This window comes from Adiantum capillus-veneris, chromosome 23 (assembly GCF_014529385.1).
Source record: "Adiantum capillus-veneris isolate H3 chromosome 23, ASM1452938v2, whole genome shotgun sequence".
NCBI lineage: Eukaryota > Viridiplantae > Streptophyta > Polypodiopsida > Polypodiales > Pteridaceae > Adiantum > Adiantum capillus-veneris.
The window spans coordinates 127,802,567-127,874,655 of NC_140953.1; the positions used below are offsets into that span (position 1 = coordinate 127,802,567).

General features: G+C 39.9%; 1 protein-coding gene across 1 annotated transcript; it reads left to right on the forward strand.

Annotated features, from left to right (window-relative positions):
• The first annotated feature begins 16,323 nt into the window (after positions 1–16,323).
• Positions 16,324–19,507, forward strand: LOC147428517 (G-type lectin S-receptor-like serine/threonine-protein kinase SD2-5). The gene is made up of 2 exons (XM_086496548.1): positions 16,324–16,800; positions 17,038–19,507. Exons 1-2 carry the CDS (start codon positions 16,733–16,735, stop codon positions 18,611–18,613), a joined length of 1,644 nt encoding a protein of 547 aa, XP_086352674.1. The 5' UTR covers positions 16,324–16,732; the 3' UTR covers positions 18,614–19,507.
• The last annotated feature ends 52,582 nt before the right edge of the window (positions 19,508–72,089 follow it).

Sequence of the window (72,089 nt, forward strand, 5' to 3'; positions counted from 1 at the left end):
TCTTTGAACTGAAGAGCTCTTCTATGCTTGCCAATAGTAGCCTTGTGCTTTTGCTGTACGATAGAAATAGCTTCTTTGATCATAGTGAAAGCATCGCGTAAGGACAACCATACTCATCAGTAGAGTGAAGATCTTCCCATGCATTTTCAAAATGGAGGGAACTTTGACCTTCCTTTGATTACCTCAAAATGTGATTTACCTATAGAAGAATGTACATTAGGGAAATACTGCTCCCCTTGGTTGCATTGGTCCACTTTTTTTACATAGGCTTTGAGTAGATCAAGCACAATGGAGTTCACAATTTCACTTTGGCCATTTGTTTGGGGATGATATATTGTAGACAAATTGAGCTTTGTTTCAAAATTCTCAAAGAGTATTTTCTAGAAATTAGTGGTCATTTTGGGATCTGTATTGGAACAATACTCATTGGTAAACCATGATACTTAAATATTTGAGAGGTGAATAGTACTACCATATGTGGAGCCTCAATAGTCTTTTTGATAGGTATAAAATGAGCTTACTTGCTAAACCTATCTACTATTGTCAATATTCCTGTATTCCCATGGTTAGAATTTGGTAAGACAAAGATAAAATCCATAGTGATACTTTCCCATGGAGAATCAGGAATCAAGATTGGCTAGGGAAAACTCGTTTGTTTTCCACGATCATGTTTGATATTTTGGAAAGTAATACATTGAGTCACATATTCTTGTATGTCCTTTTTCATTATAGGCCAAAAGAAATATGTCTCAATTGCCTTCATTGTTGCTCGAATCCCTCTATGCCCAACATATGGTGGAGCATGCGACTTATATATGACCTTATCTATGAAAATTTTAGTAACAGATAGCAGAGATCCATAGATAAGATGGACATCTTGAACCACATATGGTTCTTGCATCTTCCCTAATTCTATGGCAGACATAATATCTCAAAAAAAATGTAGTACTCATCTACCATAGAGTGTAGATAATTGTGAAAGGCTATCGGCAAAACATTGCATCGAGGTCTACATGAGAGTGAATTGGCTATTTGATTGTGCTTGCCAATAATGTGAGAAATATATAAATGAATTGCGAAAGGAAATTTGTCCACCTCATTTGTTTGACGAAAAGCTTGGTTTGTGTCATGAAGTATTTGAGACTCTGATGATCTATTCGAATGATGAAGGGTGTCCCAACTAAGTAATGCTTCCATGTATCCAAGGCATGCAAGACAACTAGAATCTCTTTCTCATAGATGCCAAGAATCATCTCATCAAAGTGCAATTGACAACTCTGATATGCTATGGCATGCCCTTTTGAAGTAGTACCTCTCCAAGGCAATCACCACTACCATCACAATGGACCTCTAATGGCTTTAACAGGTCTGCTAGAACTATGAGACATGAGTCTCTCTTTAAGTTTAGTAAAGGCTTTTCTCTCCTATTCAGCCCATACACGACGTTCTTCTTTGTCAAATCATGTAATGGTCCTGTTGTGGAAGAAAAATTTTCAATGAATCTCGTATAATATGAACACGCTCCAAAAAAAAATTGTAGCTCATGTATATTCCTTGGTTCAACCATTTTTTTATCACCTCAAGATTTTGTGGATATGGATACCATCCTTTGAGATGATATGACCTATTCTCTTGCAATTCTTGAAACACTATTTTGAGATGCTCTTTGTGTTCTTCTAGGGACTTAGAGTAGACAATAATATTATCAAAGAATACTCTAGTGTAAGCCATCTATATACAATTTTTTCCCCATCATTTGATTGAATGTGCCTGGAGCATTTGTAAGCCCAAAAGGCATGACAAGATATTGGTACAAGCTAGCGTAGTCCTAAAGTCTATCTTGTGAATATCTTCCACTACAAATTGTATTTCATGATATCCACTTTTAAGGTCTATTCTACTAGAGTAGGTGGATCCTTGTAGCTTATCAAACAAATCCTCAATCCTTGGGACCGAAAATCTATTCTTTCCTATCATCTTGTTTAATGCATGATAGTCTACACACATTCTGTATGTACTATCCTTTTTGTACACTGATAAGATAGGATAACAAACTCTTTTTTTTTTTTGGAAAAGAGCTAGGTCTTACCATTTCTTTTTGCACAAGTTCATTGACTTGTGACACAATCTCCTTTTGTTGAACTGGTGAAACTCAATAAGGAGCCTTATTAGAAGGAGAGCTTCTTGGTAAGAGCTCAATCCTATGATCATCATCCCTCCTTCTAGGAGGTAACCCTCCTGGGATTTTATCGATAAAAAGATCAGCATGTTTTGCTACTTTTGATGAACCATTAGAAGAGAATATTATTTTTAGGAACATCCTTGACAAATGTCATGTAAGAAAAAATAGAACTCTTTATTGATTTGTCAAAGGAGTCATGAGATACAATGGGGATGGTTTTCCCCTTCTCATTGACTCAAAGAGTGATGTCTCTAACCTTGTGCTGAAATGATACCAACCTCTCTAGAAATTCCATGGAAGCAGGCATACAATTGAACCATGGTGCTCCAAGCAACATATCCTCATTCTTGAATGGAGAGAATTTGATAAAATCTTCTTTCTCCACATATCCTTGAGCACGAAGCCTTAACTTTCCAATCAAAGGTGTGATTGGAGTCTCTTTGCCTTCAATGGGTCCTTCAATAGCATATGTTTGTTGTTGGGGTAAAGGCGTTGTGCCTTTGCCAGGGCCAGGCATCCAATGTCCGACCGCCCACTGACCACACTAACATTATTCTTTATATACAAAAGAATAAGGAGCTCCTCACATCTTGGAGGCTTGCTCCACCTAGCATGGTCTCTCCTCTTCCCTCTCCTGAACCACACCATGCACATATACATTTTGTGCACCACGCACTCTTTCAATTGGTATTAGAGCTGAGCTAAGCTTGTATGTGCATTACAGGTTTGGGAGCAGTTTTGCTTGTGTACATGGAAGCTTCTACATCGACATTGTGCGCCCACAGATTGTAGTGCAAGAGAAGCCCAAATTGCAAATCTGAGCTTAGGCGTGTGTATTCAACTTGTATAGAGATTATGTAGCAATACATTGCTGAATTTTTCAATGAAGAAGCAAGAGCAAGAAGTATTGCCTTTCATTTTTGCTATTTTCAGCTCCCGTTTTTGCATATCTCCATCACATGAAGTCAGATAGATATGATCCAAGAGTCTATCTTGGGGTTTTGACATGTTTCCGACGTGTGGATTATATCAAAATTCTGAAATTTTGAGTGTTGTATTTTTTACAACAACCGATATATATGTCACATTGTGGTTCTATTTGAGTGTGTGCAATTAGTAAGGCTTCGGGATGTGACTTTTGAAATGTGATTTTGTACGCATTTGACTGTGTGGGGCATTCCAAAGAGTAGTTTCAACAGAGTTTTGTGTAGTTTATGTTATTTATGAATATGGGGACACAACTTGAGCTAGGTATAGCTCAGAGGTTCACATGTTTATAGTGTTTTTTGGGAAGATGTCATTGTCCAGTGAGCCACTCATTTAGGAGTGAGATTCATTGCCAGGATTTTGGTAGTTTTATGTATACCATTTGTGAATTTTTCTACCAAGACACTCTGTGTCTATTTTTCATGCGGTTTTGGTGAGATTTTTTGAGTTTTTACTCAATTTTTAGGGGAAACTATGCCGAACTTTTTCTAGATGCTCACCATGTTTTATGCGTGTAGTTTTACTCTCTGATGGCTTAGTGGTCAAGTTTGACTCCCACTTTTGATTGGTTTTATCAACTTGGATACAGTTTAGTGTTCTTGTACCCACTCTCACAGGAGTGAGGATTGCATATGCTTTTGTGTCTACAAATTATAGGAATTTTTCTTGTGGGATGCGTTTTGAGCTTATTTACTCTCTACTTGCATATATGGTTATGTGCTTTATGCTTGTTTAACATGTTTATCCTAGATATGCCTGTGGATAGCAGCTTGTAGAGTTTTTTTAATGCATATGAGAGGATCAATTTTGATGCCATTGATCACGGTTTTGATGGATGTGTAATGGTTGAGTGATCTCTCACTTTGTTGCCAGTTTGGGCAGGGTCTATGGTTGAGATTTTTCTTGAGGTTTTGCTCAGGTTACAAGGAATACTTTACCAAATTTCTCCCAAGTTTTCTCACCATGGTTTCTTGGCATCCATATAGCAGACATGTGTGACAATGCACACTTTACAATGATGACTTGTGAGAGACGGCGGTCTCGTAGTTGTCGATATATGCGATGTTGGCATTGTGGTCACACAGGTCACATTAGGCACCATTGTTTTAGATGTACATTAGGTGTGATTCCATTGTTTTAGATATACGTTCAGAATGGAGATCTATGCGTGATGTAGATGAGTTTTTGACCTATGTTTCTTTGTACGTTATATAGGGTACATATAATACGCTTTAATTGGGCATATTATACAACCCTCCCAATGAAACTGACGTATTATACGCTGTCACATCAACCAAATTAGCATTTTGTATAATTTCTTAGTGATTTGATCAAAATATATTTCAATAAAAATATTGTTTGATCGAAAAACCCCGCGGGGTTCACTATGTGTAAAACTACCGTATCACGTGCGTTCAAGACATGTTTATAAAACCCCTTATCTATGAATTTCATTAAGAATATAATGTACCCTTTTCTTTTAAAATCTGTAAGTTTTTTTTTTAATTTGAAAAAATAATGCCCTTCTGTATATATATTTCTGTAAGTTTCAAGAACTTTAAATACCCTTTTGTTGAACTCACATGATAGGTTACATTTTTATTAGGTGACCTCCCCGGGCGAAAAACATATTCTATATACAGTCATCCTCTACGAGCCTTTTACCATTGTGGGCATCTTTAGTGAAAAGTTTGCCTTGAGTTCACCTCCAAGGTGAACTCTAAACCCCAGAAAATAAACTTTTTGTTCATTGAGTTATTAATTAAATATAAAGACTATTTTAGCAAAAAATAAAAAAATTAAACTTAAATTAGTAGTTACTTCTTATGTAGAGCCATGCTCACACTTAAAAGTAACTTAGGTAGACTTTTAGGTAATTTAGTTAAGTTGAATAGTAATCACTTGCTTTGTGTAGATTTTGACTCACATTTGGAAGTGATTTAGCTTTGGTAAATAGAAATTACTTATCATGTGTAGACCTTGACTCCCATGGAGGTGATCTAGGTAGAATAGTCATTGCTTGCCTTGTGTAGAGTTTGACTTACATTTGGAAGTGATTTAGGTAGGATAAATAGAAATGATGTAAATAAAAAATATACTTTATATAGATAAACACATATAATACATGAATATGCGTTTAATTTTCCTCACTTTGTATGAAAAGTGTGGACAAAATTTTGCAAATGCAGTTGTAGATTCAAGGGCTATTTCAGATGCAAAACTTTGGCATGCACGTTTTGGTCATCTGAATTTTGCCAGTTTGCTGCGTTTGCAGAAATCTGATATGGTTCCTTCTTTGCTGCCTCTTGGGGCACCTACCAAACATGTTTGTGAAGGCTATACTTTGGGTGAAATGCAACGTTCTAAGTTTTCAAAGGATGGTTCAGTTAGGGCCACATGCAAGTTGCAGCTTGTGCATAGTGATGTTTGTGGGCCCATGCAAACTCCGTCCTTGGGCAATTACGTGTACTTCATGACTTTCATTGATGATTACTCCAAGCATGCATGGGTATTTCCGCTTAAAGCGAAGTCCGAAGTTTTTATGTGCTTCAAACAATTTCTAGCTATGGCTGAAAATGTATCAAAATGTACTATGGGTACCCTTTGTTCCGATCGAGGGGGGGAGCATATGTCTCATGAATTTAATGCATTTCTGGCTAATGGTGGAATAAAACACCAATGTATAGTGCCGTATACACCTCAGAAAAATGGTGTTGGTGAGAGGAAAAATAGGTCTTACGAAATTGGCAAGATGTATGGTCAAGACTCAAGCTTTACCACATTCGTTTTGGCTCGAGGCTGTCATGTGTGCCACTTATAAACTCAACAGGTTTCCTAGAAAGAATTTGCAGTCTATGACTCCATATGAAGCATGGCATGATAGAAAGCCATCTATTGAGCACATGCATGTTTTTGGTTGTTTGGCTTATGGTTGAGTGCCACAAGTGCAGCACCAAAAGTTGGATGATAAGGATGTCCAATGTATTTATGTTGGTTATAGTGCTGAAAGCAAAGGTTACAGGTTGTATCATCCGCAAAAAAAGCGTACTTTGGTTTCACGGGATGTAGTGTTTGTGGAAGATTTTGTTCAGCCCTTGTTGTCATGTACTAGAGATAGTAATGTAAGCTCACAGGACATTTATGACACTTTGTTTCCTCTTTTCAGTGGTGGAAGTTCGCACGTGAATTCCAATGAGGCAAATGTATAGCCTATGGGGGTTTTCAAGAATGTTACAGATCAGCCTATTACTGATGCAGATGTACATGATGTACTTGATGAGGAAAGGGATGAAAATGAGCAGGCTAGAGGTATGCCAAAATGGCTGGTGCATACATTGCGTGATAGTAAATTGGATGCACCTTTGTCTAGTCTTACTGGTTCAGGCTCTTGCCATGCATCTTATGCATCCGATTGTTATGCTTTGGCTGTGTCTAGCTTACATGATGTTGAGGAACTTATCTCTTTTGATGAAGCACAGAATTCAGAAAATTGTATGGCTGCCATGCAATTAGAATATGATGCACTTATAGAAAATGACACATGGACTTTATGTGATTTGCCTCCTGGAAAAAAGGCCATTGGTACAAAGTGGGTTTACAAGTTGAGATGCAAGCCGGATGGTGAGGTTGATCGCCATAAATCTCGACTTGTTGCAAAGGGTTATGCACAACAAAAAAGCATAGATTATGAAGAAACTTTTTCTCCCACTTGTCGTATGACTACTATGTGCATTGGCAACTCATTTTGGTTGGGATGTCCACCAATCAGACATTGTTACTGCTTTCTTGAATGGTAACATATTTGAGGAAGTTTATGTAACACAGCCTCGCAGTTTTGTCAAATGAGAAGGCTTTGTAACAAGGCTTTGTATGGGTTGAAACAATCTCCTCGTGCTTGGTATGAGAAAGCTGACACTCATTTGGTCAAACAAGGCTTTCAAAACAGTCCAACAGAAAGCACATTGTATGTAAAGCGTAAGGGTGATGTACTTCCCATTGTGGTTCTTCATGTAGATGATTTGCTGATCACTGGACCAAATGAGAGACATATTTCTAAATTTAAGGCTGATTTGAGTGCTACTTTCAAGATGAAAGATTTGGGGTTGTTGCATCATTACTTGGGTATACAGTTTAAGCAGTGCGATGGTGGTATTGCCTTGTGTCAGAAAAGTTACATAGAGACATTTCTATGTAAGTTTGGACTTGAGGATTGCAAACCTATTGCCACTCCCATGGAAACAAGTTTGAAATTGAGTCTTCATGACACTGGGGATCCTGTTGACGTCACTCTTTAACAAACTGATGTTGGATGCCTCATTTATGTATGAACATGAGGCCAGATATTCAGTTTACACTCTCACAGACCAGCAAATTTATGCATAGCCCAGGGTCTAAGCATTGGCAGGCTATCAAGAGAATTTTTTGCTATCTTAGTGGCACTTTACATCTTGGATTGTTTTATCCCAGGCGGGGATCATTGCTTCCAGACTTACATGCTTTTCCGAACTCAGATTAGGCTGGTTGTTTTGACACGCGAGTGTCACAAGTGTTTTTTGTTTCATGCTTGGCATTTCATCTATATCATGGTTGATCAAGCAGCAACCTAATGTGGCCACTTTGAGTTGTGAGGCTGAGTACAGGGCAGTCTTCACAGCTACGGTTGAGTGTGTATGGATCAAACGCCTTATGGTGACTGATTTGGGTGTTGGACAGGACACTGCCAAAACTATCTACACTGACAGTAAGAGCGCACTGGTAGTTGCGAGGAACCCAGTTTTTCATGCTCGCACAAAGCACATTGAGATGCATTACCACTATATCAGGGAGAGGTTCTTAGTAGGAGAGATCAGCTTGGCTTATGTGCCAACATAGGACAACCTTGCAAATCTTTCACAAAGTCATTGTCTCATGAGAAGCTCGAAGCTTTTCGCAAAGCTTTGGGCTTACTCCCCTTTGTGGACTGATCATGTCCTTAGGGCATGGCACTTCCCTTTACTCATGTGCCAGCCTCGGGTAGGTCACCTAATAAAAATGTAACCTATCACATGAGTTCAATAGAAGGGTATTTAAAGTTCTTGAAACTTACATAAATATATATATAGAAGGACATTATTTTTTCAAATTTGAAAAAAACTTACAGATTGTAAAAGTAAAGGGTACATTATATTTTTAACAAAATTCACAGATAAGGGGTTTTACAAACATGTATTGAACACACGTGATATGGTAGTTTTACACATAGTGAACCCCCCGAGGTGCCAGCTCTCGTTCATCGCATCACTCCAGGGGGTATTTGTTACCATATACATGTGGTAGTGATGTGTGTGAACACACAAGGACCGCCGGGGCATTTTTTCCCTCTTTGGGAGGTTTTTTCCCCCGTGCATTGTATATACGTCCATTCATTCTAGGGCTATCTATCTTTTCATTGCACACTAAGTAACACACTCTATTGTGTGCCTTGAGCTTCCTTCCTCTTCTCCAAGCTGTGTGCGTTTCTCTGCAACCCTAATTCCAACAATGTGCAAGTTGAAAAGAGAAGTGTATAACCTTTATACACTTTGACCTCTCTAGTTTTGGCTTTTGGCTAAGAGCAACATGTTCCTTGAAAACCAAGGTGCAGATGGTGGACATGCACAACCTCTAGAGTTTGGAACCATAGAGGAAGCATAAAAGTGAAGATGCAAGTATAAGGAAACACACAGGTAGAAAGATACATGCATGCAACTACAATGTGATAGTCTAGTGCTTAGGAGTCAATGCTCACCTGTCTATCATGAAAGTGAGATTCAAAAATAGCCACTATTCACAATCATGAAACCTTCAAAATTAGCCTTGTAATTTTATGAAATAATTTAAAGTTTGGGGACAATTAAGGAAAGAGTCCCACAATCCACTTGAGTTTTTATGTTAGTTGTTCATTGCCAAATTGCCAACCTAACTCTTCTAGAAATTATTTGAAATATCCCCTTGTCATAAAATCTAATATCTAACCAACCCAAATGCTTTTCTCATATTAATCTTCTCATTTAATGTGGGATAATATGAGAAAAGCATTTGGGTTGGTTAGATATTAGATTTGGGTTAGAATATAGACAAGTGCTTTCAGATCTATCTCAACACGGGGCCAATGGTAAAGAGGTCCAAAATGAGAGATGGTATGTCAAAGAGAAAGGCTAGATAATGGAGCTTAAAGACCTTAGGGTTAGCTTCATTAAAGACCTCCAAAGGTTAGTGTTAAAAAATCCTTTGACCTTAGGTAAGCTAGGATTGAGCTTGAGGTGGGAACCCGTCCCATGCTTGAGGTGCTTGGCATGCTTGATGACTAAGGTGCTTGAGGTGCTTGTCATGCTTGATGACTAAGATGCTTGAGGTGCTTGTCGTGCTTGCCGACTATGGAGCCTGAGGTGCTTGTGGGAACATTACTTAGGCTTGAGGTGCTTTGTCATGCTTGCTCACTAAGGTACTTGGGGGTAAGACGTGCAAAAGTTAACAACTATCCCTACAAGGAGGGGGCGAGCCCTACAAGAGGGGGACTGAGAGAGAACACACACACCCTCACACAAGGCAAGCTTGATACAAAGAAAGCAAAAGGGACACTTGTCAAGTTACTCTTCATGTTGCCTTCATGGTGTGCCTAAAGCCTATTGGTTGGCCTCCCAAGGGGGTCCAATGATAAATTAGTTAGTTTAATTAATTGTTTTATCATTTATCAAGTCCTCTCTCTCTCAAAGAGGAAAGGGGGACACTTGCCCCAAGGTTACCTTTGTTTCTTGATATGCCTCTTGCTTGTGATTGGCTAGGCGTGGAGGGTTCCAATGAGCTTCAAGCATGAGCTACAAGGGGGGGTCGACCAAAGAAAGCTAGGGGGTTGCTTAAGGGGTATACTCTCCCACACATACTCTCATTGTGTGTAGTGCAAAGTGCAAGATCTCCCTCTCCTTCTCCAAGCATGTAGAGAGGTTGAGAGCCTACACTAACACTCTTGGCTATGGAATGCAAATTCAACCAAGATCCATGCTTCAATGCTTAAGCTTGTCATATTCTCCATCTTCATCACTATGCTATTATGTATGCTAGCAAGAAGAGAGATGATAAGTGAGGAACTAATTCTTTCTCCTATGAAATGTTTCTTCTTCATCTTCCCTACCCTCATTCCCTGCTAGCTCTCTCCACCTTCAAAGGTGTTTGAGGTCTTAGAACTGAGGCTTGGGATAGTTAATGATTTCTACAAAGTTTATGGTATGCTTGTGATGCATGAAGCTTTCCATATTCGTTGCATCACCTAGGTCACAAGGAACACAAATATTGTATTGTACCAAGTCTCTCTTGATGGGAGAAACTATAATACAAATACCTACTGAAGGGGGGACCGACTCCTAATAAATCCGGTCCTCAACTATTGTCATGTTCTCTAAACTCTCTCTCTTGCAAAAGTATTGTTCATAACAAGTTAACTAAATGCTATGTTTATGTTGTTACCATCAATTAAGTTCACCTGCTATGCTCACAAAGTAATTCCACAAAAGTACTTTCTCTAATTTCCGCTACTCTCAAAGTTAATAGGCCATTTTCATTACATTGGTATTAGAGCATTTGGTATTTCTTTTCTTTCTTAAGAAGAGAGGTCCTTAAGTAGGCTATAAACGGTTGATTTTGTTAATTATATTAGGGTAAGAGGGACTGGGATCTATTATCGGTTTTTTTGAGCCCACTATGTGGGATATGGTGCACATCTCGGGAGCTTTGGACTTAATAATGGGGTTTTTTTAAACTTGCCTATGGTTTCACCATTATTGAGCCATAAGAAGTCCAAAAGGAGCTAGCCCTCGATAATTCTGCAATATTAGATCCACTCGACTACTCTCTATAATTAAGCACTTCGAGCCATAGGTGAGATACTTAAGTGCTGATTTTCAAAGGCTAAGAGGAGTAGCAACTAAGTTTTTGAATTGCCAAAGCATACACTAAGTAAGTACTCAAAATTTTCATTAACATGGTTGACAATAACCAAGAGAGTAGAATGAACATTGATAACTTTGATTTTGCACATGGAGGTGCTAATGATGATGCCCCCATGTTTGTCAATTATCTTCTTACTAAGTTGAAACAAGCTATGGGCAACCCCGCTTTGCAAGCCAAAGTTACTCACCAACTTCGCGCTTATGGGATTTCCCTTCCTCTCCAAGAGGAGAGAGATCTTAGGAGGCCTCTTAAAGAGACACCCCAAAGAAGATTCTCTCCCATACGAGAGGAGAAATCAAAAGAGCAATAAAGTAGTGAAACTTTAAGTTCCTCTAAAGATGTGGATCCACAAAGACGACGGTCTAGACAATGGCCAACTCCTCCCAATAGGAAACATTCAACCCGCAGTTCTTCTCCTCGTCACTCCGAAAGGAAAGAGAGGAAACAAAGGAAGAAAAGGGCAAGAAAGAGGTCACCCTCTTCTCCTTCTTCTTCACCTTCCTCCTCTTTCGACGAAAGCTATGGCTATTCTCCTAGAGAATATAAGAAGGGAGGACATCGCAAATCATACCCTACATGGTGAAGGTCACAAAAGCTCAAGAAGTTCAAAGAGGGAGGAAACAATATCTCTTTTCTCACCTATGATGGCACCTTTGGTGCTACTGGAGACGAGGGCTTCACGGAGTCCTCCAAGCTACGCCATGTAGCTATGCACTTTCAAAAATCGGCTCGTCAATGGTGGACTAGCCTTCGTGGCAATGGCAAAGCCCCAAAGACATGGAAAACTCTACAAGTTTTCATCATGAAGCAATTCCTTGCAAGCATTGCAAAGTGCTCACCCAATGGGGCAGTTTGAAGCTTCTCTCTCATGAGTCTATCCACAAGTATGTAGACAAGTTTTGGGATTTACATCTCAAGACTAGTGTCTTTCAAAAGATAGACTTTGCTGAGCAAAAGCAATAGTTTTGTGTGGGATTACCTGAAGAGATGGTCGAGTATGTCAACTCTCAACAACCTAGTTCTATCACCGAAGTAATCCACCAAACCATGGTTGCTTCGTGCATCAACTTCCAACAAGGGGCTAGACAGAATGTCAAACCCATGGAAAATAAAGACAAAAGTGATGCCAATGGAAAAACCAATGCCCAAAATTCTTCCCAAGGCAATTTCAACAACAACAACAACAACAACAATCGGTCCAAGGAAGGGAGTTTACAATGGTGAAAACAAACTCTCTCCTGAAGAGCTTGAATCTTTTCGCAAGGACCATAAGTGTTTTAAGTGTGGGGAGCAAGGACATGGCTATCGTTCTTGACCTAAGAAAAAAATTTGCAATGAGACTCCTAAAGCTTCCACCATCGAAGCTCCAAAAGAGGATGCTCATTGCAAAGGTGCACCCCTCTTCTATGCTTGGGGAAAGGTAAGGAAGCATGATGTCTTCATCTTATTTGACCCTGACTCTACTCACAATCTCATATCAACGGAGTTGGTAACCAAGTTGGGCATTCGAGCTTTCAAGATGGGAGATGCTATCATGGTCGGCACTGCTTTCAAGGGACATCGAGCCTCCGTTACTCCCTTGATTGGGAAGTTGAGGATCCATGTCCAAAGCTATGTCGACAAAGAAGACTTTTTCATCTCTCCTCTCCAACATGAGGATGCTATCCTAGGGGCACCATGGTTCAGCCGCATGGCTGCCAACATGAAGTTCCTTGAAAGGATAATCTACTTCATCTACATGAGAAAGGACAAGTATATAGATGCTAGTGAGTTTGGTCGTACTATACAACTTGTAAATTCATCTGCCTTTGATAAATCAATGAAGAGCTCAGTTTCTGCATACATGATTTTTGTCAAAGAGTCCCTAAAAGGTCCTAATGTTTCATCAAATGTAAATGGTAGGAATCAAGAAGAGCTAGACTTGTCTAATTTTCTAAAAGGATTGCAAGATGTGTTCATCGATGATATCCCTATGGACTTATCTCCAAAACGAGGGGATGATATACATCGCATTGAGCTCCTTCCAGGAAGCTCACCGCCTAACAAGCCTCCTTATCGAGTTTCCCAAGCTCAACAAGAGGAGATCATGACGCAAGTCCAAGAATTGGTTGACAAAGGGATGGTGAGGCCTAGCTCCTCTCCCTTTTGTTCTCTAGTCCTTTTAGTGCAAAAGAAAGATGGCACATACCGTATGTGTGTGGACTACCGAGCACTAAACGATATCACTATTAAAAAGAGATTTCCCGTGTCTCGGGTAGAAGATCTGTTTGATAAGCTACAAGGCTCTACCTACTTTAGTAGGATTGACCTTAAAAGTGGCTATCATCAATTAAGGATAGAAAGAAGAGTGATGATAAGTGAGCAATTGTCATAAAATCAAATATATAACCAACCCAAATAATTTTCTCATATTAAACTGATCATTTAATGTGAGAAAATAAACGAGAACAAGGGTTAGAATGCTTACGAATCTATCTCAACATGGGGACAAGGTTAAAGGGGTCCAAATGAGAGATGGTCAGTTAAAGAGCAATGCTACCTAATGGAGCTTCAATACCTTAGGGTTAGCTTCAGTAAAGACCTCCAAAATTTAGTGTTAAAAAGTCCTTTGACCTTAGGAAATTGACCTTAGGCAAGCTAGGACTAACCTTGAGGTGGAAATCCTACCAAAGCATAAGGTGCTTGTTGGCTTGCTAAGTGTTTGTGGAAACCTTTCCCAAGCTTGAGGTGCTTCTCAAATGCTTAAATGACTAAGGTTCTTGAAGTGTCCAATTCAAACATAAACTCTCAAGAGGCATAAACGGTTTCCAAAATTCCATGTTTAATTGACTAGGTGTTTAAAGTGTTCAATTCAAACATGATATCTTAAAAAGCATAAAAGACACATGTCAAGATCCTCCACATGTGGCCCTCATGATGTGCTTGAATCCTATTGGATAGGCTTTAAAAGGGTCCAATGAAAATTTAGATGCATAAAAATAAATAATTAAGTTCTTTCTCTCAAAGAGAAAAAAGAGAACACATGTCCAAATGATATAATTAAATAATAAGAGAGAGAGAGAGAGAGAGAGACAGAGAGGTGGACCAAGCATGAGAGGGGGGTATACTCTCCCACACACACACACACATTCGCTCATTGTGTGGAGTGCAAAGTGCAAGAGCTCCATCTCCTTCTCCAAGCTTGTTGAGAAGTGGAGAGCCTACACCAACACTTTTGGCTATGGAATGCAAATAAAACAAAGAGCCATGCATGCTTCAATGCTTAAGCTTGTCATCTTCTTCATCTTCATTACTATGCTATTATGCTACGTTAAGCAAGAAGAGTGATGATAAGAGAGGAACTATTTCTTTCTCCTATGGAAGATTATTCTTTCTCTTCCCTACCCTCATTCCCCGCTAGCTCTCTCCATCTTCGAAGGTGTTTGAGGCCTTGAGACTGAGGCTTGGGATAGTTAATATTTTTTGCAAATTTTATGTTATGCTTGTGATGCATGAAGCTTTCCATCTTCATTGCATCACCTAGGTCACAAGGAAATTGAAGTGTATCAAGTCTCTTTTGATGCGAGAATCTATAATACAAACGCCTTTTGGAGGGGCGACCGGCTCCAAGTAAATCCGGTCATCAACTATTGTCATGTTCTCTAATACTCTATCTCTTGCAAAAGTATTGTTCATGCCAAGTTAATTAAGTACTATGTTTATGTTGCTACCGTCAATTAAGGTCACTCTCTATGTTCTCAAAGTAATCTCACAAAAATGCTCACTCTAATTCTCTTAATTCCGCTATTCTCAAAGTTCATAGGCCATTTCAATTACAGGAAGTAATTCTTTCTCCTATGACATGTTTCTTCTTCTTCTTCTTCCCTACCCTCATTCCCTGCTAGCTCTCTCCACCTTCGAAGGTGTTTGAGGTCTTGGGACTGAGGCTTGGGATAGTTAATGCTTCAACAAAGTTTATGGTATGCTCGTGATGCATGAAGCTCCATCTTCATTGCATCACCTACGTTACAAGGAACACAAAGATTGTATTATACCAAGTCTCTCTTGATAGGAGAAACTATAATACAAATGCCTATTGGAGGGGGGACCGGCTCCACATAAATCCGGTCCTCAACTGTTGTCATGTTCTCTAAACTCTCTCTCTTGCAAAAGTATTATTCATGCCAAGTTAACTAAATGCTATGTTTATGTTGCTACCATTAATTAAGTTCACCCACTATGCTCACAAAGTAATTCCACAAAAGTACTTTCTCTAATTTCCGCCACTCTCAAAGTTAATAGGCCATTTCCATTACACCCCTTCTACTGCTTATTGGAGATATCTTGTCTGTGAAGGAAATTTAGAACCTTGCCTTCAGAGAGAAGGCCCATCGAAAAGTTGTAGACTCTCAAGGAAGGGTGGATAATTTTCGGCACTAACTTTTGACAAAAGCAGCCTTAAGTTTAGGCCGTGTCGGTAGCGATGGGTTGTAAGGCCTTGGCACTAAGTGACACCCATCTTTAATGCGGGGGATGGTAATGGGATCGACGATCCGGGTTGGGGGGTGGGATCTCAAGGCACAATAAACATGGCCACGCAAAAAACGAGGCGCGATAAACCTGGACAACGAGAAAAACGAGGATTTGATCTGATGACCTTGCAGTCCAAGTTTAGAGTCGCACAGGCTAACCACCTCACCCACGGGCACATCATGTATGAACAATCCTTTTTATGGTCTTATATTGTGAGGTGACATGCAGTTCTTGATTTGATGTTTGCGGCTGCAATCTCCGTGGTTTTCGTGCTTGAACCTTGATCCCATTAAACCACCCCTCCCCCTCCCTCATGACTAAGTAACGCGAGGTCTTAAATGACCCCGGGCGGGGGTCTTGAATGACCCTGAGTGATGGGATCGACGGATGGGGTTGAGTGGGGGGGATCTCAAAGACCACGGACGGCAGACAAAAGATCAACGCAAGGTCGCGAGCAAGATTTGAACCCAAGCGATTGTGGAAAGAGTCACACACTCTTTCCACGTGCATGCGAACGTTTGGTTGTCCAAGATGAAAAAACATAAATATATAAATTAAACGAAAACGCTGAAAAAAGTAAACTCGGACACATTGAACGGTTGAATGTCTTTTTGATATTCGTGTCTCACTTCTCGCTGGTAGATCCCACTGCCGTCAGATCATTCAATACCCGTGTTACTTAATCCTGAGCCGCCCTCTTTCTCTTCCTCTTCCTCTTCCTCCGCCTCCTGCTCCTGCTCCTGCTCCTCTTAAATATAGGTGTTACTGAGTGTTGACTCTGTTGAGGGTCTTAGGGAGCGTCAAATCCAGTCAGGAGAGGACTGCGCTGCTTTTCCCTTGCTTCAGCTCGTTACAACGTAGCTACTGCTCCGGAGGGACCGCATACCTAGCTAGGTGCGTTTGAGGGTGGTCATGGAGACGGGCTCACTCCGCAACAAGGGAAACTTGCAGGGCATTTCATGCTTGGGATCAAGTGCGCGAGTTATTGAGATTGCTGTCAAGCATTACAAAAGCTTTGCATCAGGGAAGTGCGTTAGCTTGTTGTCTGGAAAGCTAAGATGACTCAGGGAAGCCTCCCGGGCCGCTATGCAGAATTTTGTTCTACTGGATATACCAGTTACCAGTAAACCCTTTGGCTGGAGAATACATGAATGGTGAGGGGTATGCTGAATAGAAGCATTGAAGGTTCTTGCGCTTGAGGCACTTGTCTGCATAAATTTGCTTTTTGCTAGTCCAGCCAATCCTTCAAAATGATGGCTAGCATGCGAAAGCATATCGCTGTGTGTGTAATCTTTTGTTAAACTACTTTTGATGACAGATACTGTTATCTAGCTAGAGAGTTAGAGGTGGCGAGAAATACACAGTTTTGTGACCTATCTTGATTATTGCAGGTGCCCTTCACAGGAAGATAGTACACACCTCAGCAATGCGTTCACCACCATCGATAGCTCAAATCCCTCCGAAGGGTGTAGACGACAAGTTGCTTTGGAATGTGGGCAAGTCTCATCTCAGTCCCTTGTCGAAATAAAGAATGTTGCGTTTATGTCCATGCTTGTCTTATTTGAGCTCACTTGGGAAGAGAACACCATGTCACTGGATGATTGCAAGGTTGCGTGCTCTTCGAACTGTTCCTGCACAGGGTTCTTCTATCACACCCATTCGTCATTCTGCTTGCCATTTGGAGACAACACACCTTTGTCCAACGTAAGCTTCATCAGTCTTCCTTCTAAAGAGCATATTGCATACATTAAAATACAATCGGCTGCAGCAAAGTCTAAAATCCGTCCTCCCATAGTTGCGGCTGCAGTCATACTACCAGTGATTGCATTTTCCTTGATAGTTTTAGCAGTTTTTTGGAATTGGAAGCACAATGTGGATCCGGAATTGAAATTAGCAGAGCAGGAATTGAGGGATGTTTTGCCTATGCGGCTCGAAAGATATTCATACCGAGAGTTGGGCCAGTTTACCCAAGGTTTCAGCCGAGAAATTGGTCATGGTGGATTTGGAACTGTGTATGACGGTACCCTACCAGATGTAAGCAGGGTGGCAGTGAAGAAATTGAAGCCGTTCTCGCAGGGGCAAAAGGAGTTTCTGGCAGAGATTGAGGCAATAGGTGGCAAAGAGCATGTCAATATTGTTAAGCTCTATGGCTTTTGCCTGGAGAAGCAGCACAGATTGCTTGTTTATGAGTACATGGAAAATGGGTCTTTGGATAAGAGGCTTTTTTGCAAAGAAGGAGAGCAGCAGCTGCCTGCAATGAGCTGGCAACAGCGCTTCAATGTGGCCCTTGGCACAGCCAGAGGCCTCGCTTATTTGCATGAAGAGTGTCCAAAGCCCATCTTCCATTTTGATGTGAAGCCTCAGAACATCCTCCTGGATGGAAATCTTAATGCGAAGCTGGCAGACTTTGGGCTTGCAAAGCTGGTGGCAAGGGACCAATCAGAAATAATAACGGCAATGAGAGGGACACCAGGCTACATAGCACCTGAGTGGATATCCCGGTCAGCTGTGAGCCAGAAATGTGACGTATACAGCTTTGGGATGGTGCTGTTGGAGTTAGTAAGTGGGAGGAAGAATGTGTGGTTGGATCTGATGGGGAATGAGGAGTGGTGTTTCCCTAGATGGGCAGCTAAGACGGTGAAGGAAGGGAAAGTTGTCGATCTTATCAATGAATGGCATGATGAGGCCATGGCATCTGGTTTTCAAGATTTTTCTGAGAACGGCGCAGATGCTTCTTGTGAAGAAAGTATCATGGAGCAAGTGAAGACAGCGGTCATAGTAGCTTTCTTATGCACGCATGAAAATCCAGAGACGAGACCGAGCATGAAAATTGTCTGGGGCATGTTAGAAGGTCGCACTGCCCTTCCTTCAGAAATCCCGGAAGTTGCCACAATTGAAATGCCTGCCTTCAAGATTGGATCTTCTGGCAGTATTGAAACTGCCCAATCGTCTTCCTTTCAATGTTGATAAAAGAGACGGCTTGGCAAAGCACCTGCTGGTTCAGTACTGCAAGGTACTCGGCCCCTGGTATGAACATGTGTCTTATTGCTGCTAGGTCTTCATAAGTAACAATGGCGACATTGATCACCGGCAATGCTTGGTTTGCTTGTGTATGATGAGAATGTATACTGGAGTTTGTGCTTTGCGTTCTGTATAGCGAGCAAGGTACATAAATTGAGGATTTTCGAGGTTCTGACAAACTGGTTTCAGAATCTTTCGGACAATGCACTTAGATAGAGCGGTTCTTTCTATGTGCTGTGCTCATACAGAGCGTTTGAGGAGAAATCCAGCACACTCTTTTGTTCTCTGTTTTGCCTCCAAATCAGTGAGCTCCTTAAAGTACTATCTCTTGTTGGACACCAAGACATTACTCCGACTACTCTACGATGCCAGCTCAAGGGGGTGATAATTCTTATGTGTCAGGCTGGGAGCAAGCAAACTTGACATAAACTAGGTCAACTCATAATTTTGCCCTTCCCCTTATCTTGTCTTTAGACAGCTGGTGGCTAAATAGTGGGAATGGATTATGGAAAATAAATTCCTTGTGATGGTGAAGGACAGATGCTACTGATAGTGGGGACTGCAATAACGCCTTGTGATGGGGAAGGACAGATTCTAACTGCTTTTACACTCAAATTCTCTGCTTCTATCACATGTTTGACTCAAGTGAAGTTATTGCAATAAAAAAGTTTAGGGAGGGCCAAAAACATTCAAGGTTTATTATTCATGCTATCGTCATTAACACTAGACTTGTAACGAGTCACAAAACTGGTTGAACCCACAAAAATGGCTCACATCAGGATTCTAGTAAATGAGACATAACTTTTGTATATGACATCAAAATTTCATGAAACTTCTTAATTACGGGTTCAAGATATGAAAAAGGTTTATAAATATACAATTTACATGAAAAGCTCAAAAATTAAAAAAATACTTTTTAAAGATTAATAAATCTACTAACATAATATGGTGGAAGGGAGAGCTCTTTAAACGTATCGCAATCTGCGATCAGAAGGCTAAAGTCCAAAATTAAAAAAAGCCCTTTTGCATGCGATAAAGAGGGAGAGGGGGAGAGAGAGTTCGGCAGCCGACCGTACTAGTTTTACATAAAACTGCACTTCGACACTTAACTTGGAGAAGTTAAAATGTCGCCAGTCTTTGTATATGGGTTAAAAAGCTTGGTACATCTATTACATACCTATAGAGGGATTTTTCAAAGAAGTTTGGGTCAGCTTAACAATGATTTGATTTACTTTCAAAAGAAAATAAAAAATTTTTGTCCATCCGCACAGATTAGTTGTAGAAGATAGCAATGGAAAGACACCTTTACACCTTCAATTAGCTCTGTACTATTTTTTATCAACTCATATTGAGTGTTGGTCATAATTTCCTGAAACCATTTTCTATTTAGATAACTAACATAGTGTTGATAATTTTCTTGCAAAAGTTTCAAAAGGCCACAAAAGTGGCTGGTTTTTTACAGGACTAGTGTTAAAATGAAGAACTTGCTCTCTAACTTTTTAAAATTTTATAGAGTTGTCGTGCGACCATGTTGAGTCGTAGTAGCAAAATCACATGTGACCCACAATCTAATTTCAAAAAATACATTCAAAAAATTATTTGAAGGTGAAAAATCCTACAAATCTTGGGAAATTTTAGTGTATTTTTGTCTAAATGCCCGTAAGTAATGGTAAAAGACTCTATCCTTCCCCACTTAAAGGTCTTCAAAGTTTATGGAATAAAATTCAAGGAAACTTACCAAAATACCCCTACCTCACAAACATCTCTACTCTTCATAGGAACCTTAGTTCTCCTTTAATAGAAGATGGTAGAACTAGGATTCTAGATGGTATTGAGGGCTCTTCATATGAAATGTTTCATCATTTTTGAACATAGATGCTTCTATTTGTAAGCTCATTGGTGAATGATTTTGTTTAAGACACTAAAAGATAGATCCTCATTGTCATAAACAATAGACTATGCAAAAATTGGGGCAAATCCATCCCAAAATGATGCAAGGGTATATTGGGATTTTTTTAAAATTTGAGGAGTATTTTGGGATTTTTCATAAATTGATATTTTGATAGTTTTCCCTAATATTTATTTCGAGCCTTGCTTATAAATTCATGCGCTATGTATGAGAATTCATTCTTACGTCTACTCCCTCACAACCACTCCAGAGGAACACACCCCAAAACCCTGGACTTTCCCATATAAGCACCTCTTAGAGGGGTGTATCGTAATATATATATAGCTCTCTAATGGCTTCAAGAAAAATATATTGACTACCTATATAGTGCAAGGACACACTCTAAAGAGAAGGAAATGTTAAAGAGAAAATAAGCTAAAGAAAAACACTTATGTATCAATGTGCACTCTACCATCTCTTTTTTCTTTTGCTATACTCACAATTGTGAGTTGAGAGAATTTATATTAACTCGAAAAGAATACAATGGCCCTCAAGCACTACATGTGCCTTGAGGGGAGTAGGGTTCCAATAGAGGCTTGTACACAAACCAAGAGGATACAAAACCAGCGGTGATAAAACTACCCTCTTGAGTGTTCTAAGCAGCTCAATGCATGAATCCACTCTTCATTCTTGTGTCAGTTAACCCTCTTCTTACTCCAACACCATGGATGAGGTCAGTGCTCATACGCACAATATCATCAAAACGAGCTACAAACAGCTTGGCCTCAAATACCCAAAAGTTCCTAAACTTCCACACCTCACTCATATAGCAAAATCTAGGAATTTGAGTGCACACCAAAACGGCCTGGCTTTGGAAACCACATCCTTCCAAGATCAGGTCATCAGTAAGGAAGATGATCTTCCAAGTCCTCCGTATCCATTTGCAAACCTTAGCAGCCAGTACTCGTGAAGTAGGGAACTTGATGAATAGATGAAGGGGGTCTTCAGAGGCTGACCTACAACCAGAGCAGGTGTCAAATATGAGCGCTCTAGCACACACCTTAATCCCAGTAGGCAAGGCTCCCCAAAGCACCTTTCATATGAATACCTTCATGTATTTAGGCCATTTAGTCTCCCAAATGGTCTTAACACTCTTTTACCAGTGCTCTTTTGACCAGTTTTTCTTCCAGATTTCAGTGAGTGGATCGAACCAATCCTCTTTGTATATCAACACATTATAGGTACTCTGGGTTTTGGGAAGCGAGAACACTCTGCCTTTCGACCAATGCCAGTCTCTCTAATCAATTTCTGATCCATTGCCAGGTGGAGGTGAGGATGACAACACTTCCAAGAGTCTATCGATCAGAGGCCTTTCATACATACCCAAGTTATGTTGCATCACTACAAGCTCCACATCCTTCCAGCAAAAGCTTCTGTCATCCCAAAGATGAGAAAGTGTAGAAAGACTCAACTCCGATAAGCAAGTATTGGGCAAATACAAAAAAGAGCTACTAGTTGTTCTATATGCCCTACACACATGGAAACGCTATCTCTTGGGGACTTCATTCAACCTACGAATGGATCAAAAAGTCTCAAGAACTTTATGATGCAAACCAAGCTATCGGACAAACAAATGAGATGGGCAAGTTTTCTTTCGTAATTCAAATTTCATATTGTAACATTTAATGGCTAGTAACTTGTGTGTAACGGAAATTAATATGAACATAGTGGGCATTTCATTAGAATAGATTCCTAATGAGAATTACAAGAGTGCTTGGGTGGAGAGAGCAACAAAAAGCATAACACCTAGTTAGATACCATGAACAATACTTTCAAAAGAGAGAGAAATTAAGCTATTGACAACAATTGAGGACCGGATTTACATGGAGCCGAGCCCCCCTTGGTCCCCCCTCCAAAAGGCTTTGTATTATGGTTTCTCCCATCAAGAGAGACATTGTACAATACAATTCTTGTGTTCCTTCAAGACTAGCTAGTGCAATGAAGATGAAAGCTTCATGCACTAAGCAAAACACTTATCAAACACAACATCAATTCTCTCCAGTGTCAGACCCAAGACCTCACACACCTTCGAAGATGGTGAGAGCTAGCGGGGTATGAGAGTAGATTGAGAGGAAGGAGTATTCTTACGAGAAAGATGTACATCTCCTCACAAATCACTCATATTAGCATAGCTTAGCTTAGTAATTAGCATGGTAGAGGAGATGAGCATGCATTGAAGCTTGGCTCTTGGTTGGATTTGCATCACAAAGCCAAGAGTTGTTGGTGTAGGCCTCCCTTCTCACAAGCTTGGAGTAGGTGGTAAGATTTCCATTAAAGCTTGAGAAGGAGAGAGAGTCTTCTTTACTTCACACATGAGATTGTGTGAGTGTGTGTGAGATAATGCCTTACAAAAATCAGCCCCCCCTCTCTCTTGGTCGACCCCTCTTGCTATTTGCTCATGCTACAGTCTCATTGGACCTCCCTAGGGCTAGCCAATGATAATTAAACAGTACTTCACACATGAGATTGTGTGAGTGTGTGTGAGATAATGCCTTACAAAAATCAGCCCCCTCTCTCTCTTGGTCGACCCCTCTTGCTATTTGCTCATGCTACAGTCTCATTGGACCTCCCTAGGGCTAGCCAATGATAATTAAACAGTATAAGTGATAGCCGTCTAACATGTGTCCCCCTTTCCCCTTTTGTGAGAGCTTTATGTAATTAATAAATGCAACTAAACTCTCATTGGACCCCTTTGCCTCCTGGCCAATAGGAATCAGGCAAGCCATTGGGCTGTCGAATGCTCATTGGACCCCTTGGGAGACTGTCCAATAGTCTTCTAGAGAGCTTAATTCTCATTGTTTCTTTTACTAAGTGTTTTTAAATTAATTAAACTAGATTTACTCTAGCCTAATTCTCATTGGTCCACCTCCAAGGCCATCCAATAGGAATTGGCTACACCTTGTGGGCATCTGGGCTAGGGAGCTGACATGTGTCCCTCATTCCCTTTGTGTAAAGGGAGCTTGTGTGTGTGTGAGAGAGAGAGTTTCTCTCTCATCCCCTACTACGAAGGCTCGCCCCCTCCTATGTAGGGATTGATAAAGACTTTTGGGACACACAAAGCATCCAATTCCCCCCATGCTTGACCTTTGGACACAACCTTTGAATTTTGGAACCTTAGCATTTTGGAAGTCTTAATGGGCTGACCATTGTTGCACATGGCTCTTTTGCAGATGGCCCCCCCTTTGGAGTCCCTATTTTCCCTCCTTTGGATCCCTACTGTAGTCGGTCTGCTAGCTTAACCAATATTCTAGCTTTTTCTCCCCTGGCACTTCCCCATATTAAATGATCAGTTTAAAATGAGAAAATCATTTAGGAGAATTAGATATTGAATATTATGACATTACCTCTCTCTTGAAATCATAGTCGTCCTCGACTATGAGGTAGAGAAGATAAAGCATATTCATTAGTCCTTTTCTTAGTGGGTAGAGGATCCCTATGTTACCCTACGACATCATTCCACAATGGATGACTAGTCCATTTGGCGCTTGAGAGCCCGAGGCTACCGCAAGCATGTGAGCACATTAGTCCTATCAATATTCCATAGTAGATGACAAGCTCTACTTGGTGTTTGGGAGACATCGTCTCCGCAAACTTGATCTAAGCATGCATACTACTTCATGAGGATGTAATCCTAGGGGCACCATGGTTTGATCGCCTGGCTGCCAATGTTAAATTCCCTGAAAGGAGAATCTCCTTTAAGTTCAAGGAAAAATACATGTATATAGATGCTAAGGAAATGGGTAACACTATCCCCATTTTACATACACCAGCTTTCAACAAGTCAATAAAGAGCTCTATTTCCATGTACATGATTTTTGTTAAAGATTCTCAAAATGAACCTAATGCTTTAGCAAAAGAAAATAAAATCAACCAAAACGAATAAGAGTTATCCAATTTTCTCAAGGGGTTTCAAGATGTTTTTATTGAAGACATCCCTTGTGAGCTACCTCCTAAACGAGGTAATGATGACCATGCAATTGAACTTCTTCCAGGAAGTTCACCGCCTAATAAACCTCCTTATGAGTTTCTCAAGCTCAACAAGAGGAGATTATGCGGCAAGTGCATGAGTTAGTTGAGAAGGGCATGGTTAGGCCTAGCTCATCTCCATTTTGCTCACCTGTGCTATTAGTGCAAAAGAAAGACGGCACATATCGTATGTGTGTCGACTATAGAGCACTAAATAGGATCACTATCAAGAATAGGTTTCCCGTTCCACGGGTAGAAGACCTATTTGATAAGCTACAAGGATCAACCTACTTAAGTAGGATTGACCTAAAAGGTGGCTATCATCAAATAAGGATAGTTGATCAAGACATTGTAAAGACCGCATTTCGCACCACATTTGGTCTTTACGAATACATTGTCACGCCTTTTGGCTTGACCAATGCACCAACCACATTCAACCGCTTGATGGAGAAGCTGTTCAGGCCTCATCGAACCTTCATTGGAGTGTTCTTTGATGATATTATCATCTACTCTAATTCATTAGACGAACACAAGAAACACCTCCAGGTAATATTTCAAGTTTTAAGAGAGAAAAAACTTTATGTTAATCAAAAGAAAAGTGAATTTTTCTTGCAAGAGATTTAGTATTTAGGTCACATTATCTCTCAAGATGGCATCCAAATGGATCCATCAAAGTTAGAGGTAATAAAAGGATGGCCTAAAACAAAGAATCTTCATGAACTAAGAAGCTTTATAGGTATGTGTGCATACTATAGACGCTTCATAGAAAAGCTCTCACAAATTGCGGGACCATTACATGACCTAACAAAGAAAAGAGTTAGGTATACATGGTCTGCTAAGGAGAACAATGCTTTCGAAAAGCTTAAAGAAAATCTTATCTCTCAACCTGTGCTTACACTACCGGATCTCTCAAACCATTTGAGGTCCAATGTGATGCTTGTGGTGATTGCCTTGGAGCTGTTTTGCTTCAAGAAGGGCATGCCATAGGCTATGAAAGTCGAAGTCTCGACCTTGTTGAGAAAGCTCTAGGCATATATGAAAAGGAACTCCTTGCAGTTCTACATGCCTTAGACTCATGGAAGCACTATTTATTGGGGACTCATTTCATTCTGCGAACGGATCACCAAAGTCTTAAGTACTTCATGACGCAGACCAAGCTCTCCGACAAACAAATGAGGTGGGAAAATTTCCTTTTGCAATTTCATTTTCATATTGCTCACATTGCTGGCAAGCATAATCAAGTAGCAGATGTACTCTCAAGACGGCCAAGAGTGAATGCGGTTTCCATAGAAACTCACAATGATCTATCGTCAATGATAGTGAGTATGCTATTGATCCCGATTTTAGAGATGTGATTTCAACCCTTGCATTAGGGAAGAAAGAAGAACCATTTACTTGGTTATCTTCTCTATGGCAATAGACTAGGCGTTACTAACTCACTACGTGAGAAAGTAATGTATGAATCTCATGCTCCTCCTTACGCCGGGCATAGAGGGATTCAGTCTACCCTAAAGGGAATTGAAACATATTTCTATTGGCCTACCATGAAATTGAACATACAAGAGTGTGTTTCTAAATGTGTGGTATGCCAAAAAACAAAATGTGATAGAGGAAAGCAACCTGGATTGCTTCAACCCTTGCCAATCCCTAATTCACCATGGGAGAGCATATCCATGGATTTTATCTTTGGATTGCCTAAGTCTATCCATGGGAATACGGGAATATGGACGATAGTAGATAGGTTCAGTAAACAAGCTCATTTTATACCTATCAAAAAGACTATCAAAGCGCATCAAATGGCAACCCTCTTCATTTCACAAATTTTCAAGTACCATGGCTTGCCAATGTCCATAGTGTCGGATAGAGATCCTAGAATGACCAGTAGTTTCTAGAAGGGTCTCTTTTAGAATTTAGGGACAAGGCTAAACCTCTCTTGGGCCTATCATCCACAAACGGATGGCCAAAGTGAAATAGCTAACCTAAAAATTATCGATCTACTAAAAGCCTATGTAACAGAAGTAGATCAAAGATCCCAATGGGAGAAGTACTTACCCTTAGTGGAGTATTCTTACAATAACACTGTACATACTTCCACAGGAAAAGCACCTTTCGAGGTAATTGAGGGAAGATCAAAAGTCCCTTGCTACTTAAGGTACATGGGAAGATCTTCGTTGCAGATGAGTATAGTTGAGACCTACAAGAATCTTTTCAAAAGATTAAGGATGTTATCTCTATCTCACAACAAAGGCAAAAGGCTGCTGCTGACAAGCACAGAAGAGCCCAAGCCTTTAAAGAAAATGATTGGGTCTTATTAAAATTTCCCAAGGCTCGATTAAGGCACACGATGGGCAAGAATCCTACGGGACACCAAAAGTACTATGCTAAACTAGAAAAAAGGTACTATGCTCCCTTCCAGATTCTTAGGCCAATCAATGAGATGGCCTATCAACTCAAGTTTCCCAATCATTGGCTCATACACAATGCTTTCCATGTGAGCCTATTAAAGCCTTACAAAAGAGAGCCACCTCAAGAACCAACTACTGAAGACCCACTGGAGATCGAGGACCAAGAAGAGGTGTTGCAGCCTGAGTCCATTCTCCGACATGAAGACAAGGTACTAAGAGGCGGTAAGACTATCCGACGATATCTTATTAAGTTTAAGAATTATCCTTTTGAAGATGCTAGATGGATGCAAGGCATACAATTAAAGGCTAACCTAGACCTTGTCAATGCTTACAATGCTTCCCAAGAGTAAGCAAATGTACAAAATGTTAAAAACTTAACAAAGTTTTTGTCTTATAAGACTCTCTTTTTCTTTATTATAAAGAAGTCCTCTTTGTCCACATAGCTTTGGACATGGAGCCTCAATTTCTCGATTAAAGGAGTGATTGAAGCTTCTTGCCCCTTCAAAGAACTGTCTGCGCGTAGAACATCTCCGATATCGTAGGCTTGTATTCCTAGCTTGGTGGCCAACTCTATAGATATAAAATTGTGAGTAGAACCAGGGTCAAAGAGAATAAAAGCATCATGTTCTCTTACCTTTCCCCAAGCATGGCAAAGAGAAGATCCTTTGTAGTGAGTTTGGTGAGTCTCCTCCTCTTGGATTTCAACCAAGGTAGCTCTAGGAGGATCATGGTGGGAGTTCTTTTGGGGACAAGCGCGGTACACATGCCCTTGTTCGCCGCACTTGAAACATCGCTTATCCTTGCGATAACGCTCAAGCTCTTCAAGAGAGAGTTTGTTTTTACCTTTGTAAACTCCCTTCTCTTTAGCTTTGTTGGAGTTGCCCTTAGGAGACTTTTGGACATTGTCCTTCCCCTTAGGCTTGTTGGAACCCTTGTTTTCCATGGGCTTGTTATTTCTTTTAGCCCCCGTTTGGAAATTGATTTGAGAGGCCACCATAGTATGGTGTATTACCGCCGATATGGTACGTGGCCTTTGGGAGTTGACATACTCCGCCATTTCTTCGGTTAAGCCTGCACAAGTTTTTTGCTTTTGCTCTCCAAAATCCAACTTTTTGAAGACAGTGGCTTTGAGTTGTAGGTCCCAAAACTTGTCTACATATTTGTGGATGGATTCATAGGGAGAGAGCTTTAAGCTTCGCCATTCGGTGAGTACTTTGTCTTTGGCATCGGTGGCCAAAAAATGCTTCATAATGGAAGCTCTTAAAGCTTTCTAGGTTCGTGGAGCTTCACCGTTGGCTCGTAGGCTAGACCACCATTGCTTGGCAAACTTTTGAAAGTGCACAGCTACATGGCGTAGGTTAGAGGACTCCGTGAAGCCCTCATCTCTGAACACCGCATCAAATTGTTAGATAAAGGCCAAGACTTTGTCCGTAGCACCAAAGGTGCCATCATAGGTAAGGAAAGAGATGCTCTTCCCTCCCTCTTTGAACTTCTTCAGCTTGGACGACCTCTTCCATGCGGCATAGGATTTCCTATGGCCTCTTCTTTTTGATGGTTCAAAGGTTGCACCATCACTTTCTTCAGAAGGTGAAGAATTTGAGGAAGGTGGAAAAGAGGGTGACCTCTTTCTCGCCTTTTTCTTGTCTTGATCTTCATCGTCTTCACCATCACTTTCATAAGAGGAAAAGGATGATGAATATGGAGAAGAGGGTGTCCTCTTTCTTGCCTTTTTCTTCTCTTGCTTTTTGTCACCCCTCTTTGAATTATGGTGTGGAGAAGTGTGCGATGGTCTTCTCCGTTTTGGAGGTGATGGAGAGCGTTTAGCCCGCCGTCTTCATGGAGCCATCTCCGCCGAGGTGGCAGGAGACTCACTTCTTTCTCGTTCCTTCGGTGGAGGCTCTTGAGTTCTCCTTTAAGAAGGAGATGCATCATCAAGAAGTAAATTCTTGAGCCCTTCGTATGGATTCTCTTCTTCTTCCCGAATCGGAGAGAGACCTCTTTTGGAAGTCTCACAAGGAGGCTTCCTGTCATAAAAACTAATATCTAACCAACCCAAATGATTTTCTCATATTAAACTGATCACTTAATGTAGGAGAATAAACGGGAACAAGGGTTAAGATATAGACATGTGCTTATAAATCTATCTCAACATGGGGCCAATGGTAAAGGAGCCCAAATGAGAGATGGTCTATCAAAGAGCAAGGCTAACCAATGGAGCAGAAGACCTTAGGGTTAGCTTCATTGAAGACCTCCAATAATATGTGTAAAAGTCCTTTGACCTTAGGTAAGCTAGGGCTGAGCTTGAGGCGCGGGAACCCAACCCAGCTCGAGGTGCTTGTCCTGCTTGTCATGCTTGATGACTAAGGTGCTTGAGGTTCTTGATGATTGAGGTGCTTGAGATTCTTGAGGTGCTTGAAATGCTTTAGATGTTAGGGTTGCACTTGAGGTGAGAGCCCAGCGCAAGCTTAAAGTGCTTAAGGGCCAAGCTTGTGGTGGGAACTGGGCCTATGCATGAGGGGTTGAGGTGTCAAAAAGTCAAAGATTAAATCCCTACAAGGAGGGGGTGAGTCCTACATGAGGGGGGATAAGAGAGAACACCCACACACTCACACAAGGCATGCATGGTACAAAGAAAGCAAAAAGGACACTTGTCAAGTTCCTCCTCATGGTGTGCCTGAAGCCTATTGGTTGGTCACCCAAGGGGTCCAATGATAATTTAGGAGATTTGATTAATTGATTTTGCATTTATCAATTCCTCTCTCTCAAAGGGGAAAGGGGGACACTTGTCCTCAGGCTACCCTTGCTGCTTGTAATGCCTCCTGCTTGTGATTGGCTAGGCCTGGAGGGGTCCAATGAGCTTCAAGCATGAGCTACAAGGGGGGGTTGACCCAAGCAAGCTAGGGGGTTGCTTAGGGGGTATACTCACCCACACACACTCACAAACACTCTCATTGTGTGCTAGGCAAGGTGCAAGAGCTCCATCTCCTTCTCCAAGGTCCTTGAGAAGTTGAGAGCCTACACCAACACTCTTGGCTAAGGAATGCAAATCCAACCAAGAGCTATGCTTCAATGCTTAATCTTTCCATATTCTCCATATTAATTACTAATGCTATTATGTATGCTAAGCAAGAAGAGTGATGATAAGTGAGGAATTATTTCTTTCTCCTATGGAATACGTCTTCTTCCTCTTCCCTACCCTCATTTCCTGCTAGCTCTCTCCACCTTCGAAGGTGTTTGAGGTCTTGGGACTCGGGCTTGGGATAATTAATGATTTCTACAAAGTGCATGTTATGCTTATTGCAAGAAGGCTAATGGTTTATTGCAAGTAGATTAGTTACTTAATGCAAGTAGATTAATTGTATTACAAGGTAGATTCATGCTGCTTTAGGCACAAGTTGATGCATAAAAGTATACATATTCATGCACTCAAATGATTTAGGGAACACAAAGACTAATGATGTTCATGTGTTCTTGATTGTTTTCAAGCTAAGATTGATTGTTGATATTATGCAAAAGCTTGGTATATGAAGCTTCCATCTCCATAATGCCAAAGAGGTCTCAAGGAACACAAAGATTTTATTGTATCGAGTCTCTCTTAATGAGAGAATCTATAATACAAATGCCTTTTGGAGGGGGGACCGGCTCCACATAAATCCGGTCCTCAACTGTTGTCATATTCTTTAAAATCTCTCTCTCTCTCTCTCTCTCTCTCTCTCTCTCTTGCAAAGGTATTGCTCATGCCTAGTTAATTAAGTGTTATGATTAAGTTGCTACTACCAATTAAGTCCACCATCTATGCTCTCAAAGTTGCTCACTCTAATTCTCTTAATTTTGCTATTCTCTAAGTTCATAGGCCATTTCCATTACATTGGTATCAGAGCATTTGGTTTCTCTTTTCTTGCTTAAGAAGAGAGGTCCTAAAGTAGCCTATAAATGGTTGATGTTGTTAATTATATTAGGGTAAGTGGAATTGGGATTTATTATCGGTTTTGTTGAGCCCACTATGTGGGATATGGTGCACACCTCGGGAGCTTTGGACTTAATAATAGAGTCTTTTTAGACTTGCCTACGGCTTTACCATTATTGAGCCATAAGAAGTCCAAAAGGAGCTAGCCCTCAGCAACTCTGCTATGTTAGACCTACTCCTCTACTCTCTATAATTAACCACTTCGAGCAGTGGGTGTAGATACTTAAGAGCCGATTTTCAGAGGCTAAGAGGAGTGGAAACTAAGGTTTTGAATTGCCAAAGCATACATTAGCTACATACATAAAGTTTGTTAACATGGCTCACAATAATCAAGAGAGTAAAACGAACATTGATAACTTTGATTTTGCACATGAAGGTGCTAATGATGATGCTCCCATGTTTATCAATTGTGTTGTTTCTAGGCTGCAACAAGCTATGGGAAACCCATCCCTACAAGGTGAAGTTTTCCAACAACTTCATAGTTATGGGATTCTCCCAACTCCCCCAAAAGAGAGAGCACCTGAGAAGTCTCTTCAAGAGATTTCCAAGAGAGGGCTCTCTACGGTGAGAGTAGAGGAGAACCCATACGAAGCGCTTAAACGTTTACTGGCGGGCTTACCTCCATCCAAGAAGAGAGGTGAAGTCTCTACTATAGAGCCTTCACCAAGGGAAGGAGAAAGAAGTGAGTCTCCCAATACTTCCGAAGATGTGGCTCCAAGAAGACGGCAGCCTCAACGATCTCCAACTCCCCCCAAGAGGGAAAGATTGCTGCAAAGTCCTCCTTCTCGTTATCACAAAAAGGAAGAGAGGTATCAAAAGAAGGAAAAGGAGAGAAAGAGGTCACCCTCTTCTCCGTCTTCATCACCTTCCTCATATTCCAATGAAGGTAGCGGCTCTTCTCTCAAAGAGCCCAAAAGGAAAGGCCATCACAAGTCCTATCCGGTATGGAGAAGGTCCAAGAAGCTGAAGAAGTTCAAGGAAGGAGGAAAGGACACCACTTTTCTTACCTATGATGGCACCTTTGGTGCAACGGACAAGATCTTGGCCTTCATCCAACAGTTTGATGTGGCCTTTGGTGAACAGGGCTTCATGGAGTCCTCTAAACTGCGTCAGGTATCTATTCATTTCCGGAGCTCCGCTCGTCAATGGTGGGCTAGCCTATGAGCCCAAAGGAAAGCTCCAAGGACACGGAAGGACATGGAAGGCTTTAAGAGTCTCCATCATGAAACAATTTTTGGCAAGCAACACTAAAGACAATGTCCTCATGGAATGGCAAAGCTTGAAACTCTCTCCCTACGAGTCTATCTAGAAGTATATAGATAAGTTTTGGGATTTACTTCTCAAGGTCACTGTCTACAAAAAGATAGGCTTTGAGGAGCAAAAGCAACAATTTTGTGCGGGACTTTTTGAAGAGATGGCCGAGTATATTAGCTCACAAAGGCCTAATGCCATATTGGCAGTCATACACCATTCTATGGTAGCATCTCAAATCAATTTCCAACAAGGGGTTAAGAGAAACTCTAAGCCCATGGAAGTGAAGGATCAAAATGAGCCTAGAGGGAGGAGTAATGCTCAAACTTCCTCCAAAGGCAACTCTAGCAACACCTATAACAAAGCTAAGGAGAAAGGAGTCTCCAAAGGTAAGAATAGACTCTCTCCATTAGAGCTAGACTGTTATCGTAATGATAACAAATGCTACAAGTGTGGACAGCAAGGGCATGTCTATCGTGCTTGTCCCCAAAGAAATGCACGCAACAACCCGCCTTGAGTTTCTATGCTGGAAACTCCAAAAGAGGATGCTCATAGCAAAAGGATTTTGTTTTTCCTAAGCTAGGAGATATGTACATACATGTTTATGAGTCGCGTAGCATCCTATCCCATGTAAATATGCATGATTTTTGCAAGTTAATGAAAATCTATATATTCATATACATGATTTTTGTTAGAAATTCTGTAAATGAATTCAATGTTTCAACCAATAACAATAAAAAAAAAGACGGGAATCAAGAGGAATTAGAATTTTCTACATTCCTAAATGGATTCCAAAATGTTTTTATTGATGATACCCCCATGAGCTATCTCCACAATGAGGGGACAATGACCATGCAATGGAGCTTTTATCATGAAGCTCACTGCCTAATAAGCCTCCTTATTGAGCTTTATAAGCTCCACAAGAGGAGTTCAAAAGGCAATAGCATGAACTGGTAAGTTTTGAGAGAGGTTAGGATTTCCTCTAACCAAAAGAAAAGTGGATTTTTTTTAAAGAGATTCAATAATTAGGTCACATTATCTCTAAAGGTGGTATTTGTATGGATCCACAAAAGGTAGAGGTAATAAAAAGATGGCCTAATCCAAGGAGTCTACATGAGTTGAGAAACTCTAAAGGTATGAGTGCATACTAGAGATGCTTCATAGGAAAAATTCATGCTTATAGCAGGTCCAATAGATGACTTAACAAACAAGAACGTTAAGTGTACATGGACTACAAAGAGAGAAAAATATTTTTGAAAAGTTCAAAGAGAAACTTATCTCTCAACTTATGCTTACACTATGGGATCTCTCAAAGCTATTTGAGGTCCAATGTAATGCCTCGATGCATGCGTTCAAGCAAAAAATTGCTTTAAGAAGGGAATACCATAGAATACAAGATTCAAAGACTCAAATCCAATGAGCGAATGTTGGACATATACAAAAGAAACTACGAGTTGTTTTACATGCCGTTGACACATGGAAGTACTTCTTGCGGACTCCATCCATGATACGAACCAAGCTCTTCGACAATCAAATGAGCTGGGCAAATTTCTTTTTGCAATTTAAATTTTACATTGCTCACATTACTGGCAAGCACAACATGTAGCCGATGCACTTTCCCGATGGCCAAGGGTAGATAGGGTATCAATAGCAACTTACAATGAACTATGTTTTATGATAGTTAAAAATGATTCTAACCCAGGCTTTAGGGATATGATAATAGCCTTTACAAATGGAAGAAAAAGAACCACTCACGTTAGAGGATGGTTATCTTCCATACCTCAATAGGCTATATCTTCCTCACTTCCCATGATCCTCCCATATGCAGGGCAAAGAGGAATTCGAATTTATTCTTTTAGGAATAAAAGAATATTTGTATTGGCTTACCAAGAAACAAGAACATACAAGAGTATGTTTCAAAATGTATGGCATACCAAAAGATGAAGTATGATAGAAGGACCATGGCTTGCCAACATCTAATTGTGTCGGATAGAAATCCTACCATGACCACTAATTTCTGATAGAGTCTCTATCAGAACTAGAGTAACCCTCTTATGTTGGCCTACTATTCCAACGGATGGCCAAAAGGAAAATCACAAAACTAATGATCCTTGATCTACTAAAAGCTTGTGATTCCAGGTAGATCAATGCTCAAAATGTGAGAAGTACTTACCCTAACAACAGTATGTCTCTAATAACATGAGCATACTTCTAAGGGGAGAGTACCTTTTGGGGCTAAAGACGGAAGATCCAAAAGTCTCTTGTAACTTAAGGTACCTGGGAAGATCTTTATTGAAAAGGAGTATAGCCGAGATAAAAACGAATCTTTTTAGAAGATTAAACAGGCTATATCCATCTATTAGCTAGGCAAAAGAGGCTCCTACCATTAATAAAAGAGCCTTATCCTTTAAAGAAAAAGAAATATTTATTTGGGTCTTACTAAATAATTAAATTTGCCCAACTATTGGCTCATATATCTCGTTTTTCATGAGAGCCTATTTGAGCCTTATTAAGAAGAGCCACCAATAGAGGCTATAAATGTAGACCCATTAGAGATGGAGGATGAAGAAAACGAGCTCCAACCCAAGTTCATCCTTCGACAGAAACACAAGGTATTAAGAAATGTAAGATTACTGACAGTATCTTATTTAAGTTAAGAATTATCCTTTCAAAGATGCTAAATGCATGCAAAGAACATAGCTTAGGATAATATGAACCTTGTTAATGATGCTTACAATGACACTGATCCAAGCCTATCACAAATTTTTGTTTATTATATTTTGTTGGTTTTCCTTGCTTCTAGAGGTTTACAATAAAAGAAAGAGTGAGAACAACCTCTTGGAAAAATTAAAAAAATGATTTGATAGGAATTTTTTCTTGACTAGTTCACCGGAGGTGAAAGGTAGAGGGAGAACCTAGTGGTAAAGGGAAGGGAAAATATGTAAATGTGAAAAGAAAAGATATGATGTGGTTGTGGAGCCATGCACCCATGATTCAAGGGTCATGAGTGTCTCATATCATCATGGCTTTGGAGCCATATGATGATTCAAACAGATGGGACCCAAGTGGAAGACTTAATAAAGGAAGGAACCAGACACATGATTTTGCTGAATTTTTAAAAAATACTTCCACTCCGATCCAAGAAAATTTGTCTCATCAAAGTTGTAGCTGATGAGCTAGAGATTCTGACCATATTTTTTTAATAATTTTTGCATCTACGGTCTAGGAGATATGGCCAAAATGGCGGACGCCAGTTTTTTCAACTGTGGTGGAGACCACCCCCTCTACCTTTACACACACACACCCTTCCTTTTCCACATTGAGACCTTCTCTAAAAATCAGCCATTAGTCTTCTCACCCTCCTCTCCTTCCTCCTCTCTCTCAAGCTCAAAAACCCATCAAAATTCCTCTTCTAATCACCTCTCAAGTCATGCTTAATCTTGTTGTAATTCATAAGTTCTCATTCAACCCCTTTCTATTACTACTAGATATGTATTGATTTTATGTAGATTCTTTACATTTTAAAATAAGGAAGCTCTTGGACTCAAGCTATGGAGGAAGGAGTGAAGACAACACAAGTGATGATGGAGCTAATTAGTTGCAAATTGGTCAACAAATCACTTGGAAGGAGCTTCTTCATTGGTTGAATGTCCCTAATCAAGCTTCATTTGTACAAATTACACTTGGATCTTAACCTCACTCCTAATCACTCTCTTTCCTATATAAAGAGGCCTTCCCCTTTGTAATTTCAAGCCTCCCTCAGCCCCATTGAGTCTTTGTATCACTCACCATGAGCCCATAAGCTCATTCAATCACTCTATTCTTGCACATTCTAGAGTGCAAATTGTTTCATGCTAGTAACCTCTCCTCCTCTTACTTATGTTAATTAAGAGAAATCTTTTATATGTGTGTGAGAGTGCTTGATGTGATCTTGGCTAATCCTTGAGTGGTTGTTTGGTAATCTACATGCTATTTGTGTTGGGAGTGTTTGAAGTCATTCATTCCTTGTACACACACTAAGGTTAATGCCTCATTCATAGTGATATCTCTCTCTCTCTCTCTCTCTCTCTCTCTCTCTCTCTCTCTCTCTCTCTCTCTCTTTGTGTAGCGGTCCTAGTCTACGCTTCCAAGACTAGGTGGTGCCCTCATCTCATTTCCCTTGTGGCGCAATGGAGTTTGTTTTGGTGTAGATGCCGCCATTACAAATTTCCTTCGTCAACACAAAAGAGTAAGAAAATGTAAAAGAAATGCATTTTAAATGATCCATGTTTTTGTCTTATAAGACTCTCTTTTTATGTTTTGTGCACAAATTTTAAGAAGTATGGATACTTAGGATCATGTTTGTGGTGACTACGTCTCCCAAACACCAAGTAGAACTTGTCACTCTACTTTGGAAGTATGATATGGACTAAAAAGAGCAGACATGATTGCGGAAGACAATGTCTCTCAAGCGCCAAGTGGATTAGTCATCCACTCTGGAATGATTTCATAGGGTAAAAATGGATCCTCTACCCGCTAAGACCAATGGACTAACGGGTGAGACTTTACCATCTCTACCTCATAGTCGAGGACGACTATGATTTCAAGAGAGAGGTAATGTCATAAAAACTAATATCTAACCAACCCAAATGATTTTCTCATATTAAACTGATCACTTAATGTGGGAGAATCATTAGGCAAATTTTGGACTCACAAAGGGGCCCTTTAAGGAGTTTGACTTTACCTCTCTCTACCAAAACGGGCGCATGGATAAATTTTTGAAAACAAACTCCAAAGTTGGCGGAGGTTTGACAGTTAGAATGTCCTCTTCAAGCTCTATCTACTGATATATAGCACGCCATGAGATTCCTCATATTTTAGAAGATTCTTTTTATGATTCACCTATGATGTGACAACTCTGTCGAAATGTAAGTGAATCAAAAAAAGAATCTTCTAAAATATGAGGAATCTCATGGCGTGCTATATATCAATAGATAGAGCTTGAAGAGGACATTCTAACTGTCAAACCTCCGCCAACTTTGGAGTTTGTTTGCAAAAATTTATCCATGCGCCCGTTTTGGTAGAGAGAGGTAAAGTCAAACTCCTTAAAGGGCCCCTTTGTGAGTCCAAATTTTGCCTAATGAAACGGGAACAAGGGTTAAGATATAGACATGTGCTTATAGATCTATCTCAACACGCGGCCAATGGTAAAGGAGCCCAAATGAGAGATGGTCTATCAAAGAGCAAGGATAAAAAATGGAGCATAAGACCTTAGGGTTATCTTCATTGAAGACCTCCAATAATATGTGTAAAAGTCCTTTGACCTTAGGTAAGCTAGGGCTGAGCTTGAGGAACCCGACCCAGCTCGAGGTGCTTGTCCTGCTTGTCATGCTTGATGACTAAGGTGCTTGAGGTGCTTGATGATTGAGGTGCTTGAGATTCTTGAGGTGCTTAATGATTGAGATGCTTGAGGTTCTTGAAATGCTTGAGATGTTAGGGTTGCACTTGAGGTGAGAACCCAGCCCAAGCTTAAAGTGCTTAAGGGCCAACCTTGTGGTGGGAACTGGGCCTATGCATAAGGGGTTGAGGTGTCAAAAAGTCAAATATTCAATCCCTACAAGGAGGGGGCGAGCCCTACATGAGGGGGGATGAGAGAGAACACCCACACACTCACACAAGGCATGCATGGTACAAAGAAAGCAAAAGGGACACTTGTCAAGTTCCTCCTCATGTTGCCCTCATGGTGTGCCTGAAGCCTATTGGTTGGTCACCCAAGGGGTCCAATGATTAAGTTGCTACTACCAATTAAGTCCGCCATCTATTCTCTCAAAGTTTCTCACTCGAATTCTCTTAATTCCGCTATTCTATAAGTTCATAGGCCATTTCCATTACACTTCCTATGTGTTCTCTCGTCATGGTGGGGAGCTTGGAGAATCCTATGAGCACGGAGCTGCCGTTGCACTTCACTTTGGAGAGATGGATTACCCATCGCTTGTTAAAGCCTAGAAACAAAATAGTTAACAAGCATCGGGGCATCATTAGTAACTTGCTCATTAGAAAAATCAAAGTTATCAACATTAATTTCACTCTCTTTACTATTGTCATCCATTCTAACGACTTTTAGGTGTAAACGTTTTAGGTGTACTTTGGCACTTCAAGCCCTAGTTGCTACTCCTCTTTACCCCTTTAGAAAAAGCACTCAAGCTATTGTACCTGTGGCTCGAATACCATTAATTGCAAGGAATAGAAGAGAGGGTCGTTCAACACCAAAATAGCACCGGCTCCTGTCAAGATTCTAATAGCTCATTAGTGGTTAAGCCGTAGGCAAGCCCCATAGGACTCCACTATTAAGACCATAGCTCTCGACAATGATGCCACGTCAGCTGCACGAAGGCAGGCGCACTACAAGGTTGAAAAATCCCTATTCTACTTACTCACAGGCAATTAATAATACCAACCATTTCTAGCTAGCTTGAGGACCTCCCTTCTTGAGAAAGAAAAGAGAAACCTTGTGCTCTGATACCAATGTAACATTTAATGGCCTAGTAACTTGTGTGTAGCGGAAATTAATATGAACATAGTGGGCATTTCATTAGAATAGATTCCTAATGAGAATTACAAGAGTGCTTGGGTGGAGAGAGCAACAAAAAGCATAACACCTAGTTAGATACCATGAACAATACTTTCAAAAGAGAGAGAAATCAAGCTATTGACAACAGTTGAGGACCGGATTTACATGGAGCCGGTCCCCCCTCCAAAAGGCTTTGTATTATGGTTTCTCCCATCAAGAGATACATTGTACAATACAATTCTTTGTGTTCCTTCAAGACTAGCTGGAGCAATGAAGATGAAAGCTTCATGCACTAAGCAAAACACTTATCAAACACAATATCAATTTTCTCCGGTCCCAAACCCAAGACCTCACACACCTTCGAAGATGGTGAGAGCTAGCGGGGTATGAGAGTAGATTGAGAGGAAGAAGGAGTATTCTTACGAGAAATATGTACATCTCCTCACATAATCACTCATATTAGCATAGATTAGCTTAGTAATTAGCATGGTAGAGGATATAAGAATGCATTGAAGCTTGGCTCTTGGTTGCATTTGCATCACAAAGCCAAGAGTTGTTGGTGTAGGCCTCCCTTCTCACAAGCTTGGAGTAGGTGGTAAGCTTTCCATTATAGCTTGAGAAGGAAAGAGAGTCTTCTTTACTTCACACATGAGATTGTGTGAGTGTGTGTGAGATAATGCCTTGCAAAAATCATCCCCCTCTCTCTCTCTCTTGGTCGACCCCTCTTGCTATTTGCTCATGCTACAGTCTCATTGGACCTCCCTAGGGCTAGCCAATGATAATTAAACAGTATAAGTGATAGCCTTCTGACATGTGTCCCCCTTTCCCCTTTTGTGAGATCTTTATGTAATTAATAAGTGCAACTAAACTCTCATTGGACCCCTTTTCCTCCTGGCCAATAGGAATCAGGCAAGCCATTGGGCTGCTGAATGCTCATTGGACTCCTTGGGAGACTGTCCAATAGTCTTCTAGAGAGATTAATTCTCATTGGTTCTTTTATTAAGTGTTTTTAAAATAATTAAACTAGATTTAATCTAGCCTAATTCTCATTGGTCAACCTCCAAGGCCATCCACCAATAGGAATTGGGTACACCTTGTGGGCATCTGGCTAGGGAGCTGACATGTGTCCCTCATTCCCTTTGTGTAAAGGAATATTGTGTGTGTGTGTGTGTGTGTGTGTGTGAGTTTCTCTCTTATCCCCTTCTCCCAAGGCTCGCCCCCTTCTATGTAGGGATTGATAAAGACTTTTGGGACACACACAAAGCATCCAATTCCCTCCATGCTTGACCTTTGGACACAACCTTTGAATTTTGGAACCTTAGCATTTTGAAAGTCTTAATGGGATGAACATTAGGGTATTTTAAGCCCATTGTTGCACATGGCTCTTTTGCAGATCACCCCCCCTTTGGATCCCTATTTTCCCTCCTTTGGATCCCTATTGTGGCCGGTCTGCTAGCTTAACCAATATTCTAGCCTTTTCTCCCCTGTCACTTCCCCATATTAAATGATGAGCTTAACATGAGAAAATCATTTAGGAGAATTAGATATTGATTATTATGACACATATTACTCACATTGCTGGCAAAAGCACAATCAAGTGGTCGAGGCACCTTCACAACGGCCAAGGGTAAATGTAAATGCGGTGTCTATAGCAACTCACAATGATCTATCTTTCATGAAAGATGAGTGTGCTACTGACTGAGACTTTAAGTACGTAATTACAACCTTGAAGGATGTTTATCTTCCAAACAACAACAAGCTGTGTGTTACTCACCCATACAATAAGAAAGTTATGTATGAATCCCATGCCTCTCCTTATGCAGGGCAAAGAGGGATTCCATAATGTACTCTTTGAGGAGTAGAAATATATTTCTGGTGATCTTCCATGAAAAGTAAACATACAGGAGTATGTTTCAAAATGTGTGGTATACCAAAAATTAAAATTTGGAAGCAACTTGGATTGTTGTTACCATATACATGTGGTAGTGATGTGTGTGAACTCATCACTACCACACTAGGACCACACTAGGACCACTGGGGCATTTTTCCCTCTTTAGCAGTTTTTTTCTCCCATGCAATGTATTATGCCCATCACTCTAGGTCTATCTATCTTTCCATTGCACACTAAGTAATACACTCTCTATTGTGTGCCTTGAGCTTTCTTTGTCTTCTCCAAGCTGTGTGCGTTTCTCTGCAACCCTAATTCCAACAATTGGTATTAGAGCAGGTTACATCCTCCTAGGCTTAGTCGCCAGCAACTCCAACACACGCTTGCTCACTTTCTTCGATTTCTGTGAGCTTTGGAGAGCATTCGCAAGTCGACTAAAATTTTGGGGAAGCTCATAGAGCTAAGTCTGCTCAGATTTTTGATTCGGGCTCATTTCGATCTCTGTTTTCTTTACAGACAGGCTTGCATAGGCAATTTCGTCATTTTGTGTAGAATTTCTATCAGTGTTGTTTTTTGCATAACAAGTGTCTTACAATTGCCTACGGTTTGTGCTATATAGCACATATTGTTCCCGCTTCGTTTCTCCTCTTTTCGGAAAGTTTTCACAATTCAGGTGCAACATTTACCATGGCTGACAACAACATAAATGTGTTCAAGATGTTTGCTACTGAGGATAGGTTGGATGGTAATAATTACCCTATCTGAGCTTATATGATGCAACATGTTCTTGTGTCAAAAGGAGTTTGGAATATTGTGCAGGGTATTGATGTACCTCCTGGTTCTGAGGATGTAGGCGATGTCGAGGATGTTGCAGGTCTTGCTGCAAGGATTGTTGCTATTAGAGTTGTTTTGCCTACAATAGAACAAGCTCGTTGGGATGTGAAGGATGCCCAGGCTCATGCATTGATTGCGTTGTCTGTGAAGCGCACCATTGTTCCTCACATCTGTTCAGCAAAATCTGCAAAATAGGCTTGGGATATTATAGTAGGTCTTTATGCAAGCCGCAATGAGGCTAAAACTACTTTGTTGCGTAAAGAGCTGGAATCAAAGCATATGCATGAGGAAGATGATATGGACACTTTCCTTGCTGGTGTCAAGGATATCAATGAGCAACTTATTTCTGCAAGTGAAGTCATTTCAGACAGTTCCCTTGTGTAGACTCTTCTTGATGCCTTACCAGATTCTTACCAGATTTTTGCTAGTACCTGGAGACTTATGACCCAAGGAAATCCCGAAAATGTCAAGTTTGATGCATTATACACATTTTTGTTGCAAGAGTAACTTTCCAGAAAAAACAAGACTAGGCAGCGTGCAGTTGAACAGGCTTTTATTGATTCTCAAGAAAGGGTGGTAATAGCAATGTAGCCACTTCTTATGGTTCTACGAGTGGCAAAAATTTTGTTCCTAATGCTTCTACTGGCAGCAATTCGTATGGAAATTCTGGTGGTAAGGGAAAGAAGAAGATGCCTTGCCATTATTGTAAAGCTAATGATCACTTAATCAAGCAGTGTCCTAAGTTGAAGTCCAAAGAGGCTAAGCAGAAAGAGGGTGGTTCCAATGCAAATGCTGGTTCCACTACAAATGCAGCCATTGTTGAGTCTTCTGTGGAAGGAGAGTGTGTTGCTAATGTTGATGCAGAATGGGCTTTTAGTGCAGAGTGCACCTACAATCCTGCTGTCCATGATGCATGCATGTTAGTTGCTACAGATTCACATGTGTGGTATTTTGACAGTGGTGCTACAAAGCACATTACCTCACATCGTGAATTGTTCACCTCTCTTGAGTCTGTCCCTCATGGGAATTTAGTCACTTGTGCCAACAATGCCTCCTATCCGGTTCAAGGAGTTGGAAAGATTGTCCTTACTGCTCTAGATGGCAGTTCCTTCACACTTGTTGATGCACTTTATGTACCTTTGATCAAGAAGAATCTCTTGTCTGTATCCGCACTTGCTAGAATTGAACTTGTAGTCAAATTTGTGGATGACAGATGTACAGTTCATGATCTCAGTTTTTGTGATGAAATTGTTGCATCTGGCCTTTTGTGCCATGGGCTGTATAAGCTCACTTTGTATGACAAGTGTGGAAAAAATTCTATTTCAGATGCAAAACTTTGGCGTGCACGTTTTGGTCATCTGAATTTTGCGAGTTTGCTGCGTTTGCAGAAATTTGATATGGTTGCTTCTTTGCCGCCTCTTCAGGTACCTATCAAACATGTTTGTGAAGGCTGTATTCTAGGTAAAATACAGCGTTCTAGGTTTCCAAAGGATGGTTAAGTTAGGGCCACATGCAGGTTGCAGCTTGTGCATAGTGATGTTTGTGGGCCCATGCAAACTGTGTCCTTGGGTAATTACTTGTACTTCGTGACATTCATTGATGATTACTCCAAGCATGCATGGGTATTTCCACTTAAAGAGAAGTCCGAAGTTTTTATGTGCTTCAAACAATTTCTAGCTATGGCTGAAAATGTATCGAAATGTACTATGGGCACCCTCCGTTCCGATCGAGGGGGGGAGTATATGTCTCATGAATTTAATGAATTTCTGGCTAATCGTGGGATAAAACACCAATATACAGTGCTGTATACGCCTCAGCAAAATGGTGTTGCTGAGAGGAAAAATAGGTCTCTTACGGAATTGGCAAGATATATGGTCAAGACTCGAGCTTTACCACATTCGTTTTGGTTCGATGATGTCATGTGTGCCACTTATAAACTCAATAGGTGTGCTACAAAAACGTTGCAGTCTATGACTCCATATGAAGCATGGCATGATAGAAAGCCATCGATTAAGCACATGCGTGTTTCTGGTTGTTTGGCTTATGGCTTAGTGCCACAAGTGCAGCGCAGAAATTTGGATGATAAGGCTGTGAAATGTATTTTTGTTGGTTATAGTGATGAAAGAAAAGGTTACAGGTTTTATCATCCACAAACAAAGCGTATTTTGGTTTCACGAGATGTAGTGTTTGTGGAAGATTATGTTCATCCCTTGCTGTCATGTACTAGAGACAATAATGTAAGCTCACACGACATTTATGACACTTTGTTGCCTCTTTTCAGTGGTGGAAGTTTGAATGTAAATTCCAATGAGGTAAATGTACAGCCTATGGGGTTTCCAAAAATGTTACAGATCAGCCTATTACTTATGCAGATGTACATGAAGTACTCGATGAGGAAAGGGCTGAAAACGAGCAGGCTAGAGGTATGCCAAAATGACTGTTGCACACTTTCGTTACAGTAAATTGGATGCACCTTTGTCTAGTCGTACTCGTTCAGGCTCTCGCCATGCATCTTATGCATCAGATTGTTATGCTTTGGCTGTGTCTAGCATACACGATATTGAGGAACCTCTGTCTTTTGATGAACCACAAAATTCAGAATATTGGATGGCTGCCATGCAATCAAAATATGATGCACTTATAGAAAATGACATGTGGAATTTATGTGAATTGCCTCCTGGAAAAAAGGCCATTGGTACGAAGTGGGTTTACAAGTTGAAACGCAAGCTGGATGGTCAGATATATCGCTACAAGGCTCGACTTGTTGCAAAGGGTTATGCACAACAAAAAGGCATAGATTATGAAGAGCCTTTTGCTCCCACTTGTCATATGACTACAGTGCATTTCTATGTGCATTGGTAGCTCACTTTGGTTGGGATGTACATCAATCAAAAATTGTTACTGCTTTATTGCAATGGTGACATATTTGAGGAAGTTTATGTAATGCAACCTCACAGTTTTGTCAAGAAAGGACAAGAGGACAAAGTGTGCAAATGTAACAAGGCTTTGTATGGGTTGAAGCAATCTCATCGTGCTTAATATGAAAAATTTGACACTCATTTGGTCAAACAAGGCTTTCGTAACAGTCCAACAAAAAGCACATTGTATGTAAAGCGTGAGGGTGATGTACTTCTCATTGTGGTTCTTTATGTAGATGGTTTGCTGATCTCACTGGACCAAATGAGAGACATATTGCTGAATTTAAAGCTGATTTGAATGCTACTTTCAAGATGAAAGATTTGGGGCTGTTGCATCATTATTTGGGCATACACTTTAAGCAGTGTGATGGTGGTATTGTCTCGTGTCAAAAACGTTACATAAAGACATTGCTATGTAAGTTTGGACTTGAGGATTGCAAACCTATTGCCCCTCCCATGGAAACAGGTTTGAAGTTGAGTCTACATGATGCTGGAAATCTTGTTGATGTCACTCTTTACCAAACTGCTATTGCCTGCCTCGTTTATGTATGCAACACGAGGCCAGATATTCAGTTTGCAGTCTCACAGGTCAGTAGATTTATGCATAGCCCAGGGTCTAAGCATTGGCAGGCTGTCAAGAGGATTTTTTTCTACCTTAGTGGCACTTTACATCTTGGCTTGTTTGATCCCAAGGGGGAATCATTTCCACCAGACTTACATGCTTTTTCGGACTCAGATTGGGCTGGTTGTTTTGACACGTGAGTGTCCACAAGTGGATTTTGTTTCATTCTTGGCAATTCATGTATATCATGGTTGAGCAAGAAGCAACCTACTATGGCCACTTTGAGTTGTGAGGCTAAGTACAGGGCAGTCTTCACAGCTACGGTTGAGTGTGTACGGCTCAAAAGCCTTATGGATGATTTAGGTGTTGGACAGGACACTTCCAACACTATCTACACTGACAGTTAGAGCACATGGGCAGTTGCGAGAAACCTAGTTTTTCATGATCGCAAAAAGCACATTGAGGTGCATTACCACTATGTCAGCAGGGAGAGGCTCTCAGCAGGAGAGATCAGCTTGGCTTATGTGCCAACACATGACAACCTTGCAGATATTTTCACAAAGGCATTGTCTCGCGAGAAGCTCAAAGCTTTGGGCTTACTCCCCTTTGTGGACTGATCATGTCCTCAGGGCATGTCACTTCCCTTTACTCATGTGCCAGCTCTTGCTCACCGCATCACTCCAGGGGGGATTTGTTACCATATACATGTGGTAGTGATGCGTGTGAGCACACTAGGACCTTCGGGGAATTTTTTCCCTCTTTAGGAGTGTTTTTTTCTCATGCAATGTATATACGTACATCACTCTATGGCTATCTATCTTTCCATTGCACACTAAGTAATACACTCTCTATTTTGTGCCTTGAGCTTCCTTCATCTCTCCAAGTTGTGTGTGTTTCTCTGCAACCCTAATTCCAACAATTGTTTCACTCGACAGGCTTAGCAAGAAAACACACTCTATGCCTGTCAAAAAGACTATTAAGGCACATCAAACGGCAACCCTCTTTAGATATCAAATTTTGAAGTATCATGGATTGCCAGATCCATAGTGTCGAGCAAAGATCCTAGAATGACCAGTATTTTCTAGAAGGGTCTCTTTGAGAATATTTCAAGTAGATTAAATTTCTCTTTTGGCCTATCATCCATAAACGGATGACCAAATTGAAATAACCAATCTAATAATTCTTGATATATTAAAAGCCTATGTCATGGAAGTAGATCAACGTTCTCAATGAGAGAAGTACCTACCTCTTATAGAGATGTGTATAATGACATTGTACATATTTCTACGAGAAAAGTACCTTTCAAGGATAAAGAGGAAAGATCCAAAAGTCCCTTAAAGTACATGGGAAGATCTTTGATATGCTAATGAATATAGCCGATACTCACAAGAATATTTTCCAAAGATTAAAGAGGTTATATCCATCTCAAAGCAAAGGGAAAAAGGGTTGCTGCTAATAAGCACATAAGAGCCTTATCCTTTAAGGAAAATGATTGGGTCTTGCTAAAGTTTCTCAAGGCCCTTGCAAACATGCCTCATGTAGACTATGTGTTCATCCCCTATTTCTATGTCTCAATTTCCATCTCATCCTTGACCACATAAGGGACTATTCGCAAACATGCCTCCTTTAGAGAAAGAGACTCATCAAGATCATATATAGAATTGTGGCCAAAGTCTTAATTCTACAAATCTTCCTCTTGTGTCTCGAGACTCTTAGTCAAAGGATACACTTACTTGATCACTACTCTCCATAACATCTGAAGATGTTGAAAGAAGTTGTCTTCCTCTCCATGCCCAGCCACAAGGAGAAGGACTAGCAAAAAATAACACCACAACCAAAACCATTACTACTCAAATTACACCAACTTTCAAAGTAAAGTTCTTAACTAAACCAACACTATTTGATACCATTCAAAACTATCTTAATTGTTTTATCTTGTGAGGTCCCTGCCCTTGTCGAGAAGAGCGGAGCACATTTGATAGGTCTCCAATCCTGAGAAAGAAAAACCAACAGACATTGCCTTCACTACTATGTAGCCACAGGCATGAACCGTTGGTGAAGGATTGGTCATATCTCGCTATGGCAGAGCATGACCACCATAACCCTATCTAAAACTATCTATAATCAATTATACCTAAAGGTATAAATCTTAGAGTGACCAACCTGTACGCTTTTTTCCCCATGTTTCCGAAGCACAGCCGCCAAGGTTTGTCTCTTTTAAGATTTATGACTATTAGTAAAGAAACAATTTCTAGCGTCGGGGTATCATTCTCCCACTTTCCACACTGCACTCACCCTTCTTTTGTTATCTGATTACTACCACACTGTTTAAACATACATGTTCCTTTACTTTATTTATGATACTGGTTTGTTAAAACAGCCCTTCAAACAGTATCACAAACAATAGTCAAACAAGAAGTCGTCCAATTTTAAAGCAACAACCCTTGTATTAGGTTCACTAAGAATCTCTACTGGCACTATTATGTTCGATCGGTATATACATTATTTATAAAAATCCTTGTCATCATGAGCGTCCCATACCACTCGACAAGTACTCGTTGTGCTAATCTGCTATTCTTTTTTCTTTATAATTATTTTATTTATTTCCTTAATGATAATTCACATTACATTTTTAAGTTAAACTTTACAGTCTTATACTAACTTTATAGTAATAAGAGAAAATTCTACAATGAGTAAATAAGTCTTGCAATAAGTTAGTTAGTGATTCATATAGCTAAAATGTCAGAATTTTGTTGCGTAAATTTTAAGTTCTAGGTTTTCTCAGCCTACGATTCATAATTTGAACTCGAATGTCTTAAATAATGAGTGATGGTTAAAAGAAATTCAAATGCGTAATAGAACTTGTGTGAAATTCAGAAGTAGAGACCTTACAATCTCCCCAACTTAGAATTTGAGATGCCCTCATCTCAAGAACAGTGAAGGGTAATCCTTAAGAAGGGTTGTCTCATCTTCCCAAGTAGAATCTTCTATAGGGAAATCCTTCCATAAGATAAGATGTTCTTTGATGGATCTATTTCTAAGCTTTCTCTCCCAAGTTTCTAGGATAGTATCAGTTTGGAGTTGTAAAACATCTTGAGGAGGTAAAATGATTTGCTCATCATCAAGGACATGGTCAGGGTTATATACATAAGGTTTTAACAGACTTACATGAAATACATCATGCACTTTGAGATGAGAAGGGAGTTTTAGTCTATAAGCTTGATCACTTACAGCCTTGATTATTTCGTAAGGTCCACAATATTGGTAGCTAAGCTTCTTATACCTTCCAATACACAAATTGCTCTTTTTGGGCTTTACTCATAAGAAAACTTTGTCACCTTCCTTGAAAATCCGATCAGATCTTTTCAAGTCGGCGTACTTCTTTTGTCGATCTTGAGCCGCTTGAATATCCCTTTGAATAGCTTTGGTTTGAGCTTCCATTTCTTGGAGCATTTTCTTTGAGGCTTCTACCCTTATAGTGGGGTCAGAAAAGTTAAGAGGTGATAAACATTCTTGACCATAAAGAGCATTAAAAGGTGTCATTCCAATACTTCTATGAGTAGAGGAATTGTATGCATACTCTACCAAGGGTAGGTATTGAATCCACTTGTGAGGTTCTCTATTGCAGTAGGCTCTGAGGATGTCTTCAATTACTTGATTAACTCTTTCAGTTTGGCCATCAGTTTGAGGATGATAAGCAATACTTAAACCGAACTGGGTTCCAAGAGTTTGAAACAATGATACCCAAAACTTTGAAGTAAACTTGGCATCACGATCGCTGACAATCCTCTTGGGTAAACCATGAATTCTGAAAACCTCCTTCAGAAACAAACAAGAAATATCTGAAGCTATAAAGGTTGTCTTGACTGGGATTAAGTGAGCCACTTTAGTAAGCAAGTCGACTATGACCATGATTGAATCATAGCCAGCTTGAACAGAAGGAAACCCGGTGATAAAATCCATGCTAATACATTCCCATTTCATTTGGGGAATATCTAAAGGATGTAATTTACCTGGCATCCTTAGTCTCTCTGCCTTAATCCTTTGACAAGACAAACACTGCTTGACATAGCGAAGGACATCACCCTTCATACCTTGCCAATAGTAGCTTCTGCGAATTGCATTGATGATTTTGGCATAACCTAAATGTCCTGAAGTTGGACCATCATGTGCTTCATATATAATAGCATTCCTTAGGGTAGAATCCTTAGGTATTCATAGTCGATTCCTATAGTAAATTTTCCCATCTTCTAAGGAGTAATGTAGAGGTTTAAGCTGATTTGATGATACCCTCTCTTCACATAGAATACTAGCAAGCATCTGGTAATCTGCATCTGTGACAGCAGCATCCGAGACCTTGTCTAAAATAGGGTTGTTAGCCATGGAAATTGCCCCCAGAAAAGCTTTACGGCTTAGGGCATCTGCCACAACATTATCCTTACCTGGTCTAAATTTAATATCAAAATCATATTCATGCATGATCTCTATCCATCTTCTCTGTCTCATGTTAAGGTTAGGTTGGGTAAAAATCCACTTAAGGCTCTTGTGATCTGTTACCAATTGGAATTTGCGTCCCAATAGATAATGTCTCCATAGCTTGAGAGCTTGAATAACTAAATCATGTGTAGCATAATTCATTTCACGAATCCTAAGCTTCCGAGAAGTAGAAGTTACAGGCCTTCCTTCTTGAGTAAGGACTCCTCCTAATGCAAGGTTACTAGCATCTGTGATCACCTCGAATTCTAGGGTGAAGTCTGGAAGTTTTAAGAGAGGTTCTAAAGCAAGATACTCCTTAAACTGTTTGAAGAAAGATTCATGTTTTTCTTCTCAAAGTATCGTAGCTCCTTTCTTTAGCAAGTTTGTTAGTGGTGCAGCTTTAAGAGAATAGTCCTTTACAAAGATCCTGTACCACCCTGTGATACCTAAGAACCCTCTGACTTCGGTTTGTGAAGTGGGTTGAGGCCATTCCACAATATCTTTTACTTTGTCAGTGTCAATAGAGACTCCTTTAGGTGAAATGATAAACCCTAAGTAACAGACCTTAGGGGCAAAGAAGGTACATTTTCTTTTCTTTGCATATAGCTTATTTCGTCGTAAAAGCTCTAACACTTTCGTAACATGTCCTTCATGCTCTTCCTCTGATTTGGAATAAATTAAGATATCGTCAAAGAATACTAGGAAAAATCGTCCAAGAATTCTCTAAAGATATCGTGCATCAAACGATTGAAAGTTGCAGAAGCATTCGTAAGTTCGAAAGCCATCACTGTAAATTCGTATAATGACCATAACGAGTGTTGAAAGCTGTTTTGGAGATATCAGCCTCCTGGATTTGAATTTGATGATAGCCAGATCGAAGATCAATCTTTGTGAATATTTTGGCTCCATGTAATCTGTCCAGCATCACATCAATACGAGGAATTGGATATTTATTCTTGATGTAACCTGATTTAAGCCCCTATAATCTATGCAAAGTCGAAGAGAGCAATCCTTTTTCTTTTGGAAGAGAACAGGTGCACCCCATGGAGATGTACTAGGTCGGATAAACCCTTGCTCAATAAACTGCTTGAGCTGCTCCTTGAGTTCTATAGCCTCTGGAAGTGACATCTTGTATGGCGCTCTTGATACTGGTTCACTACCTGGAAACATTTTGATTTCATGGTCTACCTCCCTAGGTGGTGGTGGTTCAGAAAGTTCAGTGGGGAAAACATCTGAAAATTCTTCTATCCACATTGGTTTAGGGTTGGAAGAAGATTTTTCTACTTCGCTTAGCTTGACTACAAAAATTTGTTGACCGTTGCGTAACCCTTTCAAAAGACGATTAGCTTTGACCAAGTAAGCTTTTGGTCGTCCATTCTGGCCTTGAATAGTGACTTCTTGACCTTGGTTGTCCACAAAAGTAACACTTCCTTGGGCACAATGGATATTGGCATTATGACTGGCTAACGAATCCATTTCAAGAATTCTGTCATAGATTCCTATGGGTAAGGTTCGAAAAGTAGCAGAAGTAGAGTATTCTCCCAACTTGAAATCTATTTTTCCCACAGTGTACTGAGATAAAACCTCCTTTCCATTGGCTAATTCAACTCTCATCTTTCTTGCAGGGTGTTGATTAAGTCCTAACCTCCTTAAACATTTAGGTGACAAGAAAGAATGAGTACTACCACAATCAATAAGAAGCTCAAATTTTTCACCTTGGTGATTTGCAGGGGTTTGAATGACAGCATATGGTTGTCTTGCTCTTGGGTTATCAATTGCAGCATGTAGAGTTTCTCTTTCCTCTTGTTCTTCTCCCAATGTTGATTCTCCTATGATAGCATTGACTCTGACAGCCATTCCGCACCCTCGACCTCGTCCTCCATTTCTTCCTCCACGATTTATTTTTTGGCCTCCCCCTTTGGCTCAATTAGGTATATTTTTAGCAGAGACTCGCCTAGGACATACATTCCTGAAATGTCCTAGCTCATTGCATTCATAGCATCTAAGATCTTCATTTTGAGCTCCATTTGCTAAAGCTGCAACTATCAGATGAGTTTGGTGAACTTGGTGAGCTTGCCTTTGGCTGCACATTATAGGCCGTCCTGGGCCTTCTAGCATTCCTTATATTTCCATTTCGTACCCTTTTGAGAGTTTGACATCTCTTTAGCTAAGGGTTTAGCTCTTAAAAGAGCATCTTGCAAATTTACAGGCCTCATGGCTTATAGACAAGTATTTAAAGGAGAATTTAGCCCTTGGCAGAAACGGGCTACTTGTTGATCTACGGTCATTGGCGGAGCATAGCGCCAAAGAGTTACAAATTTGGAGTAGTATTCTTCCACTGTAAGATGAAACTGACGTAAGTTGAAGAATTTATTCATCTTAAGGTATTCGTGTGTAGGTGTAAGATAACATCCTTTGACAGCATACTTAATGTCTTCCCAAGTTTGAGTGTTTTGAGCTACTTGATTATCTTTGCAGTGTTGTTTCCACCAAAGCTTGGCATCCCCCATGAGACGAAACATAGCCAACATTGCTTGGTTATCAGGAGTAGTACCAACAGTAGCAAAATAATCCTCCATCTCTTCGAGCTACACTTCTGCATCGCGCTCAACTAGGGCTCCTTCCCCCTTGAAAGAGGGAAGTTTAGCTTGCTTGAGAAGTAGCTTTTTCTCTTGAATAGACATGTACACCGCACTCTGTGCAATATAGATTAAGTGAAATTTTATTTGATATAGTAACTTTAATCCACTTTAAGACAAGACTTGATCAAACAATAGTATAGGGAAAAGTCAATATTGATCCAAACTTTATTCATATACACTTTATTTGCTACCAAGATTGGTAGTCTTTAGGTACAAGGCTTGTAATGTCTCTATATTTTGAGTCTAGTGACTACAAAAGGATAGGCTAAAGGATCAAAATAATAAGTTTGCTTTGACCCTTGAAAGCTACGAGATACACATATGGGTCGAATCCTACAACCATGGATAACTTTTGTAACTTGGTTATAGACCCATTGAGTCTGAGATATATTTTCTCCTCCCAAGGTAATGGTAGCATCCGGATTCTTAGTACCAATGAAAAGATAAACTTTGATGACTTTTAATTCCTCTGCCCATCAAAGTTTCTTGAGGTTGGTATCCATGCACCATATCTTGTCATCATCAATGGTATAGATTCCTCGAGATGGATTCTAGTTGATACCCCATCCTCTATGTACCCTTGGGATAGGTGGTGCAAACACCCTATCCAAAATCATCATCACCCTTTTTCAAAACTGGTAATTTGGTGATTGGCATGCATTTTCAAACATGATGGTGAACACCTAGAATTTTTGGTAGGCTCAATGAGCATTTTCCTGTACTAGGAAAGTTCAATCTTCAATACCATATAACAACTCAAAACAATTTTTCTAGGTTCTTCTATTATTTCAAACATTCGCATCCTTCAACATCCAAACATCAATCTAAAAATCTCCCCAAGATTTAACCTAGGCTCTGATACCAGTGTGAGGTCCCTGCCCTTGTCGAGAAGAGCGAAGCACGTTTGATAGGTCTCCAATCCTGAGAAATAAAAACCAACAAACACTGCCTTCGCTACTATGTAGCCACGGGCATGAACCGTTGGTGAAGGATTGGTCCTATCTCGCTATGGCGGAGCGTGACCACCATAACCCTATCTAAAACTATCTATAATCAATTATACCTAAAGGTATAAATCTTAGAGTGACCAACCTGTGCGTTTTTTTCCCATGTTTCAGAAGCACGGCCACCAAGGTTTTTCTCTTTTAAGATTTATGACTATTAGTAAAAAAAACAATTTCTAGCGTTGGAAAGTTACCCAACTCATCGGGTCCACCCGTCCATAGAATGATACCGTCGGGGCATCATTCTCCCACTTTCCACACCGCACTCACCCTTCTTTTGTTATCTAATTACTACCACACTGTTTAAACATACATGTTCCTTTACTTTATTTATGATACTGGTTCGTTAAAATAGCCCCTCAAACAGTATTACAAAAAATAGTCAAACAAGAAGTCGTCCAATTTTAAACCAACAACCCTTGGATTAGGTTCACTTAAGAATCTCTACTGGCGCTATTATGTCCGATCGATATATACATTATTTATAAAAACCCTTATCATCATGAGTGTCCCATACTGCTCACAATTACTCGTTGTGTTTATCTGTACGTACTACCACCACAGCAACAACGGGGCTAATCTGGGCGTCATCCTCACGCCACGGCAAAACAAAACTGCAGTATCCAGCTGGGCTAATCTGGGTGTACTTCCACCACAGCATCAGCGGTGCGATCCTGGGCGTCATCTCACGCCTCGGCAATTGCCACATAATGCCAGCGCTAATAAGTAGAGAGACTTGTGAGAAACCATACCGATGGTTTTGGACAAACATTATTTCCTATAGCAACCAGTTTTACCAGACATTCTTTCCTACTTGTCAAACATATGCCGAGTTTCTTGGGATTAAACCCCTTGGTTTCGGTCCGTGTTTTCTTTTCATAAGATAAATAATATATTTCTATGGTCTCGCATATGCAATGATGCATAACTTGAAACTACAATACTAACCTGTAACATAGCTCCGATTGATCCGATTGGTGCAGACATAGCATGTTCCACAGGAGTTCCCCCGTTACTTGTACCGGCTTCATGATCATTAGTGTCTTGTGTTCGAGCACGCTTTGGAGCCATTTTTTTGTACTACACTTATGTTATACACTTAGAACTTTAAATTGGTCATTTTCCCTAGTAATCTCCTTGTTTTCAAAGAGAGTCTGTAATTGAACTAATTGAATTAAAACTAATTGAATCTTACTAATCTATTAGAGAGATTAGAGTAAGAGATAGCACCCACACACACATATCCTTCTTAAAGCTAATTGAATCTTATTAATCTATTAGAGAGATTAGAGTAAGAGATAGCACACACACACACACATATCCTTCTTAAAGCTAATTGAATCTTATTAATCTATTAGAGAGATTAGAGTAAGAGATAGCACACACACACACATATCTTTCTTAAAGCTAATTGAATCTTACTAATCTATTAGAGAGATTAGAGTAAGAGATAGCACACACACACACATATCCTTCTTAAAGCTAATTGAATCTTACTAATCTACTAGAGAGATTAGAGTAAGAGATAGCACACACACACACATATCCTTCTTAAAGCTAATTGAATCTTACTAATGTATTAGAGAGATTAAACTAAGAGATAGCACACACACATCATTCCTAAAGTTAATTGAATTCTTAATTAATACGCACCTTATTAGTCCACTAGAGTTTTTGCTCTCTTAGTGGTGTGTGGACGCCTTCTCTCTAAGAGAAGTGGCAGCACTTTGTGAGCGGTATAGAGGCAATCTCTATGTTTAAAGTGTGAGCATGGATGCTCTATTTATAGCAAAAAAGAAAACGTCCAACTTTTTTTTTTTTTTTTTTTTTAAAAAAAATATTGTTTTTCAAAAATTATACCCGCGTTTTTGGTACCCTTGTGGTACCCAGCAGCTTGACCAATTTGTCATTATCATCAAAAGATAAAGCCACACAACCCCCCCTCATTAAGATTAGTCAAAACTAACCTCTCCTTTTCATGTGACAGTGTGTCCCACTTTGTCCCCTCCTATGTGAGTCTAGGTGAATCCATGTGCCTTCATGTGTCATCTATGTGTATTCTTTTGTCTTTATAATTATTTTATTTATTTCCTTAATGATAATTTACTTTACATTTTTAAGTTAAACTTTACAGTCTTATACTTTACAGTAGTAGTAAGAGAAAATTCTACAATCAGTAAATAAGTCTTGCAATAAGTTAGTTAGTGATTCATATCTAAACATGTCATAATTTTGTTGTGTAAATTTTAACTTCTAGGTTTTCTCAGCCTACGATTCATAATTTGAACTCGAATGTCTTAAATAATGAGTGATGGTTTAAAAAAATTCAAATGCGTAATAGAGCTTGTGTGAAATTCGGAAGTAGAGACCTTACATATTTACTTCAAAAGTATTTTTTTAAACTAAACATAAACTATCTAAAAACATCCAAATTAATTTTCTAAATTAAATCAAAAATTTCTAAAACCATCCAAAACTATTTGAGCCAAAATTGTCTCAACTAAATCCAAATTGCCTTCAACCAAGCACATTGGTGTGGGTGGCTACAGGCACTTTCACCTACTTTCAAAGAAACTATTTGAAACCATCCAAAACTATCTCGAGCCATCCATGGTGTGGATGGCTAGAGGTAGTTTCACCTATTTTTGAAGTAAAGTTCTTAATTGAACCAAAATTGTCTAAAACCATGCATACCAGTGTGGATGGCTAGAGAAAATTCCATTTCATTGCAAAAAAGTCTCATAAACATCTACAATAGCGAAGCAAAGGCTTCACAAAGAATTATATTTAAATACATTATATTTAAGAGAATTATATTTAAATACATTATATTTAAGAGAATTATATTTAAATGCATTCAAAAGATTTATATGCCACCAATAAAGATTGACATAATGCATTCAAAAGCTTTATATGTCACCAATAAAGACCGGCATGGCAATCCAAGACCTATAAACCCATTTGCACAACATTTCTGAGTTTCCTCAAGCCATCCATGTTGGCGGTAGTTTCACATGCTTTAAAAGTAAAGTTAACTAAACCAAAACTATGTGAAACCATCCACACCAATGTGGATGGCTAGATACAATTCGATTGGATTGCAAAAGTCTCTCATAGAAATCTATGTCAATGTGGATGGCTAGAGGTGGTTTTATCTACTTTAAAATTAAAGTTCTTAATTATGCCTTTGTTATCATTTACTAGAGACAGTAACGTAAGTTCAGCTCATGGGACACATATGACACTTTGCTGCCTCTTTTCAATGGTGGAAACTTGAATGTAAATTAAAATGAGGCAAATGTACAACCTATGGGGGTTTTTAAAAATATTACAGATCAACCTATTACTAGTGCGCATGCAGATGTACATGATGTACTTTATGTGGAAAGGTCTAAGAATAAGGAGCCTAGAGGTATGTAAAAATGGTTGTTGCATACATTGTGTGATACTAAATTGGATGCATCTATGTCTAGTCATACTCATTTAGGTTCTTTTCGTGAATCTTACGCATCAAATTGTTATGATTTGGTTGTTTCTAGTTTATGTGATGAGGAAGAACCTCTTTTTTTTTTTGAAGCACACAATTTAAAAAATTGGATGGTTTCCATGCAATCAAAATATGATGCACTCATAGAAAATGACACATGGACTTTATGGATTTTCCTCCTTGCAAAAAGGCTATTGGTCCAAAGGGGGCTTACAAGTTCAAACGTAAGCCAGATGGTGCGATTGATCGCTACAAGGCTTGACTTGTTGTAAACGGCTATGCACAATAGAAAGCCATAGATTATGAAGAGACTTTTACTCCCACTTGTCATATGACTACTACCCATTTTCCATGTGCATTGGCAGCTCACTTTGGATGGGATGTACATCAATCAGACATTGTTACTTCTCTCTTGAATGGTGATATGTTTGAGGAAGTTTATGTAACATATCCTCATGGTTTTGTAAAGAAAGGACAAGAAGGTAAAGTGTGCAATTGTAAGAAATCTTTCTATGGGTTGAAAAGATCTCCTTGTGCTTGGTATACGAGAAAGATGACACTCATTTGGTTAAATGAGGCTTTTGTAATAGTCCAATAGAAAGCACTTTGTATGTCAGGCATGAGAGTGAGGTATTTCTCATCATCATTGTATACATAGATGATTTGCTGAGTTTGAATGGGACACATATTGTTGAATTCAAGGCTGATTTGAATGCTACTCTCAAGATGAAAGTCTTGGGAATTTTGCATCATTACTTGGGCATAAAGTTCAAGCACTTTGATGGTGGTATTGCCTTGTGCCAAACAAGCTACATAGAGACATTGCTAAGTAAGTTTGGCCTTGAGGTCTGCAAACCTATTCTAATCCAATGGAGACAAGTTTGGAATTGACTCTTCATGATGTTGGTGATCCTAGTGATGTCACTACTTAAGCCTCACCTAGCTCACTGTAGGGGCTTCCCATGTGTGAGAGCATGAGGGTTGCTTGAAAAGTGGAAAAAATCCTATAAAGATGCCAGAAATAGAATTAGTACTCTACCAGAAACTACAAAGGATTAAGCCTCAAACTGGGTGCACGTGTTATCTTGTGGAAATCTTTGCATCTCAAAGTGGTTTTAGTTAAGCATACACAAGTCCAAAGAGCTATATCCTGGAAATTGCATAGGTGATAGAAATTAGATAATTGACAAAGAAACTACCAGTATATATTTAGAGCTGCATAATGAAGGAATTGAAGTAGCCCAACCTTTAGATGCGCACAGACTCAAATGCAACACAATAATTGTAAAAAACATGTATATGCTTTCAAATTTTTTCCTTTACGACACAAACATCTACAAGCCTTATTATAAAAATCCCATGTACAAAATATGCACCTATAACAGTGTTATTTTGCAAACCCAGCAGCAATGGACAATACATCATCCCATGCACCTCCATTGTTTGATGTAGAGATGGAAATCTAAAAAAGGAATATTAATGACTCAGCTATTTACAAGAAGGTAAAAACTAGAAACAGAATGTACATCCATAAACACTGTGGACTCAGACTCATTGGAAAGAATTTTGCAACTGTAATTCTAGAAGTGTGTAGACACTATTGAGGGGATCTCCAAGTGAATTTTATTTTCATTTTGAGGTGGAGGAACACGGTCGTATCCATGTTGCACACCTAATCTAGACTTTGGTGGTATGGTTAGTTCTGTTCTACTTGAGGAGCTCTGTGGTGATTTTTTTGAGTTTGGACCTTTTTTGACCCCCTAATTGACCCTACCAATTTGCTAGCAATCCATCTTGGATTGGATTTGTGCAGCCATTCTGGTGTTTTTTGTGCAGTGTACTCTGGGTCACAAAGGTCTCTCTCTCTCTCTCTCTCTCTCTCTCTCTCTCTCTCTCTCTCTCTCTCTCTCTCTCTCTCTCTCTCTCTAGCTCTAGTAAATGGAAATGAGCCCTAATTTGCATGTGCTTGATCTACCCAGAGTCCCAAGTGCATACATACGTTTCTTGCTCTAATTTCCCATGGTATATCACCTACGACTCAAAATACTCATCTTTGGGATGCTTGGTCAATGATTGCCCTTGATTTTGCAATTTTGATCCATTGTAAGTTGGCCAAAATTTTGACTTGTGCCAAATCCCTCCAAATTTGATGTGCTTAAGGCTCTTTCTTTGTTGATTGGATGTTTGTTTTTAGAACTTGATTCCGACTTTTTTGGCTCACTTTATTAAATTTTTATCCTTGTTAGCTTTAAAGAAATTTAGAGGAAATTAATAATATTTGGAGAAAAGTTAAACAAAATTATTCCACACACTCATATATACATACTCTCACTCTCGGCACTATGTCCGTACAAAATTGTCAATATGGCTCATTATTATGCTTGATAAGAGGTAAATCCTAATAAAAATCAACTAAAAAGAAAACAATTAAACGATGAAAAACACTTTATACACTATACACATGAATTATCAACATCTTGGGACATAAGAGCTTGCAATAGGCTGCTACATCTTCTGCTACTCTCCCCTTCCTATCCTGAGTCATCCTAGATGAATGTTTGTGCAATGTGCATGGGTGCAAGCAACATGTCTATGCAAGGCTTTGTAATGCGGCCCTATGATGTCAATGGAAGAGATGCAAGGGGTAACAATATGTTGTGCAAGATGCGGGTACTAAATGGATTGTTTAGCATCTTTTGTTAGCCAAGCTCCATCTAGACTACGTGGTTCAAATAAACACTTTTGAAGATGGAACGCTCTGTACTTGATTGTTGGATTAGTGAGTATCATTAACTTGATGTCTATGGTTGGTGTTTGCTTTGGTATCCACTTGTATTTTTTCTACGGAGACAAATGAGCAGGTTTTTGTGTCAGGTGCTTTGGTCTCCATTGCTAGTTCTTTTTGGGAGTTTAGGGTTTGTTTTCTAATTTTCACTTTGGAATCCATTTATACTTGGGTTGTCTTGGGTTAGATCTTGCTGGTTGTTTGGGCTCCCACTTCTAACTATAACTTCTTTAGCAGGGATTTTAATTACGCGATGATGCATTTTGTTAAATGTTAATTATTGTTGTTATTATCACTATTCTTTTCATGTTCATAACGTATCTAATGTCATGACCTACGAAAACCGGTAGAAAACGTAGAACCGGCGGGACAACCAACAATCCCGGCAGGCCCGACGGGTTTATCATGAAACCCGGCGGGCCCGACGGGACAAGCAAGAATCCTGCCGGACCCGTCATGTACCCCCTCCATATTTGGCGGCTCTATATAACCCTATAGTAGACATCACATCACATCACCTCTTCCTCTGAATTTGGTCATCCTTTAAAATTTAGAAGAAAAACTAAAGGTAAAAAAATGAATAGTCTTTAAAAAAAAATTAAAACTTAATGTAACTCTGATCATGGATCATTAGTTCTTTTTTGGACTGAGCTGATTCTTGAAAGGAGGTAGAAAGGTGAATCTTTGGGTCGGTATCTCTACATTTGGGATGGACTAATCTCATGTTTGGTTCACCGTTATATTTTCTAAATTGATTGCTATATTGATTAGAACTTCCATCATGGGTCATTAGTTCTTTTTTGGACTGAACTGATTCTTGAAAAGAGATAGAAAGGTGAATCTTTGGGTCGATATCTCTACTTTTGGGATGGACTGATCACATGTTTGATTCACCGTTGTATTTGCTTGCTATTCCGATTAGAGTTCCAATCATAGGTCATTAGTTCTTTTTTGGACTGGACTGATTCATGAAAGGAGGTAGGAAGGTGAATCTTTGGGTCAATATCTCTACTTTTGGGATGGACTGATCACATGTCTGATTCACTATTGTATTTTCTTGCTATTCCGATTAGAGCTCCAATCATGGGTTATTAGTTCTTTTTTGGACTGGACTGATTCATGAAAGGAGGCAGGAAGGTGAATCTTTGGGTCGATATTTCTACTTTTGGGATGGACTGATCACATGTTTGATTCACCGTTGTATTTGCTTGCTATTTCGATTAGAGCTCCAATCATGGGTCATTAGTTCTTTTTTGTACTGGACTGATTCATGAAAGGGGTAGGAAGGTGAATCTTTGGGTCAATATCTCTACTTTTGGGATGGACTGATCACATATTTGATTCACCATTGTATTTGCTTTCTCATGTTTGAGTAGATTGAGGTTTATTCCCGTCAGGCTTCACTACTACGCTTGTGTGTGATATTGATTATAACACTAATGTTTGGTTTGAATAATACTTGAAAGAAGAGATAGCATATTGAGCTATGTTTATTGGTATTGCAGGCCATCCAATAAGTATGTCTTCCACCGGGAATGTGAGTGGTGATGTTGGTGTCTCAAGCCTGGCTTCCTTGAGGAGACCTCCTACCTCGATGCCAGGTCCTGCTTCGCAGGGCACCACTTCGCAGGGCAAGTGAAAGGCAGGAGGAAAAAGTCCAGGACCCGAGTGGAATTTTTCCACAAATTTAAATAAGTATCAAGATTGGAAATGTAACTTTTGTGGCGAAGAGAAATCTGGAGGAGCACCAAGAATAAGGGATCATTTGCTACGTGGAAATACCAGAATCCAAGGAGGAAAGTGCAAGGGCTTAGGTGCAGAAGAAGCAGCTATGCGCTTAAAAGATTTAATTGGTAAGCTAATTTCCACGAGCAAAAGATCAAAACTCTCTACTTTCGACCATCACACCCCGGTATGGATAAGATCAAACCAGTATGAGGGATCATTGGGTGTAACGCCCACCAATGGAAGCACTCAAAGCAGGGAACCAACTTCTCATATCGATGGAACTACACCTCCAAACCATGGGTCTCCTGACTTTCAGGTAGGATCGTAAAAAAGTAGACAGGTTAGCTTATAGACGAGCTTCAAAATGCTTGCCTTAGAAGAAGCACAACTTGCTCTAGCTAAAGCCGTTTATTTCAATGGGGGATTATTGGCCATTGTCACCCCTAATGCATGGAAGTTAGCTTGGAAACGCATTGGGGAGTATGGTGCTAGATTTACCTCTCCAACATATCACCATATAAGAAACCACCTGTTGGATAAATGTTACACAAGCACACAACAGGATATTCAAAGGGTAATATTAAATGCAACAGAACAATCTGGATACACCATAGTTAGTGATGGTTGGTCCAACGTTCAAAGGCGGCCATTGATCAACATCATGCTTGTATGTCCTCGTGGTGAATGTTTTATCAAAGCTATGGATAGATCTGGTCAAATAAAGTCTGGCAGTTTTATAGATGACATCATTGGCGACGCAGTTGAGGAACTTGGACAAGAAAATGTTGTCCAAGTAATCATGGGACAATGCCAAAAATTGCAGGGCTGCAGGTAGTATACTTGAAAGTCGCTTCTCTCACCCATATAGTGCTGGTTGCAGTACACACATCTTGAACTTGGTATTGCAAGATTGGTACAAGAGGGAGGACACAGAGTGGTTCAAATGGATAGTAGACAATGCTCACTTAATAGTCAAGTTCGGTATGAAGCGTCAGAGGGTTCTTGACATGTACCGACAAAGGATGTCTACTATGTTAAAACTGCCGTGTGAAACTAGATTTTGCACCAACTACTATACGGTAGAATCACTAATAAAAAATAAGAATGCTGTGATGGAGACATTTGTTTGTGCCACTTTTTCAGAATGGGAGGCCGGTCAAATGGAGAAGATAAAAAGCAAAATAGGGGTGATCAGAGATCTACTAGCTGATCGCCACTTCTGGGATGATGTGGTGGATGTGCACAATGTCATGATGCCAATTATGCTCGCATTACGCCAACTGGATTCTGCCTTGCCTAACATAGGTAAGGTATGGATGGCTTGGTGGACTATTCAAGAAATCCTTACAAATCCAGAGGAGCCCCAGGAGCCAATTGTGAAGCCTTGGAAGACACCATTCACTCAAAAGAGGAGAGAAAACTTGAGAAAGTATGTGCATGGTCGATGGGTTGGAGCACATAGTCCACTACACAGTGTAGCTTTCTTATTGGATCCAGAGTATTGGGCAATGGAAATAGACAAACTTGATGAGGAGGTGCTTGAAGACTTTTATGATGTGATAGGCAGGTTTTATGATGATCCTGATGAGCATGCATCAACTATTACTGATCTTATGAAGTTTAAACTCAAAGAGGGTAAGTTTGGTACATAATTTGTGCAGAAACTTGCCACAGAGCAACCAGCGTGGAAGTGGTGGATGATGAATGGTGGTAGTGCACCCACCCTTAAACGCCTAGCTGTTAGAATCCTAGCCCAATGTGCATCCAATTCAAGTTCTGAGAGAAATTGGAGTACATATAAATATGTACATTCCACCATCAGAAACCGCCATCTAAATTCAAGAGCTGAAAAATTGGTGTATATGTACTGCCGCGCTGGACTTATGATGTAACCAATGATGAGGTGGACAAAGACAGTGAGCTGCAAGGGGAATCTCATGAAGTAGAAACTACATGTACTTTAGAAGAGATTGAAGAGAATTTGGAAATTGAACCAACTTTGACCCATCGCAGCAAGCGACGGTGGTTTAATTAATAGATTATCGAATCCATTGAGTGACTTCTGTTTAAGTTCAGAAACTGTTTATCTTATAAGATTTTTTTATATTTAGTTTAAGGTTTAGACATTTGCTTAATAATAAACGAAGCCCTTAAAAACCTTTACAAGGCCACAAATCACTATTAAAGCTTCATAATATACAAAGCCCTAACAAATCTTTGCATTATCACATATCATAATTGAAGCTGAAGTGAGGACAATTCACAAATCACTAATAAATTCTCGCAAGACAATGAGTAAATGTTTTCAAATGTTACAAAAAATATCCAAGTGATAGTGAATTATTTGTGAGAATATCTTCATTCTCCTGTTCACGCTGACCTTTAAGCTTATTATAGTCTTCAGACATTTTGAACATTGCATATAGCTTTTTGGATATCTCATACTCACATATAGCACAATGACAGTTATTCATCATGCTTTGCATCAAGCATGATATAAGGTACATATATCCGCATGGCAAGCTGAAGTGACCACACCACTCATGAAAGAATGATCTACATATGGGGCAAGGACCACCGTGCTCACCAGAAGCTGGAGGGGCCTCAATAGATGTTGGGTGCTCAATCAATGTGGCAGCATTTTGTTTTTTTATAGTCGCCTCTAACTCTTTTACGTGGTGAGATAGCACCTTCACCTCCCTTTGCAAGTCTCTATTTAGGGTTGCTTCTGCATGAGAGCCTTGTGTAGCTAGTGATGCTTGCCTCAGTTGAGTTTGAAGCTCCTCCTTAACTTCGTGCACTTCCATTGATGCACCTTCTAGTGTCAATGACATCTCTTGCCGTGTGACGGTGATTGCACTATTGCGAATGTCCTCAACCGTCATGTGAGGTGTCCTTGAGCTAGAGTCCACTGCTTCACCCAAGACATAATGCATGTATAACATCTTGGAAAACCACAACGGACAATTCATATGATGCATAGGATGACCCATAACATCGAGATATATGTTCTCTCCATTGTCTCGTATGTCTGCATTAGTGCATTGTGATAGCTTGAGTCGGCCTTTCTTGATGTTGTCATATGCAACGCTTGGCCATATGGATTTGACCATTTCTCGGTCAATCCTAGTGTTCACCTCTTTCCATTGTGTACCCATTGGGTTGGCCCACTGGGAGCAACGAGATGCAATTCGAGCGGTGTCGTTCACTCCACCGCCTTGACACATGGATCTGAGAAGCTCAAAAGCGCGCTTAGCCCTTTGATTATCATTATCCATATCGTGATTAAACACTATACTTCAGTTACGGCATACAAACTTAATGATAATCAATTGCTATAAGAGTAACCACCATTTTACGACAATCAATTGCTATAATTTTAACCACCATTTTACGACAATCAATTGATATTAGAATAACCACCATCTTACGACAATCAATTGATATCAGAGTAACCACCATTTCAATGAATGACAATCAGTGATTGCACGTGGCTTATTGCTTGAAACTTAAGAGAAAAAACAAAACTCATAGAAAATTTGTTGTCTATTGAGATATAACAAAGTGTTTTTATTACTCATACATCATCCATGGCGCATAAAACCCAATTTTTAAAAGTGCTTTTATAAGTCAAAAGTCTCAGAAAACCTTGCTTCATAAAGTACATCATATATCCATTAAAAAAATGCTACACTCATTTCAGAGGGAGGGCATAAGCATCGTTTCGGCTGGGCTTCAAATATTTCTAATTCTTCGTCCAAAAGTGCCAAGGTCTTTCTGTCTGTGGATTTCTTCCTCACCCAACCTTCCACAACAGTCCTAGATATGGCTTGTACCTCCACTGAAACCTTATGTTTGAACCAATCTGTGTTGTAGTAGTCAGAGAACTCTCCACAAAACTTACAAAATTTCCATATAGCCCATCTTATGGCGTACACATCTGTGGCCTTGGTCCATGGGCACGGGTGATTGCCATCTAGTAACTCAGGATCTCGCCAAGGATGAAGGTTTTGCCAGTTTTTATCGGTATTTTTGGTCTTTTGTGTCTCTAAGCCAACATGCAGAGCCAATCCCCAATCAATTATTCCAATACGGGGAGTGAGATCCTTGGTAAAGTCCAACATGATGTTCCATGGATGGAGATCGTTGTGGATCACTCCCTCGTCATGTGCGAATCGCAATGCCTTCACCAAGGCATGGATTAATGAGGGAGCATGATTGCACAGGCTCTTGATACGTGTTTTCTTGTCTTCAGAGGGCGCTCCCATTTAAAGTCTTCAAGGATCTTTCCTTTCCCCTCTTGATGCGCTACAAGCATCGTGAAAGAGCCATGTGGAAGGGGCACTGTCTACATAAGATCACCTAAAGTTCCCCCATTGAAGTAGGGGAATGTCAGAAACCATGGCAACGTTACAGAGTGGGAAATACTCCTCACAATCCCTCTATGGTTGAGATCTACCCCACTTTCTGATGCAAAGCTTTTCCACTGATGCTTGGCTTGTCCTTTGAACTCCTTGGCACAATAAGTATTCGTTGCAGGAAGGAAACTGATCCCTTTGATTTGAACTTGCCACCCTGTTCCATAAGCGCCTGACCCAAGTTTATTGATCTTCTTAATGGACTTATTTGGAATGCCCAGAGTCATACTACATTTAGAATTGTATATACTGCTCTCCAGGTGACTGGCAGAAGCAGTAGAACCCGATGTTCCCTCAATGGCAGCCTCCTCAATAAACGGTTCTCCAACTTGGCTGCTCCCCATAACTCTGGTGATAGCCATTCGCATTTTCTTGCTTAGGCCAAACTGTGTGTCTATGTGGGATGCTCGCCTTGACCTCTCCTTTTTAGCTCTCCATCTAGTGTTCCAATGCTCTAGCTTACCCTTGTCTAATTCTTGAGGGCATTCCTCTTTCAAATCATAGGCCACCTTGGGAAAATTGCCCACCCAATGAGATTATTGATTCGGTTTTTTTTTCTGGATATAACAACAACATTTTGCGGGCAATCTCACTGTATAATGATTGCAATCTAGACTCATCTACAACAATTTGCGCTATATCGTCGGGATTTAGTGCACTGACGATCGTAATCAACAATTGTCTAATTTTCTTTTTGAACTCTATCATTGAAGTAGCAAAAAGATCCATTTTGCCTGCAATGGTATTATTGCAAACAACACATTGTGAAATATAACTATGTGCCACTGCATTTGGATCTTTTCTATGTGAAAGAAAAAGTGCAGTATAGACCATAGATCTCGTACACTGTGACACACCTAATCGCAATTGCAACCATGTTCCAATGCCTCACCGTACGACAACTTACAAGATAGTGCTTGATGATCGACAAAGAACTCAAATTTGTTCGCAAGAAGGTGGTGTATTAACTTTTTCACCACATAGACGATTCCTAGCCCTTCTCTTTCCATGGTCGTGTAATTCTTCTCTGTGCTATTGGGATATCTGTATGAGTAATAGATGGGAAAATACATGTTGTTCTCTCCAAGGTGTTCTAGAATGCATCCGATAGCATATGCCAATTCATCAACATGGACATGAAAGATCCTAGTCCAATCAAGAGCTTTTAAAATTGGAGGAGAAATCAATCTATACTTCAATTGGTGGAGTGCTTCTTTACATTCATCAGTCCACTCAAATTTTGTAATGAGAGCATAGAGAGATTTGGCAATGATTACGTACATGTAGATGAATCTTCTATAGTAACCACAATGTCCCATAAAGGCTTCTATCTCTGTAAATTTTGTTGGTTTTGGAAGAGAAACAATCACTTGTATCAAGATTAATGTAAATACCACTCTTTGACACAATGTGCCCTAAAACCTTCCCTTGTATTACCAAGGAGATACATTTTTTTTGGGTTTAAGCAAATGTGATAGGTTTTGCATTTCTTGAAGATCTTCCTCAGATGTTTTATATGTTTGTTTCTCAAGAGAGAATGCACACATAAGTCATCCATGTAGATTTCTAAGAATTGTCTTAGATATTCTTTAAATGCATGACTCATCAACCCTTTAGAATGTGGAAGGTGCATTGGTCAAGCCAAACGACATAACTCTATAAGTGAATATGCCCTATGCTATTGCAAAGGCCATCTTATTTTGATCCTTTGTCTTTATGGAGAGTTTATGGCAAGTTGGTTTTAGCCTGAAAAGCCATCAAGAAAGTTGTAAGCTTCCTTGCCTGCGACTTCTCAATCACGTGATCAATAATCAGGAGGGAATAGTTATCTTTGATGATGGCAACATTTACATGTTTGACATTTACACAAACTCACAATTTGTCATTATTTTTGGGAACTACCATCATCAATCATACCCAATCTGTGTGTTCAATAATGTAGATAAACTCGACTTCCTAAGTTTATCTATCTCCTCTTTGATCTTTTTAGCAAAAGTTTCATTGTATGTATAGGGACGTTGTCTGTGAGGTTTTGCACCAGTTTTAAGGGGTATTATTGTTGGAAAATGTCTGGATCCACTTGCTTAAGGTCCTTGTATGACCATGCAAATAAATATTGTTTGAGAGTAGCCATTAATAGCTACTCTTCCTCCTTAGTGGGGTTGGTGGAAATATATGCCGGCTTTTGGTTATTCTCCTTGTTAAGCTATGTCAATGCGCTTGGATTTTTCAGGTCCATCATAGGATGTCTCTAGTTATTTAAGTTCCCTCATTGGCTACTGAACTATGATCTTTCAATCCTGTATTGTGTATTTTTTGTAGTGAGAGGGTGCATCAAATTTTTCCGTGCTTGATTCCTTTTCACTCTCCATTTTGATCGTCCAAATCTCTTTCAAGGTTTGATTTAACTTTTGGTATTCAAATTTTTGCTCAATTTTTGTCACTCTTGATGATGTTTTGGCTATATCTTTGGCTTTCCCCTTGTTTTTTTTCTTTGGATTAGTCTTTGTTGAAGCTAGTTTCGCGTAGCTTCGTGTAATTTTGTGCCTATGACACAGTCATTTGCTCCTACGAGCATCAAATACTCAGTTTTTCCCTTCATAAAAGGAATAGCTTATCCTTGCATGTTTTTCTATTTTCTCACTCATAGTGTTTGGTACCTCTCTTGTCTTCTAGACTTTTGGTTGGGAAACTCCTAGAAGATCACCTCTTTCTGGTTTGGTTTTTTTTTTTGTCGAGTCATCATCAATTTCAAGTACAACATCTTGTGATCTTGGAGTTCTTCACCACTTTTGTTGCTTAAATCTTGAATGGAAACCTTGTCCACTATATGTTTGCACTCAACCATTCCTTGAGTTTTTCCCTTCAAAAAAGGCATAGGTTTTCCTTGCATGTTTTTCTGTTTCCTCACTCAAAGTTCTTGATACCTCTCTTGTCTTCTAGACTTTTGGTTGGGAAACTCATAGAAGATCACCTCTTCCTGGTTTGGTTTGGTTTTGTTTTGTCCTTATCATAAATTTCAAGTACACCGTCTCATGATCTTGGAGTTCTTCGTCGCTTTTGTTGCTCAAATCTTGGATGGAAACCTCGTCCACTATATGTTTGCACTCAACCATTTCTGGAGTCCTTAGGTCCTCGATTTTTGACCTTGATTCCAAGATAAAACTTACCATTTTGAACACAACTATGTCAAAACCCTCTTTGTCACAAAATTTTGTTGGGGTTGTTTAGTTCATGTATACATCTAGAGTAGCAAGTATTTGGTTCCATCCAAAAGGCTCAAATGAATATTCTAGAAATGGTTCTCAAAAGTAATCCTCCATTTATCTTTTTAGAATGCAATCTTCTTTAATGAGGCTCTCACATTTGGACGCTCCACACATCCAAGTATATGCTTTGTTGTGCAACCAAGTAGGTATATTGTTTTTGTTGACCCTAGTTGAGTCAAATTTCTCTACAAAAGTTTGACTGATATCTCTATAACTATGTTCCTTTGGCGATGATCCTTGTTTTGTAACATCCTTGTGCCGCAAGTAGTCATAGCCCCAATTGCGTACCATCTTAAGTTGATGCATGATGGCCGCCCCACAATGACATCAAAGTTATTAATTTTTCCAAAATCCACTATGGAAAAGTTATGCTCATACTCAATTCCACATGAGGACACTATGATCTGTTTTAGCATACCCACAAACCTTTCCACGTATCCATCTATGAGTTGCAGTTTCATTCGTGTTTTTTTGAAAGCCAATCTCCCCCATGTTTTGGTGTAATAATGTCCACTCTAGCCCCGTTATCAAGTATAGCAATAGTTTTCACTCCCTTGTGCTCTAGTGGCAAGGTGGTGTTCCCTTCCTCTCCTTCACAGTGATCATCCACCTTGTTTACAGGCACAGGTTTCATCTTTGGTTTTTCTGGTAGAGTTTTACCCATGTATTCATCTATGGGAATGTCTTGATGAGGGATTTTCAGCCCCATATTCTCCAATTTTTTTCCCACTTCAACCCATAAATATAGTCTAATTTGTAAAAGCTCTAAGAGAGCTATTGTACATTGCATGGAAGTCAACATTAGTTCATGGAGTCTCTTGGTGTCCATCATTTTTGAAATTGTTTTCCATTGAGAGGACACAACTTTGACCTCTGATATCATTTCATGTTCTCCTATGAACACAACAAAGTCTTCAATGTTTCTGGTTTTCTTTCTATAGGTACTTCCATCCTTGCATCACCATAAAGAGACTGTATATCTCCTGATAAAACTCATGATCCATATTGATCTTTGCTATAGGCACAAACTTAAAAGTTGCACTACTATCTTTGCAGTCCTTGATCGTCTCCCATAAGTCTTGTGGTCATGGCTCCTCCACTTATGGAATGGGAATCGTCCCTTTTTACTTGGTGTCATTTGTGGTATTAGCCACTACCCTTGTATCCAATGGTGCTTCAATTTTATGTTTCATTTGATTGATCACTTTTTTTTTCTTATGCTCAAATTTTCATCCTTTTGGTGTATCAACACTTCTTATTTGGTTTTTCTAGCTTCATTAGAGCTTAAGCAGTCTCTATGAGTTGTTTGAACATTTTCAATCTCTGTGTTTCAAATTTGGGATGCGGAGATCAACCATCTTTTTCTCCAAAGTCTAGTTAGTCTTCATGGCCACGATTTGTAGTAGGTAGTTCTACTACAAAATCCATAGAGATACTCTCCCACTTACCTTGTGGAATCTCTAAAAGATGTAAAAGGCCACCTACCTTGAGGTGCTCTGCCTTATTAACTTGGCATTGTTGGTAGTTTAGTACGTACTCTTGAACATCATGATGTAATCTTGACCAATAAAATTTCCATCGAACTAAGGCATACGTCTTACGAATACCTGGATGACCAGCACTTGGACTATCGTGACACTCAAATAAGATTTGGCGCTGTTAACCCTCACGGCTCACAGACACCCCATCACCTATGACGGACGTGTATTATGTATTTGGTAGAGTCAGGTACCGGGCTTGTCGGACCAATAGGAAAAGGGTAAGAGTGATCGCCGATGAGAGGCGCACTCTAACTGGGACATTCAAGGGACTAGTTGGCTAAGCATGGGCGCCCAAGTGTGAATGGGGTGAGCTCATATAAAAGCCAACTAAACCTAAAATTCACTCATTCTCTCATTTGTGCAATAGAAGAGTGCTCTTGCTCCATCTCCATCTCCATCTTCTTCTTCTTCACCTCCTCGTGTGTGTGTGTGTATGTGTGTGAGAGAGAGAGGGAGAGTGTGTGTGCGATCGAGCATTACGAAGGCAGGACGGCGGCGAAGCGGTTGAGCGCGGCACGATTGCAGCTTCTTCTTCATCGCCGCGAGGAATCCTCCACGACAGGAGCATAGAGCGGTGAGTGACACACCATTGCCCTCTTTTGAGCTTTCTAGATTAGTCTTGTTGTGTGATTGGAGCCATTTGTGGCTCGCACACGGTGTATCGGCAAGTCCCTTGCTTCGACAGTGCGGCAAGGAGCACACATTTTTGGCGCCGCTGCCGGGGAATCGCCCTGCACCAAGCCCAAGAGGCACTTTGTGCTTCTCCTATGAGTTGTTTGTAGTAGGAAAGAAGAGGAAGAGGAAGAGGAATGAGTTGTTTTTCTGCAAGTTGTTAATTTCTGTATTGTCTGCATAATGTTATGTTTTCTGTTTGCACACAGTCTTTGCACAATTAGTAGTCGTTAGCTTGTTTGCAGGGAATGAATAAGTAGGAAGACAGTTAGCAATTTCTATTGCACACAGTCTGTACACAGTTTTCTGTCAAGGTTTGCCTGCACACAGTCTTTGCATAGAAAGGTAATGAGAGAGGAAGTAGGTGGACAATTAGCTCACTGTCAGTAAGCAGTTAACAGATTAGTTAGTATATTAGTTAGTGGTTATCAGCACTGTTAGTAAGTAGATAAGTAAGTGAGCTGTCTGTGAACTGCGAGCTGTCGACTGGGAGGTTAGGTAGGTGACAGTGTGTGTGGCCAAGAAAGGGTCACCAAAACCACGTATCATCGCCCAAAAAAAAATAATAAAAAATAAAAAATAAAATAAAAAATATATTAAAAAACCGAAAATATTTAAGCGTGAGTGACTGGGGGGCCACACTAAAATTTTGATCGAGATCGGGATCCCAAGCCCAGGCCCAGGCCTCAGTCCTCAGTCTTATGATATATACTAGACTCACTCTTATATATATACCCTACTCCCTCAAGAGGGAATGAGAGCATGTGGGGCAAGTCCTCCACTCTCCTCCCTTCTCTTGCCACTTGCACCCTTAGACTTTCTAATTTGGGCCTAGTTCCCTACTAGAAATTGACAGTTTTAGGGATTCCGAGGGCATAAAGTGACCAAACGGAGGGCTGTAAAGCACGGCATGTCCCTCTGACCGAGACGCTCGTTTTGAGCTATCATACGTTCTATTCTATAGCTGGGTCAGAAAAAAAAGACCAAAAAATCAAAAAATAAATAAATAAGAAAAGACTTGGGTTGCAAAACACCCAAAATTACTAGGTAAGCAGCCTTCACGGGCCCTCACTGAGACTTCTAGGGGATCCAAATCATATGAACCTACGCT

Bases quoted from the DNA above. Each gene is read 5' to 3' on its own strand.
- LOC147428517 (XM_086496548.1), top strand. From the start codon at position 16,733: ATGCAGAATTTTGTTCTACTGGATATACCAGTTACCAGTAAACCCTTT. The intron at 16,801-17,037 runs GTGAGGGGTATG...TGATTATTGCAG, and splicing joins GGCTGGAGAATACATGAATG to GTGCCCTTCACAGGAAGATA.